The sequence below is a fragment of the Pelecanus crispus genome, chromosome 3, assembly GCF_030463565.1.
Source record: "Pelecanus crispus isolate bPelCri1 chromosome 3, bPelCri1.pri, whole genome shotgun sequence".
NCBI classification, from domain to species: Eukaryota; Metazoa; Chordata; class Aves; order Pelecaniformes; family Pelecanidae; genus Pelecanus; species Pelecanus crispus.
In genome coordinates, this window is record NC_134645.1 from 110,141,101 (window position 1) to 110,213,189 (window position 72,089).

The window sequence follows — 72,089 nt, forward strand, 5'->3', positions numbered from 1 at the left end:
AAACCCTAAAATATAGAGCGCTTATCACATCAGAAATAGTAATTCTTGGTGGTGAGAAACCACAGTGCCCAGGTTATACAACATGGCAGTGCTATGCACGAGAATTACACAACAGACTCATCTCGCCCTTCTCCCCTTTGCCGAGGCCACATCTGGTAACTGAGCAGTGCCACGGCCCCCTTCCAGAGCCACCACCTTGCTCTCCTGACACCTGCGAGCAGACCCGTGCGACAGCAGAGTGCTGCAGTGCACAAGGAGGGGAATGCTCTGTAGAGAACAAATGTTTCTGACTGCCAATCATTTCCACTGCAAAGTAAAAGAAATAAGTATTAAAAAATGCAGTTGTACAACTGCATTTATGAAAAAAGTGATGCATGCAGGCCAGCATATGAAGCTGCATAAAAGGAAACGTGCTATTTGTTCTATTCCACAGAAAATATGCTATATATAAGCTTTTCAGGTTATAATGGTCATCACTTTCATTTGAAAGTCGAAGATTTAGCACAAAATTTAGAATCCAGCATTTGTATTTAACCTCCAAAGTGCTGCATTTTGACTGAAAAACAAGGCAAACAAGTCTTAAAAGCAGCAGAGGAATCCAGTCCCGGCCACACCCTGCCATCGCAGGGCCTGCGGCCAGCGTTACAAAACCCAGCCAGGTACATGGGGTATCCCAACAGATGAGGGCAGGTACAAAAAAAAGTACTCAAGCTCTTCTGGAAAACGAAGAGCATGTGCGCTCAACTTCACCTGGTGAAGGTTGGCCTGGTGAGGCCAACACCGTATTTGACACTTCTTAAATTTGTACTTGAAGGATGCACCGCACGCCGCAACGTCGGGCGAAAAGGCAAATTAATGGAAAAACTAAACGTTGCTCCTCGTGTAAGAGCACGTTTGCTTAGTCTGCGGTGGGAGCCTGGCCGGCACCCACGGCGGCCGGCACCCACGGCGGCCGGCACCCACGGCGGCCGGCACCCACGGCGGCCGGCACCCACGGCGGCCGGCACCCACGGCGGCCGGCACCCACGGCGGCCGGCACCCACGGCGGCCCGCCAAGGGCGGCCTGGCCTCGCAGCGCCCCGAGCCCTTCTATGTGGCTGCTGCAGCCACAGGGGATGTGGGCGGCTTCCTGCCCCCCGCCGTGCCCGCCCCAGCGGCTCGCCGGACAGACGGCTGCCAGCCCGGGAGAAGAAGGAGGAGGCGGAGGCGGCGGCCACGACGGAGCGTACCACCACCGCCGCCGCCGCCGCCTCAGCGGGAGAAGCCCCGACGGCGGCTGAGGAGGGCCGAGAGCCCCCCGCCGCGGTTCCCCCGCTGAGGCACCCGCCTGCCCCCCGCGGGGATACTCACTCCTGCCCGGGCCGGGCCGCCCCCGCTGCGCTGCGCCTCGCCTCACTTCTCCTCGCCGCCGCCGCACTGGGCCGCGCCGGGGCGGCCCCGCCGAGCCGCGCACCTGCCGCAGGTGAGGCGGGCGGGGCCGGGGCGCCCGCCAACCGCCTGCCCGCCCGCCGCCCCCGCGCACGCGTGCGGCGCCGTCCCCTGTCCCGTCCCGTCCCGTCCCGCCCCCCGGCGCATACACTTGTGCTTGGCAGAGTTTCACGGTTCGCCTTTTTTTCCTCAAATCAGGCGAAAAATGTAGCCGTCTGTAACGGCCGGTGCCGTAAAGCGAGACGCAGGCGGCGCGACAGCCGGGAAGGTCCCCTCCCCGGGTGGCTGGTCGGCCCCGAGCGAAGATGGCGGCGGGGGAGGTGAAGTCGGTGCTCTTCGTGTGCCTGGGTGAGCGGGGCGAAGGGAGAGGCGGGTCTTCTCCCGGCCTCCTCCCGCCGCGCTCCGGTCGGGGGCACCGGGCGGGGGTGTCGGGAGCGCGGTGAGGCGGGGGGGGCTGCCGGGGGAGCGGTCCCGCCCGCGGGGTGGCGGCTGGGCCTGCCCCGGTGGCCGCAGGCGTCCCGCCCGAGGGTGGCTCTGTGGGTGTCTGCCTTCCCGGGGAGGGCCGGAGTAGTAGCTGAGAGGGGAGGCAGAAAGCAGTACTCATCTCCTCCCCGTTTGCGGTAGGTCGAAGTAATCGGTAGGAAATAACCGTGAAATCCAGTATTGGTAAACGCGAAGGTTGTGTGTGGGGAAGAGCGGCTCCTAAATACGCGTAAACCAGCGTGAGCTCTGAATTAACTGCTGCTGCTCAGGAGCAGCGCTGAGTGGTGGTTGTGCACAGCTTTCTGGAACGCGCTGCTCAGCGCTTAGCTTCTCCAACGTTAAGGAGGGAATGGAGAACACACCAGCAAGTGTCCTGGCGATACCTGTCTGCAGTGGTACCTTGCAGACGTGGTTTGCAGTTCTGGGCACCTGACATTAAAAAGGGAGAGAAAACGGTGAAAAGAATGACTTAACTCTTTGTGAGAAGAGGGGAAATACGTTAGGACTTGAAGGAAGAAAAAGAACTTGGTGGAGGTGATTTTGATCCATCAAATTATGGCCATCATGAAAAGGAGTGAAAAGAATGATACTTTTTTGAAGGGCTACCTAAATGAAGAACTAGGAAACTTTAAAAAAAAAAAAAAATCTTCTATGTGTTTAAGTTGTGAATCTCATGTCATGAGAAGCCATGGAAAACAGAAGTGTAAATGGGATGAGAAAGGGTTTGGATGCTTTCCTGAAGCTTAAGACAGTTGATTACTGATAAACAAGATGATGATCTGCATCCTCACAACCAACAAATTGCTAAACTGACTACATGGATTACAGAGCTGTGTCCCATTTTGTATTTTCTCTAAACATCTGCTTCTGCTGGTTTTTGGGAGTAACAAGCTAGATGGCTCTTTGCTCTGATCTGGGAGGGCTTTTAACATTTTCTGTTTCCTTACAATCTTACCTATGTGCTGAGGGTTGATCCCTGTGAATCCCTGGCATTTTGCCAGTTCTGTTACAAAACCATTGCTTAATTTTTTTTTTTTTTGCTATCTGCTTTTCTGTTGTAATAGGAGAAATGCAGATTAATTGAATAGCAAAACAAGAGGTTAGATTTGTGAAATACGTTCTGATGTTTACCTTAGAGTAAAATCAGCCCCTAATAATAATATAGGAAAAACATTCTTTAGTAAGGGATTATCAGTTGCTGTATGTTTGGGAGCCAGTGGCCTAGACAAACATTTTTGTATAAAAACATCTAATTAATATGCATCCTTCTTTCCAAACACTGTGTTCTAAGGGCAACAGTAGTCTTCATGAAACAGTTCATATGTATCTATGGGTCTGTAAGCCTACAGTGGTGATTTGCGCTGTAACAAGTTCCTAATCCAGTTGAGTCTCTGAGGAACTGTTGTTAGTGGAAAATAATATAATAATTTAGGTGTGGAGTGAAATTATTAATATTAAACTTGAGGAAAGGGTGAACAAGTCAGGACCTATGTTAATGCAATGGATTTTTTTTTAAACAAATGTTGTAAATACCTTTTACATTTCCTGTTCTATGTTACTGTGTTATAAAAAAAATAACCATAATGGTATGTGGCATGTGACACAAAATCTAGTTGACATGACAAGCACTTCTTTTTTCCAGTCAAATATATACTCTTTTCAGTTACGTTTTGAAGGCAACTGGTTTCTTCTTCCTGCTTTAAGTTTGCTTAATTTTTTTGTTTTTAGTCTTGAAGAGTGATACTTACGCCTTAATAGATTTTTTTTCCCCCCTAAATTTTATTAGAAATAATAACCTATGGTTATTGCAGAAACAAGTACCAAACAGATTTCTAGAACTGCATTTGTCTGTAGTATTCCGTGCTGGTTAACGAAGCACATTAATTCTGAAGTTTGCTCCATTTGGTGAGAGCTGATCCCCGAAAGGACAAGCCTTCATGAAAAATTACATTTTCTTTCTACATTATTTTGAAAGAAACCTATTACTGAAATATGTATTGGCTGCGTTGTTTGTAATGAGATAAGCAGATATTAATTACGCAACCAAACACAATCTAGTTAATGTGCATAACTATGTGAGTGATAAGGGTTCCTCGTCACTGAGAAATAAATGAAGCACCCAGCAATATATGTAATTGCAATATATAAAAAGGTACCGGGAAAGAATTTGTTTTCATTTAAGGCAAAGAAATAATTAAAACTGGAGGTGAACCATATTGCAGTTTGCTCTTTTTACACTTACGTAGCTCATCTAATTAATGGTCGAGCTCCAGAAATGAGCTTAATATGATGCTGTGTTACATAAGTCAGCCTCTTTCTCTCTGATGACTTGTCCATTATAACATAACAAGCTGCATGGGCATCTTAGACTAGGCACTGGTTTACTGATCTCCTCCATGTGTGGAGGAACAGTTGTAAGTCAGGTGGACAGTAAGCAAAGTGGTTTTGGCTGGGTACTCAGAAAATTGGTCCTTGTTATGAACCACTGAGTATGAGTATTGCTATCAGAGATCTAGACTGCATAAAATAATTTCTAAAATGACAATTAATTTAGGGTATGAGGAAATTAGTTTACAGTTACAGAGAGTTTTGAGTTTCCTAGTTCAGTTGTCACAATCCATTATATGCATTTACATATAGTCAAATACAAGGTTTTGTGGGACCAAATGCCATTTGTAGCTGCAGAATGGGAAAGCAATAGGTTGGATAAGACATTGAAGAAGTCATGGAAAACAGCTGCTGTAATGAGGGTTCTTAGCAAGCTGACAAAAAGAAATAATGCAATTTTTTGGATAAAGAAGAGAATGTTAGATAAATGTTAGGAAAATACCTTTCTTGTGTGCAGCACTGGTAAGATAGCTGTAAGAATGCAATGCCTTATTTAATCTGTGCTTCAGAATGATGCAGAAGTACTACAGAGTTTAAAGCATGGTTGTGAAAGTGATCTTGGAATTGGAAAATAAGGTGAAGACGTATGCTTAAAAAACATAGAATCATAGAATGCTTTGGGTTGGAAGGGACCTTGAGAGATCATCGAGCCCAACCCCCCTGCAGTGAGCGGGGATTGAACCTGTGAACTTGGCGTTATTAGCATGGAGAGTCTAATTGTTGTGAGTAGGTGCTTCTGTGTTGAAAACTTTTATTTTTGCTAGGGAACCTTTAGGTTGCTGAGAACAGCATGTTCCAGTAGTTTATAACTCAGTATAATTAATCTTGCTGCAGGGAAAGATTTTTAAAATGTGAGCATTCAGCTAATTAGCTGATGTTTTGACTGCCATGAATCCTGGAAAGTCATATTGCTATTGACATCAATTATATCAACTAAACCTTGACTGGCTAGGGACTTCGAAACCTAGTGCTCCTGTAGACATCCCCATTTAGATGTCGAGCCAAAACTGAGTTCTGCTTAGACATATATACATACACACATGTACTAATTGTCGACTTCTGAGAGAAATACCACTGTGTGTTGGTAGCGGGGGGATGTATGGAAGTTAGATGATGTCATTTAGGTAACTATATACTTAGGTGTTTCAGATAAAGAGTGTAAGTATTCAATGAAATTGACTGTGAATGGAAAGGCCAGGGAATTGGGACTAAAATCACAGCTTTGAATGGTTCCTTACAAAGCTAATGGGATGCTGAATGTGACAAGATAGGCTTAACTGGAAAAAACTAGGAATTGTGATGAAGTTCAGATGGGAATTTGAGTACAGAATGGAATAGAGTGAGTAGGAAGTTTTAAGCCCTTGCTTATGAAGGGGTCCTGATGGATGATGCAGATGATACTGGAAAGCAGTATTACAGTCACTCAGATGAACTGACCATGCATGGAAAGATAAGTAGAGTTAAAAGCAGGTTTTTAAATGTGAGAGGATGAAAGCTAATAAAACTTCAGTCACAAACAACAGACAGAAAAACGAAGAAGAGAAAAGCATCTCTTTGCATTTGGGGAAGGTCTTAAAGAGTTAGAGAGCTGAACAAGGAACAAAAAAGATACAAAAACGATTGAGAGAATAGATGATTAGATCAACAGCACCTAGAGATGAGCTATGGACCTGAGCATGAGATGGATTCCAGTTGCCTTTCGTATCAGTAGAAGCAACACTTCCATTTCTGTATGGGAATGGGTCAAAGATTAATGCAGAGACTGGAGTAAGAACTCGCAAAGTAAGCTTTGGCTTAGAGAACCATCAGTGGAGACTTCGTCCCTAGAAAATGAGCACGACTCTGTAAGTGATCAACAAATGGTTCCAGTACTGATTCTGTGATTGAAATTTAAGTCTCTTATCCTTGAATCATTGTATTTGGAGATGTTTGTAGTATTTATTTCAATGGGCAGACTCTGGGTACCTTGGGTACTAGTTTTCTATGATTGAAAATGTCACTACAACTTGAAGAGCTTGGAATCTAAAAGATGAAGGGAGAAGATGGAGATTCAGAGAACTTTAATGCTGTTCCCTTCTACATAAAAAGAGCATGATCAGATCAGTCAGAAGCACAACAAAGGAGAAAGGAACACCAGAGGAGGATAGGTAGCAAAGATAAGGTGTCGGCAACATTTAAGGAAAATACGGTTCAAGTGCAAAGAGAAAGGTGATCTCCCTATGAATCTTTTTGGGAGATTTCCCCCTTCATTCCCCAATTATGGCTGTCAATCCATAACTTAGGAAATACTGTGCATCTGTGAGGAACCTCAGCAAAGCCTGGGAAGACAGATGGGAGATGTAAAACTGGATATGAAATTGACAGAAATTATAGTGGGAAAGGGACAATGACTGGAAAACAAGGATTGAAGTTTGCATATGTGAATGAGATAAGATAGGGCATTAACGATGAGATGAACGATAGCAGTCACAAGGGGTAGCATGGGTAAACAGTTGGTTAGGATGAAAATAATATTGTAGAGTATGCGGAGAAAAGAGCTTCTGTTCAGTCAGTTCTGGGATTCTGTCCACAGTCCTCAAGAATAGATTTGAATGGTGATTGCAGTTCTGTAATAGTGTTAATACCTCCAGTAATATCTGGAATGTGTCATCATGGAAGACATTAATTTTTAAGTCACAAACTAGGCTATGTGTTTGTTTCAAGAAGAATATAACTGCAGTTTCTAGTTATCGCTAGAGTGGTAGTTAATATCTTTAATCAGTCAGTGATCATGGTGCCATTCATGACAATATGTGATATGATACTATCAAAGATGGTATTTATGGCATTTATTTTAAGTAGCGAGCAGGTTATAGAAAAGTGAAAATTTGGAACAAGTCATTCAATCCAGGTAAAGCACAAGGTTAATCAAATAGAAAAAGATATGAAGGATTTATTTCAAAAGTACCATTTAGAAATTCTAGGAGCTATTTAATGAATTAGTAGGACCAATAGTATTAATCATTGCTTATTACTGAAATTTTGAGTGTAGTGATGAAACTTACTGTTCACGCACATGCATGGGATCACTCATACAGAGGAAAAATACTGTACAGGAAGAAGTGGATGGCCTCAACAACTGGTGTGATGGAAACAGAATGTAATAGTTAAATAGTTAAAGGTCACCCATTTGAAACAACAGAGAAAGAGAGGGAATGAACAAATTAGAAGTAGGGGATTATGATTGCAAAGTTGATACTCATGAAGGAGTCAGATGTGATTGTAGAAGTCATCGCAGGTTATTTTCAAAAAAGCTATGTAAATATTTAAGGCTTTTTTTTTCTTTTATAAAACAAATTGGTAAAAACTTTTCCTGCAGTGTAGTCTGTGGTTTTATTTGTCAGTATTCAAGAAAAATAAATTCAAATTTGAACAAGTGTAGAGTTGGCTTAACTGGAGTGTTTAGATAAGGGTCAGTTATTTTCATGAGGAGACTGAGAGCTTGGTTTGTTTAGTTTAGCACAGCTATATTTGACAAGGGTTCTGCATCTGTTGAAGGAAAGAAAGGTTTTTAAGATAGACAGTGATGTTAACCAAGATCAGATGAGCATAGACTTCCAAGAATAAGTATTAAGTGGGAATTGGAAGGTTTCTGGCTACCACAGGAAATGAGTATCTGGAATAGCCTTTTAAGATAGACGATGCTTTTTAAAAGAGAGCTTGATGTGTTTGTAAGAGAAGTGATGCTGTATATGCCTGCAATCTCAAAGGATTGGGCTCATTGATTATGAAGGTTCTTTTCTGTCTCATGTATGTTATCATGTTCCCTCTGTTTCCTATTAAAATTATATTGTTTAATGCTTTACTTGCTTGTTCAATTAAAGAAGTGAGATTTGTTTTTTATTATCATATTCTTCAACATTGTTATAATTAATAAGTACTAACGTGTTTTCTCACTGACTTCATAAATAAAACCAACTTTTTGCTGCTTTGTTTTTCTTCCAAGACTGACTTGGTTTCTCTGCTTGGAATAAACTAGTTCAAACAAAGGAAATAGTATGCTTTCCCCTGGGAAAAGATCTACTGCCATCAAAATTCACTTAATGTTTCAGCAAGATCAGTTTCTCAGTGGTTAGCCAGTTCCTTTTGCCCATTTAGTGATTTGATGTTCTCTAAATCTTTGACAACAAATTTGTGTTACTTCAGTGGTTCTCTTCCCACTTTGGGTTGGTTTTTTTTATAGTTGGCATGATTGGCAGCAAGTTATTAAATGCCCAGATCTTTCTCTTTAGCGGTGAAGTATCTACCTTGATATTTTGTTTGAAAATATAGGCATGAAAATGAGGCCAAGTGCCTGATCTGAAAATTTCTTTTTGCTGCCGGAAATTTAGCTTTGTTCATGGGCATTTCATATTTTTTAGTTTGAGATTTGGAAAGAATTTAACCAGTAGTAGAAGAGTGATTTATTTAAAGGTATAGAAATGAGTGTTGCCGTTTGTGATATTTTATACTTATCTGCTCAAAAGCCAGTGATGAGCAAAGCCATACATTCTCTTTGATGGAAAGTGAAGAATTGTTTGTATGATTTATTTTGCATCTGGGTGACGTATCAAATATTATGAATATCCATCTAGTTACTGAGAATTTCTGAAGGATGAAAAGGTAGAGTTCAAGTAATAGTTGAACAGACTTTTAGTTGTTGTTGAGGTTTTTCATTTTTTTCAAAGAATGTGTATTTTTGCATGCATGTTTGAGAGGTCTGCCTTAGATGGTTAACTTAATTGCAGTTTCAGCAGTGGAGCAAAAATGCTGTAGATCCATTATTTTTTGTTTTTAACGGGGCACTATCTCATCATTGAGATAGGTTCTTACTGAAAATAAGGTCAGATCAAGTGGCTAGTGCAGTTGGAGGCCACTGGAAGGGAAGAGTGAAAACGTATTTATATACTTAAGTACCTTAATTGCTTGTTGGCTGATTGAGAGCACTTCAGCTTTGCCACCAGTTATGTTTTGCTTCCTTATCCTCTACACTTTGGACCAAAAGAAAAATTGGAAAATTTCTTTTCCTGAGGTGTTTTGAGAGCTTGTGTAAGCGATTTCTTTTTGGGTGTTTTGGAAGTGGTATCTGGAAGGTGCTCTTGACGAGGGTTCAGTTTGACCTGCAGTGACTCCACTGCATTGGTCATTTCTACTACAGGTTGTTCAGCCGTTTCACTACGTTGGTTCCACAGTGGTGGTGGTTGTGTTTTGGAATTGTCCAAAAGTTTTTGTTAACAGGTATGTAGTAATGTAAATATTTCAGGCAAATATTCATGATTCTCTAGTAAAGACTTAGTTGAAATTTGCCAGTGTGTAGGAAGATTTGAAGATAAAGATGATTTGCTGCCATTTAAATTCTGTAATTTTGCCTGGTCTTCTGTCATCACGGCTTCTTTGTGGAGGAAAAGAGCAGTGTGCTTACACAATACTCCTTCTGTTTATTTTAATAAGTTATGCCGTCATATAATAACACGCATTTCAAGAGACTGATGGATAATGTAGAATCATAGGATGGTTTGGGTGGGAAGGGACCTTCAAAGATCAGCTAGTCCAGCCCCCCTGCCATGGGCAGGACATCTTTCACTAGATCAGGTTGCTCAAAGCTCCATCCGACCTGACCTTGAATACTTCCAATGATGGGGCATCCCTAGCTTCTCTGGGCAACCTGTTCCAGCGTCTCACCACCCTCATCGTAAAAAAATTTCTTTCTTGTGTCCAATACAAATCTACCCTCTTTCAGTTTAAAACCGTTGCCCTTTGTCCTGTCACTACAACCCCCTTTATATATTGAAAGGCTGCAATAAGATCTCAGTAAGATCTCCCCAGTCCTCTTTTCCAGGTTGTAGAACCCCAGTTCTCATTCGGAGGTGTGAGAATTCCAGCCCTCTGATCATTTTTGTGGCCCTCTGAACCCGCTCCAGCAGGTCCGTGTCTTTCCTGTGCTGAGGGCTCCAGAGCTGGATGCAGCGCTCCAGGTGGGGTCTCACCAGAGCAGAGTAGAGCAGCAGAATCGCCTCCCAGCGAGACCTGCTGGCCACGCTTCTTTTGATGCAGCCCAGGGTACGATTGGCTTTCTGGGCTATTAGCACACGTTGCTGGCTCATATCCAATTTTTCACCCACTGGTATCCCCAAGTCCTTCTCCTCAGGGTTGCTTTTAATCCCTTCCTCCCCCAGTCTGTATTGATACTGGAGATTGCCTCAGCCCAGATGCAGGACTCGGGGTCTCCACCCTTGCAGAATCTCTTGGGTTATATAATAACAGAAGCAAACCACATTCTACCTAAGTAAATAAAAATCTTTAATTTGATCTGTGCTGACAAATCCATACAGTTATTGATTTTTTTGTTTTTAATTGTCTGAAATTTCACTTTAATCTCCTGTTTCTATAGGAAACATTTGTCGCTCTCCAATAGCTGAAGCAGTTTTTAGAAAACTTGTAACTGATGAAAAACTTGAAAATAAGGTAAGCTATTTATTTCTCTTCCTGCCTAAGAAATAACTGCCTTGTAGCCAGTTAGTAGAAATATAAGCAGTGAGAAAGGAAACATAAAAATATAAATTTGTTTTTCTGTAGTGGAGGATAGACAGTGCAGCGACATCTACCTATGAAATAGGAAGCCCTCCTGACTATCGAGGACAGACTTGCATGAAGAAGCATGGCATTACCATGAATCATATTGCCAGGCAGGTACTGTACTTTCATTTTCTTTAAATATGTGTATGTATTTGTTTTGTTGTTGCAGTGGATGACAGACAGTGCTGCTGTTTCAGACTGGAACGTGGGGCGCTCCCCAGATGCAAGGGCTTTAAGCTGTCTAAGAAATCATGGCATTGAGACAGCACATAGAGCACGGCAGGTAGAAGAGAGTATATTTTCGTTCTTCTTCATACCCATGCTTTGTTTAGCCCTAACCATTACAATCACAGAGTTCATTTGACCAATGCATGGTTAAGCATCAAGTAATAAATACTATGTGCAACTCTTCTAGTTGAGGTTAGTGCATTTCTGGTTGTTAAGCTTCATTGGAAATATAAATAGGAAGCATTGGAGCAGTTTCTGCATTACAGAAAAATCCTGCCTTCAAATGTGTAGTATTTTGGGCATTTTTCTAAAGCTTTTTTTAATACTTATTTTTAAAAATGGACTTACTGTAGTAATCTGTGATGTTTCTTTCAGCAAGGAATTGTATTTTTATTTAGCAGCTCCAAAAACAAGTAGAATACCTGTTCACCCATCACAGAAAGCTTTTGCTCTTGCATGAAGGTCTTTTAAAAAAATTTAGAATGCTAAAACCCAAGACTGGGTAGCACGGTTGCTGGTAACTTCAGAGGAAAACGTGCCCTTGAAGTATTCTTAAGTCAAAGACAGGTTTGTCACTTAGTGAAATCCTCCAAGTTTTACCAAAACTCATCTCAAGTTTTCATTAACAAAAGAATGTGTATTTCCATGCTGCATTCCAGAGAGATCATAAATAAATGTGTCTGCATCTATTTAAATCATTCAGACGCTCAAATAAATGCACATAACTTACTTCAGTTAACTGTGCTCTGGGTATAAGAGACTCCTTTAGGGCTTGACCTTTACTGAGCTTGAGTTTATGCCACTAGTTCTTGTACTGACAAAAAGATGAAGTAGTCTTGTCATTATCTTCCATTTCCGTTCCCTTCAGAATTTTACTAGACCTTACTAAGGTCATACTTACTTTCTTCAAAGACTATATGTTTAGTTTTTTAACTTTTTAAAATAAATTCCCTCAATTAGTCAGTTGTCCCCTGCTGACCTTTCCTAATGCTAATCTCTGTTATATAATAAGACAAACAGGATTGAACACAACATTGTTTCAGATTTTCAGTGTTTTACCATCAGAATAATTGACAGAAAAAATCCGTTGCAATCTTTTCCTGTTACATGTTCTGGATTTATTATTTATCAGTGCTTACAAACAGCATTATTTATCATTATGCAAGCTAAGTGGTACTCAAACAGTCAGTGTTCAGTCACAGCAGTGTAACGTGTTTGTATTCTTAAAAGATAAGCCTTGGAAACTTGAGAATTGTTCTTTGGTTCTGCTGACTAGAGTGGTTTATGAGCAGTTAAACTAAAGCAAAGCATCCAAAACCAGTTGATTCTCTGCCTTGAAACAAATCTATACATCCTCCTTTGGCAGAGAGGGAATGAAAACACTTTAATGAAGAAATTTGCTTATACATTCGTGCAAATGAAGAGATTTTTAAAGTAGAAGAGCCTAAAATGTTACGTATACAGGGAGAGGAAATTAACAAGAATGAGACAACAAAATGAAAGACTAACAGGATGAAAATTTGTCTAACACATCCTGGTAGAGGCAGTTTCTTTTTTAAAGAAAATTTTCAAATCCCAGAACTACAGGTAACTGTTCATTTTGCACTGATGTTAAGGACTCAACAGTGTAGAATAGGACTTTTCAGAGTGGTCGGGTTAGTACAAGTGCAAGTGTATTTGTTTCACTACTAGAGACAAACTCAAGGATAGAATTTTGTGTATGACTTGTTTCAGAACAGATTAAGAAAGATTTAATACAGGAGCTGCAGAAATAGGAGGGATTTGTCTTCTGTTGCCTTTGAAATACTGTCATAAGATGACTACCTCATGCAATTATCCTCTTCACTCCTGTGGAAAACTGTTACCCACCCAGTGAAAGGCAGTTTCTCTCATGTAATTATGATAATCGTGGATTGTATCTTTTTTTATTCAAAACTGACATAAATGCTACAAGAATGATTTATGTAAGAGAAAATGTTAAATTGGTTACATCCTACCATTGTATACAGTGATCATTTAAGTGAATTTTAAGTGAAAAGTGAAGTATAAAAATAAATATATATATTTATATATAAAATAAAGTTTGTTAATGTTTTAGCTGATGGTAGGTTGCTGTATGTTTATGCATACAGCATTGAAATTCTTTATGCTGTTAGTCTTCATGCACAAAACAGATAGGTATTAATCAGTTTCACTTTTATTCATGCTGAGGCCAGTAAATTGATTTCTGTATGAGTCATACTGTGCATTTGCCTTAAATATGAAATTGAGATTAGAGGAAGGTTGTATTAAACACTGTTTCACAACTGGATAAATTTAAGGACTACTGCATCTCTGGGTTTTGGACAGAGAAAAGGAGATTTCCCTTCTGTAAACAAAGGGAAACGTATAACGAATAAGTTGGAATGATGATGTGTTTCTCTATTGATGGTCTTTCATAATGGTTATATGCATTTTTTTAATGTAAAGTTATTGTCTGTGTAGTTCCATCCAGTGTTGACTATTTGAGCTCTCCACTACTCTTCTCAAAATGTACATAAATTTTCATGTGCTCAATTTCTTCCCCCAAAGTACTAGTTTTCATTATTTTGAGGAATATAGTCAGTTCACTGGAGTTTGCTCAATTAAGCTTTTGGAGTTTGCTCAATTAAGCTCTTTGTATCTGATATCCCTTTAGGGCTTAAGAGCACAAGCCAACGAGTAATCTTGTTTTTAGGGCTGCATTTGTGTCTGTGTTAGTGCTGATTTGTAGGATAATAACTGTCAAGTTGTCAAGTACACTGAGAGAGTGGGAAGTGTGGAAGGTGTGTTTTTCCTTTTCACTGTTTTTTATTTTATTCTTACATATGTCCGTACTACAAAGAAATCTATGCCCACATATTTTCACAGGGGCTGTGTTTAGCTGTGTAGAGCAACCAGAAGCAGCTTGTAGAAGTAGTGCTTACAGTTGCCAGGAAAACAGAGCTATTTCCACTGCAAAAATATTTTTGTAGGTCAAAGGCACTGCATGAATACAGCAAATATTTTTACAGTGAAAATAAACAAGTCTGCATTAGTTTTCACCATTAACCCTTTCTTTTTGAATGCTCCCACACACACACCTCACCCTCCCCTCCAATTCTCCTTGTGTGGAATGTTTGATTTATGGCTTTAATCTGGTGATAATTTCTATAGATCTTTTCTTACTTGCTGTTATGGGAGCTTAATCAGTGTCTATCTACTGTTTACACAAAAAATAAGTGGTTTTTTGCTATGTACATTTTTTTTTTAAATATGTAAAATAATTTGTACAGGTTAAAACTCTGACTTCTAGAATAATATGTTTTGCCTTTTTGTCTGTTTACTTGCTTACTCACTTCTCTAGCCCATCCTTCCCAGAGATGCCTACCAAGAAAACTTGTACTGAACAAACTTTCCAAGTTTCTTGGTTACGATACTACACATAGGACTATGTGTGAAATGCAGTCTTAATGTGAACTCACTATAGATTTTATTCCATTTATTCATCCTCATTATTGACACTTGGTTCAGGTATCTTACAGTAGCATACTGTGCATTGTGGAGTCTGGGAAGATTTTACCCTAAGCTAAGGCTTAAATGTAAACTAACATTAAATGTAAACTAACATAATTATACTGGTAAAACTCTACAGCCATCCTTATTCCAATACAGATAACATGAGTACTTAAGTTAGTGGTTTATCTGCAATGTTTGCCTACCCAAGTCGGAACTTGGATCTCTGAATTTAGTTAGTATTGATGTTTAGGAGTCAGTAAGCTACAGGAAAGAAAAAGAAAGGATGGTATGATGGTAGGAAGACATACAATAGATCCCAGTTTTTTCTCACATCATATCATGATTTTTTTGAACTTATATGTCCTAAATTACTATGCATGCATTTATTTTTAAGAGATTGTAACTCATACCATCATACTTCAGCTTAGAATTTCACTTGGTATCTTTTTCTGTGTAGTGACAAATTTCTGGATTGGAAGTATTGCAACTGATTCCAGGTCACCTACATTTTTGTTTTCCTATGAGGAAAGTAATTTGTCTACATTTTTATTGCATGGTTTCTATGACTGGAAACCTGCTTTAGTTTTAGTAATTGGAAAGCATTAGAAATGTCACTTGTAATGATGTTTCTAAGTTGATGCATGAGATGTTTTAAAAAAAAAGAGTATTGGTAAAATAGCTAACTTGGGTTTTTTTGTGGAAAACTTGCAGAAATGGATAAATAATCATGGCAGAGTATATTTAAAATGCCTTAAACTATTATAAAAGTTGATAAAGCTACACAGTTTTATTCTTCCCACCTGTGTCTCTTTTAATAAATCAGAACTACAAAATTTGAAAATACTTTTTTCCCCTTTTTATAAATCAAAACCAGTTTGTAGGCTAAAGCACATATTTTTAATTGCAGGTTACTAAAGATGATTTCCAGACCTTTGATTATATACTATGTATGGATGAGAGCAATCTAAGGTAATGTATGAAGAAACAGAACAAATTCATATGGATTACTTGTAGTGATGTCTCATAAATCACTTTGAAGACAGATGTGACATTTTACTGCTTAGCTTGTCTTGGGTTTTTTGGGGGGTTTGGGGTTTTTTTGTATGTGTGTGTGAATGATATCCTAATAGATAGATTCTTTACTTCTGATATGCTTAATGAGCTACAATTCAATGGTTTGTTTGTGTGATACATGCCACTCAAGGATTAAGGACGTGGAAATTTAGTATACTTTGTGCTATAGATATGCAGCTGATGTCTGTATAGTTAAGAATGAGGATGTACTGTCTTTCGATCAAAGTGATCTGTTTTTCTGATTGCATGGGATCTAAAATACACTGTGGAAACTTGGAAGGGGTTAAATATGGTGTGGGTTTTTTCATTTTTAATAGGAATAGGATGAGCTCTGAGATAAGTAAGGTGGTTAGCGGGGGGAAATCTTGTTTGTTACTGTTAGCTCTGTTCTAATTAAGTGCATCTTTGAGGCAATTTATGCTTAAGAAAGATTTGGTGAAGTAGCTGCCTAGTGTGAAAATTTGGGCATCATTAGCAAAATTTCTACTTAATTACATGTTGTTGATTGGGGTTAAAGGGCTGAGCTGTAGTAAACTACCAAGTGTCAAAGTGTAAGGACTGTTACTTTTAAAGTTAGTTAAAAAAACCCAAAACCACCACAACCAACAACAAAACAAAACCCAAATAAAATCCTATTAGTAGCACGTAAAGACTTTTAGAAGCAGCACCACTTAACTGAAAGAAGTACCATTTTCTTGAATTTTCTAGAATGTTTTGAATGACCTGTCTTAACACATCCTGCATGAATGAAGGGTGTATAACACTTGGCCTGATTGCAGTGTGTCAGGCAAAGACATGACTAGGCTTACTTCTATTTTCACTTGAATTCTTAAATGAAGACTTAGTTCTGTATTAACAATTTATATGATATGAGCTGTAAAATAGTATGTTTTATCAATGGGAGGCAATGTAGAAGAAAGAGGACATGACAACTGATGAAATGTTATAGCATGTCAAAGGGAAGACAGGACTTGCTCACTGATTTACCATTTTCTGTTAACTGAATGTAGTAGGACTTCACATGAGTTAGAGGCAGTATTGAGAGATCTTGCAGCATACCAATTTAAAACTGTGGTTTTGAAAAGATGGGAGAAGTTTACTCATACTTCTGGAAAAATATCTAGATAATTTTCATTATTTTGGTTCAATACAAACTAAAGGTGGATATTGAAAGTGCTACTGATTGATTTGAGGAAGAAGTTGATGAACTTACTGTTACAAAGTTAAGCCTTAGGTCGAGTGCCTGACTGCTTTTTTATGCTCTGAATTAAGTTTATGTATATGTCGTCCATACTCAATTAAAAAAACCCCACACAACAAGAAAAAAAACGAACACAGGCAGCAGTATAGAGTCTACAGAATTGACTGAGTCCGGATGCATATTATTTTCCTGCATTCTCTAGAAACAGTCATGAGCATCTCGAGCTGATGCCAAAAAAGTTCTGAAGAAAAATTAATGGGAAAATTTTATTTTCTCTTTTACAGAGATCTGAAAAGGAAAAGCAACCAAGTTAAAGACTGCAAGGCCAAAATTGAACTACTTGGAACTTACGATCCACAGAAACAACTTATCATTGAAGATCCATACTATGTATGTGTAAGAAATTCTCTGGGTGGCTTGATTAAAAATTGTGTCAGTATAGTATATAACCTTTCCAGATCCCACAGTTGGCATGTGACATATAATCTGATGTTATATAAAGCCAAGTGTAAACATATTTTTTTAAAATGACTTAACAAAACAATATAAATTCATGGGATAGGAAAGGAAAACACGTCTTTATGCTTGTAGCGATTATTTAAATTTAAATAATGTAATGCACCTATATTTTCAGTCTTGGGTGAAGCCCTGGTTGCTCAGCCTCCTTGGCTGAGCAAAAGCCAAAGACTTTTGTCCATGTCCAAAGACATGGACAGGGATGGTCAAAGAAGTTGAGTAATATCAGCCAAGAGCAATCAATTAGATTAAGATTCTTCGGTTTAGGAAAGAGAAGTGGACGAAGATGCAGTAGGGTTCTATAAAATCATGGTATCATGGGAGAAGGTGAGTGAATAAGGAATTGCTGTTCATTACCCAAGAAGTAGAGAATATCAAGTGGCATTAGTGGGAAGTGGGTTCAAAACAAAAATAGGTGTGTTTAGGTTTTTTCCCACACAGTGCTTCATTTAACTGTGAAACTCAACATGCCAGGTTACCAGGAATGTAAAGAAAAAAAGACAAGGCTTGTAAGGGCTCAAAAAGTGAATGGAAGAAATACGTGAAGGACAGTTCATCCAGGACTGTTGAGTACAAAGTCACAGTGTTTGGCTGTGGAAATTCCTTAGCTGCAGGTAGTTCAAATTAGGGAGAAATACGCAAAAACTGCCATGAAGTATTTGTACTGTTCTTATTTTTCCCCAGTGTCAGTTATTTGCCATTCCTGACAGCGGGAAACTGCAAAAATTTTATGTTTGAGTCAGTATTGCTGTTCTTACATTCTTCTTCCTCTGTTCTTTTCTAGGGGAATGAAAAGGACTTTGAAACTGTTTACGAGCAGTGTGTTAGATGCTGTAAAGCATTTTTGGAGAAGTGTCACTAATGCTTCATCATTTTATTTCTAAAAGAAAATAATTAGCTTCTCCTGAAATACGTAAGGTTTACTTGATTGATGTATGTAAATTGTAAAATTATGCCTCAGTAGGTTCAAAACTTTTTCAGTTTAATTTTATATTTTAGCTTTTCTGTCATCTAATTAAAAAACACAGAAACGTTTAAATTGGGTTAGGTAATCAACCATTTTGTCACACATCAATGTAATAATAAAGTATATCATTCAGAATAAATTGATCTGTAAACTCTTCCAGTGCTTTCTCAAAGCACTGCAAAAGTAATGTCTTCTTTCTTTATGTGCTGTACTAACTAAACTGAGGTCTTCTCAATGTGCCCTTAGTGAGTTAATTTAAAGCAACTTTCAGTGGGAGTCTGCGAGGCAGTAGTTCATGTATGGTAACTTAGGCATGTCATCCTAGTACTATTAGACAGCCTTTGGACTGAAACTGTTTCGTATTGAGCCTGCTAGACTAAAAGAACTGCCTGCCCCCAGACAGACATTGCTCTTCGCGCTATTTCAAAGCTTAAGCGAGCAAAACCTCTGTGTGTGTCATCAGGATCCTGTGAAAATGGGTTTTTATATCAGTTTAAATGTTCAGTTATTCAAAGAAGAAATAATTTTTGTTCTAGTAGACTTTTATACTAATTAAGATGAACTCAGTTCAGAAATAGTGATTGATGTTAACTGGACTTCTCTGGCTAGTCTTCCTTCGGTCTTTTGGTCAATTCCTAGCACACTGATACAAGTACGTGTAACATAGCATTTACTTTGAGGACAAAACAAGTCAGCTTAAAAGCCTAAATGTGAAATGTACATTTGGTATCTCATAGTAGTAAAATACTCAAATCCATGCAATATAATCAATGAGAAATGTGCTGTAATCCCAGTTCCTGTGCGGGTGACAGTATTTTCAGATTTACTCAGAAGAATGGATAGCCTGTTAAAAGTGTGCTCTGAGAGTATAGTTCAACCTGAAGACAGGCCATCTGTAATATAATACAAAGGTAACAGAAGGCCAGGAAGTAGTAAGTTCTGCTCTTGGACAAAAATGGAATGCTTTGTAAAAATCCATGCCTGTTTGTCTGAACATCACCTTTCATTTCTGCCCTAGAAACGTAAATGTACTGAGATCAGTAATTGTAACTGATACCATGATAATTTCCCTATTTTGAATAATACCAACATTGGTATGAACTAGCTTTACCACATTAGCTGTAAAACTGGATTTGTAAAACTTTTTCTTATTTATTTAGCCTTGTTTTTGCCTCTTTCTGCCTTCCAAACTAGTAGAGTAGCCTCTGTATTTGTCACCCACTCTCCCTTCTGGGAGAGGGATGCATTTCGATAGAGGACCCTGTTATTCCTGGGGTGGGGAGGAATCCTGGTATCACTCTGCATATTCTGCAGCCTGGACAACGGGGATTAAGTTTCCGGGGACTCGTACTGTAGGACAGCTGTGCCTGTGTTAATGAGGTTCCTGTTTTGTGCTAAAATTTCAGACAGAAAACTTAAGAACCTGCTTACAAAAAGGCAAGTGGTAGATGGAACACTTAAATACAGAAATCAAGATCTTTGTGCATTATTGCATTACCAATAGTTTTGACTTTTAAAGAACAAGCTACAAATTCGCAAGTTAATAGCTGTTTTACTTCAGGGACAAAAAGTAATATATATAACATTGCAGGTCAGATCAAGCACTGACTCTGGAAAAAATCATTTTCCATTTCTTTTATGAATGCTTTGACAAAATAAATGAGGGAAAATGATGTGCAGTTAAGGACAAACCACCTCAAATGTGGTTTTATGCACTAACCTCAGAAGTGGAAGTATTTAGGTGTAATCTAGTGTTACTATCTGCCAGAATGACCATTTAAAATATTCTGGTGAAAGTAAAATAACTCAGAAGATTGAGAATGCGATGGCTTGTGCTTTCCCATTCATGGATGAGTAGGAATTGAACCTATAGTTCAATTTTACCTATTAAAGTTAAGATTTAAAAGTCTTAAATCTTTATCTTTGAGCTGCTGGGGTAACAGAGAGGAGATAAAAACGGTATGGTTGTTTACCTTCACTAGGCTTAGGAATCTAGTAGTAAGCTTATACCTAAGACTAAATAAAAAAAATCTGCTATCATATAGTTGTATCTTCTGTCAAAGCATGCTCACTTCTGCTAAATCTAGAGAAAACTTCCATGGGATTAATTTACTTACATTAATTTATTAAGTCATTAAATAAACTATTATTTTCCTTTTACAAGGAAATTTTCTAGAAAGTTTTTATTTAACCAGATTTCAGGTGTCCTACTACAAAAAGAAAGATTTATACTCATTTAAACTCCCATGTTAAGTAATATGCTGTGATCTGATTTCAGTCAGTGGAACCACAGAGAAGCACAGAGTTCCACCCACATGTTTACTGCAGATGAGCAGCTAAGTGAATCCCGTAGCAGTAGATTCCTTTAACTACCAAGTTTTCGGTATACGTGTATTCCTTCCATTGAGAAATGAAACTTTAGCATTTAGTGACCATGGAAAGCAAATACAAAATAGGTACTTCTCCCTTACTAAATACAGCCATGTTCTAGGATGGGATTTTTGTACTTCGTCCATTCTTTTTCTTTTTTCTTCTGAAGAGCTATATGCTGAAGGCTGTTAAGCGTGAATTTCAAGAATCCCAGCTCCTAGCTATTTCTCAGGGTGGGGGAAGGGTGTTTGGTTTTGTTTTTACATTTTGTGGTTTCAGTTGAGGATAAAGTGGAAGCTAAATGCCAATATTAAGATGAAAGTACCTGAGGTTCATCTACAGATCACACATAAACATTTTCTTCCTGTTTGAGCTATTTTCTTGTGACAACTGGATTTAATATCTGATTTAAGGAAGAAAGGGAAGTGGGTATCGAGGCTTCTTGAGTAAGCGTTCACTGACTCAAAAGTTTTATGATACTAAAATGGTTTATTGGACATTTAATGATTACATTGCTTGCAGTATCATGAATAGACTGCAGATTTTTTTGGAAAAAAAACCCAAACAACTGTTTGTCATAAAAAAAGATTCAAATTTATAATGCTACAGAGACTTGGAGCAGCCTTGTGGTCTGGGCATTTTGTGGGACTGGAACACAGATCTGTCCATCCTCACAAATCCACAGAGTGCCCAAATTACTGGACTTCTCTGAGGTGGGTGTACCTTTCTTTCTTACTCTACCAAACTCTTACTGGAAAGAGGTTTAAGTGTGGATAAATGATAGTAGCCGGAAGATAGCTCATTTATCAAATTCTGAATTCAGTGAACAGAAAGCAAACTGAGGACAACTTAATACCAAACACTTTATTACTTACGCTTGTTATTTACAGTATTTACATATTGCACGTTCGCTGGAATGTTTTATACATTTATTATATAAAGTAAATTAATGGCAGCTTGTGTTTGTGTACAAAATCCATGCTCCACTGTTCCAAAAAATAAGTCTACTTGGAATTACGTTCCTGTTTGTCATGCAGTTTGTACTCCTAGGGTACAATGTGACCCCAATGCAAGTCTGTTTTAACCAAACTTTTAAAAAATTGCATAAGCATGAAGGATATCAAGTGACCACAACTACTGTGGAGCAGATCTTTAGTAGTTCTAGATATACAAACAAACATTCCTTAAAATTGTAGAATTAAGCAATAGAACATCAATTTTCTTGGTGAAATATTTGTGTTTACATAATTTTTGGCAGCATTACACATCGGTTGTAAAGTGTGTTTTTAAGTATGGAGCATCAAGTACTACTGGCAGTTATGCTACTGTAAAGAATGTCAATCTGCAAACCATTGACGACATACAAAATGCATGTTAAAAGAATTATGGGAAGTAGTCTGTCAATCTGCAAAAATAAATCTCTTGTTCACAATGGAATATGTTATAAAGGTAATAAGTTCTATTTCCCTGTTGGTTTCCAAGGCACTTCTCTTGGTTCTTGGTGTTTCTTTTCATGGTAATAACATCTGGTGGATTAAAAGAAAGAAGAAAATTGCGTTTCATCATTTTTATACTTGCGTACATGTGTTTAAGAATGTATTTATCATATTGGAAATAGTAAATAAAACTGGAGAATTCAGTAATAACTTCAGAAAAATCCAGTAGTGCATTTCTGATTTAGCTCAGTTTAGTTTGTATCAGCCTGACTGCTACATTACTCTTTTGCGTGTTAATCGAGGCTGAAATTTTGGGAATTGTCCCATTTTGTTTGTGGTGGTTCATTTTTAGGTAGACAGATGTGGAAAATACAGTTCTACCTATTCAAAATGTGCTTATAGGTATGTTTAGCCTGTTCCTACGAGTGCAGCTGTGAAGTCAAAAAGTGCATAAGCCTCAAGGTCAGTATTAGCATAAACTTCTGTCTTAATGTCTTGGTGTCAGGAAGCTGTTGATACGAAGTCCAGGAACATAAATCTGTCGAGGTAAGGTTTGAGGGATCTAGGAAGGATTTGATGTTTCATTGGGCCCATCAGTGAAGAAACTTGGACTGATATAAACAAGAAACAAGTAGAAGTAACTTTCTGAGATTTGGTCATATAAATACAGCCCCTGGGACCTGCAAACACTGAAGCAACACAAACTGAGTAGGAGCTGCAGTGGTTCAATTTGCTGCCTGTTCTATTAACTCTTCCCAGAATAGTTTTTTGGAATGAAATCAAAACCATTTCTGTGACAAAAACACTGATACAAAATTACAGGTTTCCACATTGCTTATGTACATATCTAGAAATCTATCCTCTCTCCAGTAACTTCTGAGTAACAACCACATTTTCTAGACAGGTGACCACTGAATGCTGCGAGTCTGTCTACCCAGTTTCATGTGTTTCTAAGACAACCTGTTAATGCCCTTATTTTGAAGGAAAAAAAATGCACTATGTCTTAGACAGCAGGAACCATACGTGTGAAAGACTGCTCTTGCATGCGAACAGATTCAGCTGAAGCTTGTGTGTGTCATGGACACGAAAGGTCCATGTGGGAGACAAAAAGCAGTGGGTTCTCTGACACTAGAGTTCTGCTGATGTCATTTTTCACAGTTAAAACTTTCATATTGTCTGTCTGAACATGTGTATCTGTCTTTCCCATGATCAGAGTGAATTCTCTGATACTCTGAGTTTCTCTACATTTTCTGCTGCTTAAGTATAATTTGTAATAGAGTCATTTGAATGCAAAGTCAGTCAGACTTGACATAATCCATTGGAAATCAAGCTATTGGTGCATACAGAAATACTTGTTAGTAGTGTTTAAACATTTAGGTTTGCAATTTTTTTTTAAAGCTATTAGGAAATGTAATGTTACAGAAAAGCTTAATGTAATTTAGGCTTCTGACTTTACAGATAGGGCAAATACTACTTTTTTTTTTTATTAAATGTCCTTCTTTTTTATACATTAATTTATACATTTATACATAAATTTTCCTTTTCTTGCATTTTTCTTGCTTATTTTCTGTATGCATGCCCCTACTGTACCCTATTTAAGCTGTGATGCTTAAAAGTGATGTTTAAAATGCTTTTGGTCTGATCAGTGTGTGGTACAACTGATGAGTTAAACACTGAGAATTTAATAAAGAGTTTTTTCATTACTAATACTAATGGGAATATACAGCTCACTGAGGGTGAAAAAATGGAAGTGGATAGGCTGCTCATGTGTCATCTCATCTGTACCTGCTTTTGTATGGGTATCTGATCAAAAGCTGTGGGTCTTAGATTCACAGTGCAAAAGGCCCCCAATTTTTAGCATTGATCAATCTGTTGTACTTTTTATTGCACATAGTCTATGTTATAAGCATTAGTCTAGGAAAATTAGACTGGAATTTAGCTGAAGGACAGCAGGTAGCATTCTCAGTGGAGATCCTGCATCCTATTTGACTGCAGTCTCTGTTGAGAACATAGGCAGCCATACAATCCCCTTCTCTTTTGTTCAATTCTTAGTTTTCCTTTGCTAATGCAAAGGGAAAAAAAAAAAGAAAAAAAACCAAACACAAACCCAACCAGTAATATTTGCTGAAACCAACCAAACCATACAATTGTTCCAATTTTAAAAAGCACAAGTGAAAGATACTGTAGAGGCATATTACAGCTTTCCAGATTTGGTTCTAGTCATTATCTGTGCATGATGGCAGAGATAAACTCTGTAAGAAAAAGCTAATCTATGTAAGAGAAGAATTTAGTGGTCTAAATATCAACATAAACTTTAAAATACTGTGCCAGTAGGATTTTGTAGCAGGACATCCATGTGCTAACATCAAAAATTCCTTCCCCAAGTGCGAATGCCCAGGTGCCAGTCTAATGTGAGCATCAGATCAGAGATCTGTGCATTGAAGCTGGTAAAGCTCTTAATGTTACACCTTGGGCTAGCCACAGAGATCCCCTAGTAAGGAGAACTCAGAATTGCATCTTAATGAAGTTGGACCATGCCACACTAGTAACCGTGTACACTGGCTGGCTATTTAATTCAAAGCAATAGTTCTGATAAAGTCTTAAATTAGTTACCTTGGAAACTACCTCCTGTCACCAAGCAGAGGTGATTGAACATGTCATGGGAAGTTGTATATGATGGATCAAGCTATCCTTCCTATCCTTCCTTCACTGAATAATATGCAGAACCCACATCTTAATTCCACCTTCACTTCTTTAATGAAATGAAAGTGTCTGACATTTCTTGAGTGCACTTGATGTTAGTCTCAATAAGAAACTGTGTGAGAAAGAACACAATTATGGGCTGTTGTTTCCATTGTTAGAAAACACTTGAAACAAAAGTTAAAGCCCAAATATTTTGGTTTAAGAATAGTTAGAAAAAATGGATATATAATACAGTATACATGAATGGGATACTTACTGTGGGATTTCAGTTTTCTCTTTATGTATTTAACGTTTTCAAGTTTATTTTGTATTTTCAGCTTTTTTAACATATTAGTATGGTCAATACATCTTGAGGAGTTTACACAGATTTATCAGTGTGCTTTAGTTAGGAATTTTATAAAGAATCTTTGACCTTCGTATGTATATATATTTATTCTTGCCCTATCATCTACTTTAAGCAAGAAATACTGTTTCTATTGCTTTTCCTTTAATTATTGTTAATTATATCTGCTTCTCTAGGAAATAAGCAACTGGTAGATTTTTTTCATATGCTTTTTATAGTATATAAAGCTTGATTTCTCTGCTCAGCCCCAGATTCCTACTACTTGCACTAGTCTTGTATTCATTAGCATAAGATAGTTTGTGTCACTAGTTTTATTTTGTTCATTTGAAATAACTGTAGAAACTTAAAGAAGTTAGAAATACATAAATACTTGTCAGTACTGTAATTAGAAGAAATCTTCAAAACGGAAGTATGTAATCATACATGATATTGCAGTGCTTAGCCCTTAAACTGCTCCTTATGGTACGAGGAGATTTTAAGGATACATTATGAGATCAGTGTTGATCTCTAGCAAATGCGTAAAGAACAGGTGATGGAAAAGGGAGGGCACCAACAGTAGCACCTGCAGTTTTCAAACAAAAGCAGTAAAATCTGTATGACTGTAGCCAAACTGATTGTGACAAATGCTGTCAAAGAGGCCAGCTTTTCCTTTTCAGACTCACCACCATCTGCCAGAGGAAATCCACAAGATCTGAATTGGGAACTGCACATGAAGACTTCAGGAATGTCATTCCTGACATTTCCTACTTCGTGCAGATATGGACAACATAATGGTTGCTGGATATATCTGCATGGGGTAGAGCAAAGCAAGCACGGAGTATGGAAACTGTGAGGAAACTGGGAGAAAAATGAGGCTGAAGGACAGACAAAAAAGAGTCTCAAGGGCAGGACTCTAGCATAGCTGTGTTGAACACAAGAAGGAGAAGGTTTATTTACAGAATAAAACTCATCAGAGTCGGTGCTGGTGGCAACCAGGGAATGCGACCTGGGTTGCTGATGGGAAAAAAAAGGACTAGAGTGATGTGGTAAAATAAATATGCTGCTCTGGCTTCACTCATGCAATCTCAACAAGTGAAAGGGTTGTTACTGCGCCCCTGCACTGCTTCTGTCTGTGGGACAGGCAAAATGTGGACATAGGTTCTTAAAAAAAAAAAAGAGATGGAGCCCAGGTACAGATGTGTAGGATAAATGAGAAAAAGTGAAGGCTCCATAATACACATTGTATCACACCCCCCCCCCCCCCCTTAGGTACGTAGTGTGATAGTAATAGATGCCTAATTCCTGTTTTCAAATCTTATTTTCTTGTTTGATCTTAGCACTGAGTTTCAGCGTCTTGTGTGCTTTAAAGCTATGATAGTCCAAAATGCATTTTAAGTAAAAATAAAAACCTAAATTATCTTTTTTTTTCTTCCCCCCCAACTGATCTCTAAAAATGGACAGATGTCCATGGATCTGAAAATGCACCAAAACTGCTAGTTTTCCAAAGTATCAAAAAGCAATAATTCATCTATAGCCCAGCCCACTCCTAAGCCTCCAATGAAGCGAAAATCAGCTACTGAGCAAAACAGGAAATCTAATTTGTTGGGGGAAAAAAAAGTAGGTGTGGATAATTATTTTACTAGTTTATAATGTAGGAGTTTAAAAAGATTTTTTAAAATGTATTTGTCATTACAATTAATATAAATAGTCAAATTCTACTTGTGAATTTAGACCTTTGTGGAGTAGTATGTAAGAAAATTTTGTTATCTAAAATTCAGGAGTTAGTCTGAGGTTTAGAACTGATACTGACTTGTAGCCTTATGGCAGACACCAGAAGTGTTTATCTATTTCCAGACTGTGAATAAACTCTTTGTACACTAGACAGCCATCTTAAGTCTTGTTTTGCTATAAGTGGTACTATGTTCAAAACTTTGCAACATCTTGAAAACACCTTGGACTAATGATAACGATATGCTTTGTGGAGAAAAAGGATGGTTTGATAAGCAGAAAAATACAAAAAGAACCCATTTTTCTACAGCTCAGTCCATGAAATGATGAAAACTAATAAAGCCCGCATTATACTTTTCTGCAAGAGGGGATGTCTTCCCCACACAAACTGAACTGATGCAGTGGAAAAGCTTTGAGGAGGAAGGATGCTTAACTTGATGGAGACACCTGTGGATCTCAAGGCATAGCTGGTGGAGAACAGCCTTCCCTTCTACTAACAGGTTGCTTAAGAGTACTGATCCTGTTAATGATTTGTGTCTGTGTGGAGAATAACAGAAGTGGAGGCTTGTGACTTGGGTTGAAATATGCCTGCTAAGTTGAGCAAAGGAGTTGTTTGGCAAGATGAGATGGACTTTTTTTTGAATAGACTCCCAGCTTGAGATGTGAACTACTTTAGTTACTGTTCTTTCCTATTATGAGTTTGTGTTTACATGAGAGGATGTAAAGGTACAAGTAAAACTTTCTAAGGAAAGGGAAAAAAAATTCCCTACTCTGATGTGTCTACTTATTAGTACTGGTAATAACATCATTTACCTATCTTTTGCAGGTGAATATCATTATACAATAGCTAATTTGTTCCTTGCTTCCTGGATTTTACAATTGAAAGGTTGAATCCCTGGCATTTCTCCTAGTTAGATCAAAGGATTTACCTCTTTGCTAACTTTTATTTGTCCTAATACTATATGCAATTGTTTCCACAATTCCATTCCTGAACACGCAATGCATGAATAAGAGATTCCTCTCCATAGCTGTGTGTTTGAAATTAAGACAAGTAGTGTAACAGTTACTCGACAATGAAACATTCCGCACTGAAGCTGGGCTAGTTTAGCTTTATTTTAGGAAGTCAGGAAGAAAATACTTAAATGTTGAGGAGTTTAGCTTAAAGTCAGCATGTTGAATTGCATCTAATGATTTAATATATTACCTCTGCCCTTGCCACTAGAAAAGTCTTTTCTAACGTCTAGCTGGAATCCTCTCTTGTTGCAAAGTTAAACAAATTATGTCTTATTTATCCATTCTGGATAGAGAGAATGGCTTGTAGCCACTTTTTATGAAATTGAATAGCTCCATCATGTTTTCCTGCAGTCATCTTTTCTTTAGATTAAATAATCCCAATTCTTTTCAGCTGTTCCTGTAAATTGAGTTTTTTAGGTCTTTGGTCATCCATGTTGTTCTTTGGACTCTTGTAAGAAGCACCCATATGTCTTTGTGGTGTCCTTAATTAAATATAGTATTCCAGCAACACTGATTATTTCAGGTGTTTATTTATAAACAATGATTGTATTTATAAATTCCAGTATGTTGTCTTTTTTCAAGTGTGACATGGTTGACATGCTTAGTCTGTGATCCACTACAACCCCTATGTTTTCTATGTCTGTGTAGCTATTCACAACTTGCCATGTATTTCTGCAGTAGATTACTCTTGCATGACTTTGTAATTCTGCTCTTTCTGTTAAATTTTACCCTGTTCAGCTAATTTTCCAAAATTATTTTCCATTTCAAGATTGTACTCTATCACGGTTGCTTCTCCTATGCTACTGTCATGTGTAAATATACTGTCTTCTGTCACCCAAGTTATTAATGAAGATACTGAACAATACCTTACCCATAATGAAGCTGTGCGACTCTGCTCAATACATTTTTCCAGTTTGACAGTGCGCTAATAACTTATTTGTATATTTTTTCCAGCCATTTTTACATTTATCTTGATGGCACTTCCCTAGGTTGCTTGTGAGAATGCCACACAAAACAGCATCAATGCTTTAAAAAAATAAACTAAGATCCTTAATATTATTGTTTTTTCTCACTGACTCTCTCCACAAGATGTGTATTTTGTCACAGAGTTAAAATATCTTGGTTTGACAGCATTTGTTACTGACAAATCCATATGGGTTATTATTTATGCCTTTGTCAGAAGTCACATTTTTGTCTCAGGTAAAGGTTGAGGACAGAATGTAAATTAGTCCTTTTGTATTCTTACGTGTCAGTTTTCTAGAAATACAGATCGTTTGGAAGTACTTTTTTGTTTGGTTGCTTGCTTTTTGTTTTTATTTTGGTGCATGGTGAAATTCCCAAAGTATTTGTAGGAATTGGAGGTACATAAAGTGAGGGAATAAACCCATAGACATGAGAGGTGAACACAATGAAAATCCCAAGAAATCAGAGTAGCTTAAAGTTAGTTTATCAATACTACTAATAATACATTTTAATTGAATTGCTATAAAAGCACGTGCAACCTATCTGCATTTATAAAGCTTTCATGTGTATAGCTATGTATATATTAACTCATACCAAAATGTACACCATAGATCTACAGCTGCACACATAAAAGGGCTGCTGCTGCCAATACAAGCAATTGTGTACTGAGTCAACTCTTGAAAAATAAGCTACAGCTGTTGTGTTTTGTTCTAGAACAACAAATTCACTATCTGCTAACTGTATGCTGCTATGAATAATTCACAGCTGATGCACACGGACTTTTATATAATGACTTCCAGTAGGGGGTACCCTTTATTTATTGCCAATAATTGCCACATTAAGCCAGTTACTTCAAGTACTCTGAAAGGGGAATACCTTAGGCAAAGGACAATCATTATTACACTCCCATGAATTTTCATGTATGAAACACAAAATCCACCACTTTGCTATGCCGTAGAATGTCATTACTGCTATGAAAAAGCTTACCTTTACCCTTCCATGCACATTGGGCTTACTGCCAACCGAGTAAGAAGCCTGGCACATCTTTTATAGTCTGGCATGAAAAAAGAGCATAAATAGATTACTGAAGTAACCAATTTTGCTTTTAAAAATAAAAATTGATAATGATGTGCAAATTATTGTCATAATAAAGTTCAGTGAACACCTTAGTTTGCAACAGTATAGAAATCCGCTCCTTAGACTTAGAAATGGAGCGTGTAAAAATTGTGGAACTGAAAGCCATGTCTAATGGGACATGCAACCATGCAACTGCCTTCTGCATACATACTATCTATAAAGAAATAGCATGAATGTGCTTGGAGGCTCTCCAAGTGTATGCATGTATGAAAATTCATCTGTGTCTGTGCTTAAATGTGGCATCTAAACATGTGGCTGTAGTATTTCCATACTAGAGGAAGAATATGTAGTGCTCATCTATCTTTGAGATCCAGCCCTCAGTGAGCAAGTCTATCAACCTAATACTAAGTAATGAAACTCTCCAATATATTTTCTTCCTGGAAAAACTGTTGAATTAGACAAATAACATCTCCTAGTTGTAGGAATGTTAAGTCCAGCCTGAGTAGGTGACCACATCATACAAATGCATTCATAACTGTATTGAGTTTCATCTTAAAGACAGTAAAATTGTTTTTTCCACAGTAGTCCTATTGTTAGTAGTTCTTATTTTAGGTACCTTCTGCTTTTTGATATATTCATGACAAGGGACAGAGCCAATGCAAAACTAAAAAATTAATCAAGAGGGTTTTTTTTTAACATGGCAAACTGAAAGCAAATTTTGTGAAAGTTGCTTATGGACAGACAGCAGAGTAAATTATTTTTTAGGTGCCAATGCTGCTATGCTGTACAAAGTACTAGAAGGTATGCCAACAAAATGCTTTTGTACTGGCTACCACTGTGTTGGAGCATCATAGATGCTTTTAATTTCTTTGTTGTTTGGCCTTTGAATTTCTACATAGAATTAACAGTATTACCTGAAATCAGGATATTATCAAAAAAGTAAGACCATACTGTACATGAAGAATTAAAGCAGGTTGTTTACCTCATTTTCCTAGAAGAAAGTTACTTTAAGGAGACGCTAGTCAGTCCAGTCCGGTGACTGATGTTGATGTTCGTTAGGCATTATGTCATTAATGAGTAACTACATCTAATGTTTCCTAGAGATGCAGTGTTAACAATCCCTAACTCACAGCATAGATATGCTACAATTGCCATACATACAAATTATCCAGACATTATATTGGTGGGTATGTCACCTGTCAGGAGGAAAAGGCTAATTCAGACTTTAAGACCAACTAGTTTTTAGCTTCACCGCCTGGAGTACTCATTAGTGCTGAGTCAAATGGCGTTTGTGTTGTGATCCTTATGAAGAAGGTAATACGGCCATTTGCTTGTTCAAAACAGACCAGTTATGAACAACTTCTATCTCCATCCATGTAAACAGAACATGCTGTGGCTAGCCATTATCTATAAATCCTTATCTTTCCACGGTATTCATAATCTGAAGCCTTACAAACAGGAAGAAAGTCTGCAATCCTTACCAAATATGCCTTTAAAATATATTGGGCTGAAATATTTATTAATACGTGAAACTTGGAATCTGTAACACTTGTTTCTATTCCCAGCTCTGCTACTGACCCAACTGGTTGACCTCAGACAAGTAAAATAAAGTGTGTGTCCATTCTGAAAAGAAAGTACTAAAATAGCATCTGCTTACTCAACAGGTCCACCTCAGTATGAATCTAGAGTCACATCTACTTACTGATAAATGTCAATGTTTGATTTTTGTTTTTTAATTCTCTGTGCTGCCAACACTGATGAGATACCATAAGCTGAATTTGCTTATTTGTGTCCATCAGCACTTTTTTTTTAAACTAAGCCAAAAGTTATAGTTTTGTAATTCACTGAAGACAAGGGTTGCAAAGATTCACCGTCAACATCACTGGTAGATGGGTAGCTAAACAGTCAAAATATAAAATGGCTATAAAATATGTTCTACATAAATAATCAGTGAAAAGGAAATAGCCCCACCTTGATTTCTGATCCTGTCTTGAATTTGCACCACTAGAAATTAAATATGAGAGGTTTGCAAGAGGAGTCGTGTTCCTATGAAAAGCAAACATCTTTGGTTTGGAACCACAGAGGCATATACATCAGTACCTAAGGAAGCAGTGTTTACAGCCATTCTACGCTGTGTATTTGCAGTGAAAAAGTTGTTTCCATTTTCCTCGCTGTCATGCTGATGCTGTTCTAGCAATGCTGTAAAGCGTACTTAGTACGTTTAAGAGCACTCCCAACTTCTTCATTGCAAGGAATCTATTCTAACATTGTATCGCTACCGGTACCTCACAGAGCCCTTCAATTTTAGAGTTTTCTGTTGTTTTATCAAAGTCTCTGGTTTTGGCACTTACATGCTGGGATGGTGCAGTCCCTTGTATTGTGATAAAGCCGATGAAAGTGTTTACTACATTTTGGGCTGAAGTAGAGCGGACCTGAAATAGGAAGAAAAAAATAAGTAAGTTATGAATCAGCACAGCTCACAGGAAGAAGAGTGCAGCTTATGGTATGTATGTGAAATGATGGATACCAATGCAAAATTAAAATGTACCTGTTAAATGCTTTAAGAACTTGTCTTTCATCCTCAGATCTCTGGGAACTATTTCTGTTGGACAGAAAAAAAGAATAGTCACCCTGCTGCACTGGAGCTATGCTTGCCAAGCATAGTATGGGGAAAGGGAATAAACTCCTTCCAGCAGACATCACCACTACGTCTTGACAGATGCACAGAGCTCAAAAGTACTTTGCATACAGTAGGCCAAATTGGAAACATTTGTTTTACACAAGAAGCCACTGTAAAATGCATTGTGAAACACACTGTGATGATGAAACGAGTAATGTCTGTTAGGTGTGCAGTCATTAACGATGATGACAGTTAACTAAGAGTCAGATTTTAGCTCTCTATGAATTACATTATCAAGTTTACCTAGATTTAAATTCTTGCAGAACTTTTAGTTCATGGTTGCTCAGAAATGGCATGTTCCGCTAGTGGTAAAGACCCAAAGATACATTCAAGTTTGGTTTAGTGTCTTCTAATTCTCTTATGCAAATGTATCCACTCTTTTGTCACAGGTATGTTTGTACAAGCACTGTCCTGCTGTAATCATGAAACTGGATTGATCTACTTACAGGAAGCTTTTTTTTTTTACCTCCTCTGGCAGTAAATAAAATCCACAGGAAATGATCCCAAGCAAATTGCTCTCTTCTGGCTCCCTACGTTTGTGGTTTACTGCCTTGCGTTTTGTGTTCAGCAGATGGCAAAATGAAACTGGTTTACTGAAATCCATTTTAGCCCGAATCCTTACTTGTGTCTTCCTGATTTACAGCTATCTCTGATTGCTTTCCGTTACGAACTCTACGCTGATAGCTTAGTGCTGATTGTGTATGATACACTACATGGTGCTTTATTTATTTGACCATAACTGCCTGAGCAGCTTTTTTCATTCCCCTGGCACCTTTTATCAGATATAAAGCAGAGAGCATTTCCATCCATATCTGATTCACTTGTGAGGTTAGACACTTCTCGAAAGTCATTCTTCATTTACTTCTAACTTTAGTCAGTGTAAGTAAAATTGACCTTATCGTATTTGACCTAATTATGTCATGAAGAGCATTAAAAACACACATGCTTCACTCAGAAATTTCCCGTGGGACAGGCTCACTGGGAAAGCGATGCCAAAACTGAAATGAAAGACTCTAAGCAGTAGTTCCTTTTCAGAGTTGCTGGGAATAACTCCATTATAATAACAGAATGAAAAATCCTGCTTAGGAGTCAATGACACCACTACCAACTAATCTGCTCTGAAGTAGGTTTATTGCTTACATAGATAACTGTTCAGCACAAACCAGGTGTTTCGCACCAATATGCTGGTATAGCGTGGCCAAAAACTATGCCAAGTATTCCACGCTGAGATTTAGAGCTGTTGAGATCAGGGTTCCCTGCTTAGTCTGGCCTCTTAACTTTTCAGCATTTGTAAAAAAAAAAAAATGTTCTCACTATGCTGATCTTAAGTGGAACAAAATTGTCTTCCTTTGTGTATTCATTAGTCATCCAGATGGAGAAGTAACATCTTCATGACAACCACCAACAAATGCAAATCATGAGGATATTTGAATATGAATGAGAATGAAGAAAAGATACAGTGAAGCTTTATGAGATCGATAAAGGCAAAATAAATAGCGTACTAGCAAAATGAAAGCCAGTTTGGAAAAAGGTGAGCCAGACATCTGCTGGAAAATACTCAGAAAGTCACTTCCAGTAGGAGGGGTAAGATGAGCAGCAGTAATGCTGTAGGGGTTTGGGAGTGACAGCAAACAGTAAATTAGACATGGCAGCAGGAGAAGCCAAATCAACTTTCAAGTGGATGCACAAGAAGTACATCACGAAACTGAGCGGTAACTATCCGTCGCTATGTGGCTTGGTGCGACTGCTTCCGGACCGCTCTACAGAACCCTGAACGTCTTCGACACAAACCTGGGCTTTCACTGGAGGTTAGAGAAGAGCCATTCACATGAGTAGAAGGATGACTGCAGGGGTGTCCCGAAGTAGTCATAGCTTGTACAGAGGAGTACTCTGTTTCAGTTCCCTAGTATTGCAAAGGTGCTACCTCCGGAGCATGAAAGGGACTAACAAGCAGGGCAAAAAGTTTAGTGAAGCTGAGCTGCAGGAAAGACTTCTAGATGTGAGATCTATAAGGACATACTATAGTCCTGCAGGGGAATTCTTGCTAGGGTCATTTCGAAGAAACACTGAAACCAAGCACATTTTAGAGAGTGGTAAACTTCCAGGAAAAAGAGCATTTTTCTCTCTTATTTCTTTGATCTCAGCCCATTTCAGTCTTTTATTAATAGGTTTTGTTTAAAGCCAACACACAGGAAGTCGGACTTTCAGTCGAGTACATTATCCAGAGAGTGACTCTGAGATGTGAACGGAGTTTTCCTATTCCAAATTTGCCGTCTGTGTCAGATTCTGATACCAAAGGGAACGTGCAGGTATTTTGAGCCGTGAATTCTTGATATAAAATGAGTAACCTGATGTCATGTCTGATTCACCCTATAGAAAAAAAAAAGATCTCCTAAGTCATGGACTGTGACTTACCAACTCTCTGCTCATCCTGGTATCCTCCGTAGTCGGCCACTTCCCTTCGATCTAAGTTATAGTCGTGCTTGGAGAAGTACTGCACCCCACTGTCCTTCTCCAGGTGGTACCTTTTCAGTTCCTGAATGATCTCCATGATCAGATTTAGGAGACTTTGCCTGTCCTTCAAATCTGCCGAGTCAGTTTTCTCTTTGCAATATCCTGCTGAGAGCATTAAGAGCACCAGCCCCAGCAGCCCGGGAGACCTCAGTCCGCTCATCGCAGTCTGACCCGCAGGGCGCACGAGCAGGTGGAAAGGAAGGGTCCGCTGCCGTGGGAGGCCTCCTGTTCCACGGGAAGAGAAACACGGGGAGACGGAGTCGGAGGTGGGGAGACTCACGGGGGTGGGGGGGGGGGCGAAATCGCAAACGTGACAGGAGGGAAGCTCGGGGGCGGCTCGGCAGGTTACAGAGGGCGAGAGGCGACCCCGCTCCGGCGGCGGGCTGCGGGGGGCAGCGGGGGGGAGCGGGGCTGCGGGGGGCAGCGGGGCTGCGGGGGGCAGCGGGGCTGCGGGGGGGAGCGGGGCCGCAGCGGGGCCGGGCGGCTCAGCCGCGCCCCACGCCCGCCCCGCCCCGGGCAGCGCCCCACGCCCGCCCGGCAGCCCGCGCCCACGGGGCCCCGCGGCGGGGCGGGCGGCGCAGCCGCGCAGCGGGACGAGGCGGGGGTGCCGAGGCGGGGCCCCCCGCCCCGCCGGAGCCGGTGCCGGCCGCGGAGCGGTGCGGGGGAGCGCGGGCGAGGGGCGCCAACTTTCCCCGAAGTTTTTTTTGCCGGGGAGCCGCCGCGGCTGCGCACCGACCGAGCCCCCCCCACCCCCCCCACCCCGCGCTGCGGGGCTCGGCGCCGGCGCTGCGGGCAGGAGCGGCGGGATGGGCGGTGCGCGGGTCGCGGGGCAGCCGTCCGGGGGCAGGGAAGGGCAGCGCCAGCCTTGCCCTTCTCCGCCCTCTTCCCCTCCCGGCCCGGGGAAGGGGCGCGGGCGGCCGCGGCCACAGCCACGGGCACCTCCACGGGGAGCGGCAGCCCGCCGTGGCGGGGGACGCCGCCTCGCCCCCGGCGCCGCTCGCCTTCGGACGGCTGGCCACCCGCTCCGCGCTCCCTGCGGCGGCTCTGCCCTGACAACTTCGGCCGGCGGGGCTGTCAGCGCCGTGGTTCTACCGCCGGCCCCGCCGCACGCAGCGCCCCGGCGGAGCGGGGAGGGGGGGGGGGGGGCGTGGGAGGGAGCCGGCGGGGAAGGAGGGTCGCCGGCCCTTCGCGGCCGCTTTACCTGTCTCTCCGTCCCAGAAGCCGAGGTGTCGTCCCCCCGGGCGCCGCTCCCCGGCTCTCCCCGGACGGCAGCAGCCCCCGGAGCGGCGGGGAGTCCGAGTTTTCCGCGGCTGGCCCGCCCGCCCCCCTCCCGTCCCTGCGCTCCCGCCGTATCCACAAACTACTCCATCGCCGCCAACCCAGCGCAGCCGCTTATATAGGCTATAGGATGGACATGAGACGGCAGATAGTATCGACTTGGAAGTGGGTGGAAAACAATAAAAGTCCACTTGGCAACCTCGGGAGCGTCGCTGCTTGCACAAGCCCCCCCTTCCCGCCCTCCCTTCCCTCCCGCCCCGGTCCCCCCCCGTCCCTCCCCCTCGCTCGGCTCTCCCGGGCAGGGCTCAGTCACTCCTTCGCCGCTCTCCGACGTAAGGAGACGGTCCCCAGTGTCTCTGTGTGCCGAGAGGGAGGGGGCGGCGGCGGGAAGATGGGGACTGGGGGGACCTGGGGGCGGGGGGGGGGGGGGGCCGCGCCTCGCCCCAGCCTTTAATTAGAAACGCGCCGAGGAGCCCGTGAAATATTGATGGCCTTGGCGCAGCTCCCCGTCAGGCGGGTCCCCGGCCCCGCGGCCGCGGGGGGCCGCGCAGCGGGGGCGGGCGGGGAAGCCGCCTGTTTACCGGGAACTCCGGGCCTGGCTGCGGCGGGGAAGGGGAGGTGTTGGGGCGGGGGCGAGCTGCCGGGGAAGAGGAAGGCTATTTTCTGCTCCCGCCGACCGGGAAGGCCGCGGAGAGGTGGCTGGAGCGGGGTCCGGGTGGAAGCGGCGGGCGTGTCGCCTTTCTCGCCGATTCTTGGCAAGGGCAGTCCCGGGTGGCGAGGCGGCTTCCTGGGCTCTCGGCGCGGCGCTGCCTGGAAGCGCTCCCAGCGCGGCCGGGTGGGGGGGGAGGAGGAGGAGGAGGAGGAGGGCGAAGGCAGTGCCACCGGCTGCCTCAGCCGACCGCTCCCTCAGCCGCCGGCTCCCTCGGAAGAGGGTGACAGCCCGAGCCAAGGGGAGGTGGCGGCGCGGGGCAGCCGGCGGTGGAGGGCGAGGGGGGCGACAGCCTCCTGGAAGCGCTGCGCTTCCCCGTAAAGAGCAGGCGAGACCCCTCCTGCGAGAGCCGCCTCCCCACAGGACGGGGGCTCGCCCCGGCTCCGCCGCCGCTCTCCCCGCGGAGCCCCTCGGAACGTGCGGCGCGGCGCGGCTGAAACCCGATCCGCCTGAACTTTCCTGTTTACTTTGATTGTGTGGATAAACCTCTCCCTTGGCAGCGGAGCCGGGCAAATACGGGTCTGCCTCGCGTGGCGGGCCTACTTCCCAAGCCCCGAAAGACGACGGGGCGGGAGCGGGGGCGGGGGGGAGGCGCTCGGGGCCCGCCGGCCGAGGGGGGGCGGTGGGGGCGGCGGCGGCGGCGGCGGCGGACCCGCGCGGCGCGGCCGGTAACGGCGGGCAGGGCCGCGCGCCCCGCGCTGCCCGCCCCGGCCGCCGCGGACAGGTAGCGCGCGCCGCCGGCCGCTCCTCGGGCGGCGGCAACAGCGACCCCCAGCGGCCGCTGCCGAGCCTGAGCCCGCCGCCGCTGCCCGCCGCCAGGCGGCGCTGAGGGGCGCGGCCGTTAACGGTCGGACCCGCTGCCCCTCGGAGGAGCCGGCGCTTCCCGCCCGGCAGGCTGCGGAAAAAACGGTGATTTCCCGCTCACAGCGCTCCCCGCACATCTCTCATTTTATGCGGTTGTGTCCCCCAACTACCACTTTATTATTTATCTTTCCTTTAAAAGCAACTTACAAATGGCATGCGTGTCTACTGCTGCAAAGATCTTAGCCCACGCTGTCGCGACAAAGTTACTAAAAAAAAGGGAAAAGTGATGAAGACAGACACCCAGAGGCAAGACTGAGCGAGAACGCTTTGTCAGGAGTCCAGAATCTGGCCTCCTCTTTGGCTTCATGCTGTGTTTCCAGTCACCTTAAGACTCAGGGAAAAAAATAAATGGAATGAGCGGTTCAACAGTGTGATAGAACAGCCCTTTGTGTGGCATAACTTGGTATGGCTATATTTACAACTTGTCTTACCACATATTGACACATTAGGGTCACCTAATGGAGGTAGGGAAGATGGAAAATGAGCCAGGTAGTATACAGCCTGGTATTCTGTCTCTAGGATTACATTTCAAGTAGTCCTTCACCTAAAGGAAAGGAGGTTGTAGTGAGGTGGGTGTTGGTCTCTTCTCCCAAGTAGCTAGCGATAGGACGAGAGGAAATGGGCTCAAGCTGCGCCAGGGGAGGTTTAGGTTGGAAATTAGGAAAAATTTCTTTACGGAAAGGGTGGTCAAGCATTGGAACAGGCTGCCCAGAGAGGTGGTGGAGTCACAATCCCTGGAACTGTTCAAAAAACAGGTAGATGTGGCACTTCGGGATATGGTTTAGTCTAGTCTACCCTTGATTGGTTTAGGTGGGCTTGGTAGTGTAGGTTAATGGTTGGACTGGATGATCTTAAAGGTCTTTTCCAACCTAAACGATTCTATGATTCTATGATTCTATGATTCTAAAGTAATCTCTTTGGAAAAAGGTAGATACAGCTGTAGAAGTGAAAGAGGTATTCAGGAAGTCAACTAAACGCCTGGAGGGATTCTCCCCCTACGTTACATTGATCTTCTCATTCGTGTATAGTTACTTCACAAGGTCCTTATTATAGAATCTTAGTCTCCTAGAATCATTCAGGTTGGAAAAGACCTTTAAGATCATCCAGTCCGACCATTAACCTAACACTACCAAGTCCACCAAAAAAACAATTAAGGGTAGAGTATGAAATGACAATTTCCGTGTCATTTTTGATCACCACCCGTTAAGGAAGAAGCAGCCTGTGTTTCAAGTACACACCAGTTCAGCTCAGGAACGTCAGGCTGCGTCTTTCCTAGTAAGTTGGATGTACCCAGACATGTCTGTCATGTTTAGCATGGAGACCAGCTGGCATGGAATGACCTACAAATTGTTGAATAATATGGCTTATGTAGCTTTCTTCCTTTTGAAGAGACAGTAGACATTATCAGAAACTGCATTAATCCCTCGTATGAGGTAACTCCGCCGTGAGTCTGGGAATGGGATAGCTGGCATGGGCAAAAGACACAACAAGGGCAAATTAACATCATAGACAATTTCATTCCAATGCTGAGGAATATTCCCTTTAAATTTACTAATATAGACATGGACTCAAAGTACAATGGAGACATTAACTGAGCTATGAGGTAGGTAAATAAACAGCCTCTTTCCTTTTTATGCATGCAGAAACTGAGGCGAGGGTCTATTCTGATCTGTTTACACTGGATTATATGAAGATATGTAATAGCTCCCATGACTTCAATGGATTTAACTGAAATTCACACTGAGAGATTTAGGATGATAATTTAATGTTCCAACAGGCTGCATTTTCTTAAGTACATTTTCTTAGGGCTCTGTCTAAGCTAACCATCTAGATGCTACCCACCTAAATGCTACCAAGTTCCTACTCTGTATATATATTGCCAAAACTGCGATCTCCAAGACTTTCACCCACCCTCAGTCTGACTCCTGAGGGTTCCGAAGTGAGTAGGTGCACTCTTTGCCATGACCACTTACAGGTTCTTGGACTCCTTCCCTGGATACCAGGAAGCATCTGACTCTTGTCAATGCTAGGCAGCCAGGATGGTGAAGGAAGCATTCTTCCAGGATTTACAAGATGCAAATTTTAATCCCTTCAGGCAGAGATGAAAGATGAACACAGCTTCCCAGCCAGGACAAAAACCTGCTTGCTTTCCTTGAAAGAAGGTGGAGAAGGAGATATGAAACCCAGTCTCAAAAAGCAACATGAACCTGGGAGAGCAGATCATTAGAGGTAATCCTATACAATGAGTATTTTGGCTTGTCCTGGAGGGGTAGATTTCATTTAAAAACACCTGGTGAGATTTTTTGTCTTATTTTTACAGGACATCAAGTTAGTGAACATTTCTGCAGTGCTATTAAAAATGCCCTGTCTTTAAAGTAAATGTCATGATCCACAGAATAAGGCTTGGGGAAGAGTGGCTGGAAAGCTGCCTGGCAGAAAAGGACCTGGGGGTGTTGGTCAACAGCTGGCTGAATATGAGCCAGCAGTGTGCCCAGGTGGCCAAGAAGGCCAACAGCATCCTGGCTTGTATCAGGAATAGTGTGGCCAGCAGGAGCAGGGAAGTGATTGTCCCCCTGTACTTGGCACTGGTGAGGCCACACCTGGAATACTGTGTCCAATTTTGGGCCCCTCAATACAAGAAAGACATTGAGGTGCTGGAGTGTGTTCAGAGAAGGGCAAGGAAGCTGGTGAAGGGTCTGGAGCACAGGTCTTATGAGGAGCGGCTGAGGGAACTGGGGTTGCTTAGCCTGGAGAAGAGGAGGCTGAGGGGAGACCTTCTTGCTCTCTACAACTCCCTGAAAGGAGGTTGTAGTGAGGTGGGTGTTGGTCTCTTCTCCCAAGTAGTTAGTGATAGGACGAGAGGAAATGGGCTTAAGTTGCATGAGGGGAGGTTTAGATTGGATATTAGGAGAAATTTCTTCACAGAAAGAGTGGACAAGCATTGGAACAGGCTGCCCAGAGAGGTGGTGGAGTCCCCATCCCTGGAAGTGTTCAAAAAACGGGTAGATGTGGCACTTTGGGACATGGTTTAGTGGGCATGGTGGTGTTGGGCTGATGGTTGGACGGATGATCTTAGAGATCCTTTCCAATCTTAATGATTCCTAGTTTTTACTTTCATTAAAAAATAATCCAGCCACCAAGCCAGGAAACATGAAATTATTACTCCACCCTTAATTGTTTTTTTGGTGGACTTTTTTGATTCTAGGAGTCTAGGATTCTATAATAAGGACCTTGTGAAGTAACCATACACGAATGAGAAGATCAAATGCAGTATTTGGTGGATAGTTTTAACTGGTGTACTATTCCATGTTCCTTTGGTGATTACGAAACAGAGGCACTACGTTTGGGATTCAGAACAAATGCCAGGCAGAATTTCTAGCTTTGTTAAATAACACACATTAGTCATTGTTTTCACCAATTCCACTCTATTATGCCATGCTAAGACAGTAAAGGAAAGATATCTTGACTTTTTTTACTTAGATGGTGTACGTGAAAACAAGAAAATGTGTTGTCTTTGGTTCTGTCTTCTAAGACTGGTGAAATTTTCATGCTAAGAGCCCTGCAGTTTCAAGCATGCTCTTGTTTCAGCTGATTATAACAGACATAAGGGTTCCTATCTATATTTAATAAAAGCAAGTGCAACATTTTCTGAAGTGATTGCAGAGCAGAGCTGATTGTCTAAATCAGGCTCATAACCAATACATGAACTGAGTGTAAGCTTAGGAAAAAATTCCAATGGACATTCATATGACTAGACTATAAAAATGCTTCTTGCGTTGCTCTTTATTGACCTCAGAACCTCAAAACAATATTTTGAAATACATTTTTTCCTTAAACATCACAGCAACATATAAAAATCTTAAAAAGTCAAGTTCCACTCTTGGTTTAAAAACCAGACTTTTCACTCCTCACAAAAGAAAAGCAGTATTTAATCTTCAGGTTACATGTCAATCCCGCTGGAGATAAATATGATGGAATGAGATGGGGCTGGTAATTCTGTTGGGTTAATTGAGTGGGTATTCAGTTGGTTGACATGGCAACTGGACTTCCAAAATATTGACCACACACATGGAATCTACATGTGTGATAGTTACTTTTAAAATCCATATAGAAAAAATATATACATTGCATCCAACAGATGATACTTTCCATAATCTCTGCTCTGAGTTACGAAAATGCAGAATATGTTTTCAATATAATGTATTGTACAAAAGTATAAAATAATATTTATGCACCTGGCTCAGTCATCTCTCTGAGTCTCCAACTCTCAGAGGCAATGCCCAATGACAGCTGCTGGGGAGAGTAAAGATGAGGCATTAAGAATTCCTGTAGCACTAAAATCAGCCAGAGAATATATATAACTAGAACGAAAACTTCAACAGATGTTAGGGGTATTAAAGCCAATTGAGCATTTTAAGGACTTTCCCCACTTCCTACCTGATGCAAATGCCAACAGGATTAAAATCCCATCAGTCATTGCTGCAACCAAAACTGAAGAACTTTGATACAGTTCCCAAATGTTTTATCAGTATTACAACCAGGGCCAGCTTGATGTTTGGTCAAGAGTTAAAAAAAGAAAACAAAACCCCACAACAAAAAAACCCAAACCAGGTTTCTGGCTAGAACTTTCTCTGCATGTAAATTCAAGGCTAAAGACAGCTCCAAGTTGGCCAATGCATCAGTTACTGAGCCCGTTTCAAACTTATCTTCAATCAGCTTTGCAGTGCTGCACCAATGCAACAGTGCTGCACCAATGCAAAGCTACTGTGCAAATCCTGCTGAACCAACAGGAGGAAATTTGAGTCTTATGAGCATAATCTCACTTTTTTTAGTTGCCTTTCATGATCTTCAGTGTATCCCCTGAAATCTCCAGAGACCAATCCTCTGAATTATTCCATATTTAGGTTTTCAGAGATACTTTATTTTGCACAGTAAAGATAAATGCCCCAGAGAAGCAAATCAAACCTCTCTTGACTGTAGACTATTGCCTACAGGAGGACACTAACACAGACCAGACCCCTAACTTTTAAGCAGCTAAAGGAGGGTGGGAGTTAATCACAATCTAAGAAACTATCTTTCAGGCCATAAGGAGTTCTGTAGCTACTGCTGTAGTGCAGCAGTGAGCCTACTATATGTGTGTTCACTGTTGACTCCTATCTGTTCACTTAGAGTTATATAGCTGCAGCTGCAGAAACTGCCTTTCCACATCACATTAAGACTACGAGTAAAAGCCTTAGCTGGTGTCTCATTAGCTGATAGAGTACATTACATTTTCTGGCCTGCTCTGATCTCTCTGTGCCAAAGGAAGGAGGATGGCTTCAGTGTACGTAAGAACTCAGTAGTTTTAGAGGCAAGTAGCTTCCTCTTTCATTCCCGACCATGGTTCTTAGCTTGAGGAGACAAGTGCATCACATATGTTTTTCAGAGCCATTGCTGATAAACGATAACATGTTTTGACAGTATAGCCTAAATTTGAGAATGTTATCTCACAGTGTGTTTGCACCACTTCTTAAAAAATCATGCTATAAAACAAATGCCATCTTAGGCAACATAAGGATATCCCATATGACTCACTATCAGCATCTGAATGCTAAGCACATGCATCGAGAACTTTAAAAAGCAGAGGTACTTTTTTCCTTCTGCGGATCACCAGCAGGCAGGCATGCTGCCTATTTAGTGAGCAGGCCCCCGTGACTGTCTGGCGGACAGCTGGATGACTTTTAACAGATCAGATGTAGAGCAGGCCTATCGGCAAGATCATGGTCTAGAGACTGCTTGTAGGCAAGCATGCTATTTGGAGATCATGTGCCTACAAAAGCAGCTAAGGGAGGGTGGAGGGTTAATCCCATTCTAAGGAACTATCTTTCAGGCCATAAGCAGTTCTGTAGCTGCTGTGCAGCAGTGAGCCTACTGTGTGTGTGTTAGCTGTTGACCAGTGCTTCTCTCCTTCCAGAAACGAGCACTGCAGTCCCAGCTGTACCCGGGCAGCCTCCTCATGACCAGCTTCATAGTGAAATAAGCTGCTTTCTGTGGTAAAGGCAGAAAGCTTGTTCAACAGCAGCAGAAGACTATAAAGAGCAGTCTATAGATTTAGGATTTCATCTCCTAGCCTTTCTTGATTCTGTACTTGAAGTAACATAAAGAAATCATCCACTAGCCCAGGGTTCTGAATGTTGTCTCTTCTTGTATGGAAGTCTGCTGTCCTTTAGAGGAGAGAAAACATCCTGAGTCAGCCAAACTGCGGGAAGTTGAGGACCTGGCATACACAGACTACATCTGCAGGAGTAAATATAATGTGCTCAGGACCATTGATAAAGTCTGTGGCACTTAAGCCAGCTGGCACAGGGTAGGCCACATCCATTCTGTGCGTCCTTCTTACTGCCTGTCAGAGGACAGCCTTACGCAAACTACTCATTAGGAACACTTCCTGGGCTGCCTAGCTTCCCAACAGTACCCAGGAATCGATCGGGAGAGCTGTCACAGGCTAACCATGTGCCAGGGACTGCTCTAACAATTTAACAGTATCGATGGCTGGGTTCCAGTGCCAGGAACCCTCCCTGGCAGCATTCAGTTTTGTCTTCTGGTACAGGCACAACCTGTGGGTCCTACCCACGTTGCAAGGGATAGAGGCAGCTGCAAACCGGCCATCCCTTTGGGGTCTCTTTACCGGTTGGTAGAACTGACAGGAGCTTTTTTGCATCATGGCCTAAATTAGAATAAAATAAGCATTGGTTTCTGGGAACTGCAGCAGCCTCAAAAAGCAGGTTCAAAAAGCAGCTTCAAAACTGAAATCAGCTTAAAAAAATAGTTCCATGTCTTTATGGTCAGGCAGCTGTATACAGCCTCCACTGGAGGCAGCAAAGAATCAATGTAAATTGGGCAGAATCACAATGAAATCAACTTAGTTACAGAACAGAATAAAAATATTTTTTTTCTTCTTTTTTCTCTTCATGTGCATTGTCTGTATAAATGCTAGATTTTTTAGATCTTGTGTGGCAGTGGACCAGAATTGTCAATATCTTTGGTTTTAGCCCAAAGGAAAAGAAAAGGTTAAAAAATAATTTTATATGACCTTTACAAGCTGGTCTTTCTCCTAAGACAGAAAACGACTTTGCCTCACATTACGTTATTTTTAACAAGCTATAACACACTTACTGAATATTTTGCTACTGTGATTGCTCTCTTCAGCCTCTTTCCTGACCTGATTCCCCCCCCCAAATTACTAGTCTATTTTTAAAGGAGAAATTTTCACACATAACAGAATAATACCATTTTGAGACAGGTGAAAACGTTCTATTCATTTGAGGCAGTTTTTATGACTATGATTATTATTATCGACATTTTTGTCTTATTCTAAGCTAAAATGTCAGGTTTGTACAAGTTTGTCTCACAGAACATTAATGCCAGATGGTTCTGAAACTGAAAACTGGCTTGGATTTGACTTTTTTTATTGTTGGTGTTGAAGTGTCACATTAAAAAAAGAATCACATTGTGAAAGTCTTTTCTACAATTTTCACTCTAACTTGTTTCTGTTTAGGAAACACAGCTAAATGAAAAAGACCCAACAGGTATAGCTATGAGAAGACCTTATGTTGCTGAATTATTACCTATTTATTATCATAAAAGATAAAAACCTAATTGATGATTCATTATTTATTTTATTCATTTAGATTTTACATTGACCTCAGCCTGGATAACAGAAGCAGTGCAATTGTTTTCACCTTTTCCAGTTGGCATAGTCATCTGGGGAAGTCTTCATGCATTTTTATAATGATTTAGTGACAAATACCACAAGGGAAAGGTTTCTGTCTTAAAATGTTAATTTCCGATTAAAATATTCAACTGAGAGGTTACTTCTCTTGTATGCAAATTTTGTAAAATGTTGTTCTGGTATACTGAAGAATTTTGTCTCTGTCATTAAAGGAATGCAGATGGACTTCTATCACTGCCATCAGGTACTGCACACAGATATGGCTATTTACACCCACCTTCTTACTTATTTTGCAGTGCTAGTTTATCACTGGAAATATCACTTTGGTAGTTTCACTTAAGTCACAAATTGCAGTCAGATGTTTCTGTTAGAGGCTGTCATAGAGTGAGAATGTTGCCTGGTTGGTGTTGCCCAACGCAGCTGTGACCTCTGCAATTATTCTATTTGAAAACACAGGATTCAGAGTAAAAAAACCTCCTTGTTTCAGTTGGAGCTATTTGCCTCCTTTTCTTTGTCCATTCCTCAATGGTTAGAGGAGCAAGAGGACGATACTCAAAAGGGTTTTGACTATAGTAACAGTGATTAGGAGCTAGATGAAATCTAGAACTTCCATTCTCTGAAGAAGTCCAACATTTCAAAACATCTCTTTTGGTTTGAGACAATCTCACAAACAAATAAAAACCCTTCAAAAATATTGATGGTGGAAAACAAATATTAAAAGAATTTCAGGAAATCAGAATGTCCTGTGATTTTTCCAAAATTAAATGGTGCACCCAGCTAATTCAGAAGTGGGAGCACTCTTGGGAGTTCCCCAGAATTAGGACCAGCACAGGGAACATGTGGAACAGGATGTCTAACAAACCAAGTCTTGAAGGGCCTTCCAGGGTCTTTAAAGCTTGGATCTAACTAGATTTCCCAAGGCTGCTATGTTCTTGGCTCTGTGATGTCCTGCAACTCCTGACTGTGCCAAGAAACTTGATCTTGAGATTGGCTGTTCAGTCTGTTAAGTCCCCAGTTGCCTGACTCTGAAGCAATCTGTTTGGTGCAGCCTACTAGGGAGCTGCGTTTGTGATTTGACAGAGGTTGATAGAAAGTAAAATATTTCCACAGAACTTTGTTTTTAACACGGGAGTGCTCCTCTGATGAAATATTGCCATGTTTGAAAACATCTTACTAGCTCTTTTCATGTAGGAGGAAGTTCTCAGTCTAAGAAACTATGTGAAGGAATAGAAATTAAAGGAGCATGATCCATTTAGGGTATTTCTTAGTAGCAAAATGCTAAATATTGCTGCTTTTTTTTTTTTTCCTACAGACAAGGTAAAACTCGGTGTGTTCAACAAGCAAGTCCTTGTGTAGGCAAGCAGTTACCTACCAAACAGTGAGGCATGAACAAACATCAGAAAAAGTTCTGCTTTTTATGTTCATGGCAAAAATAAGTATTTTCATCTTATTAATTTTAATCTATATTCAAGGTGAGATGGCCCTGACAGCACAACAGTTATCTGTCAGCAGTGTATCCCAGGAGAATGGCAAATGGATCTCGCAGTTTTCTGTAGCATACTTTGGAAAAGAAACGTTATTCCAATATTGATCAGCTATGTGTCCAGGGTAAATGGATGCTCTGAGTAGTTGCTCCAGATAATGTGGAAAACAGGTACATTTTTGTTGCCATGAAAGGGAAATTGCATGGTTCTTTCTTATCTTACCCAAAGGAATACATACGGAAGATCAAACTCAGGTGATATTTAACTCAGTAGAACCACGTTAACCTTGGTCTTAGTTCTCTCAGTTGATGAAATACCCATATACTTTATGCCTCTAGAAAAGGTCTTAATGAAGCCAGCCCCAATTAACTGTTCCAACATCAGTGGATTAATCATAGGCTAATGGAAGATAAAAGAGATAAGTTATTTGGTTTACTTGCCCATTTTAACAGATTTTCATGTTAATCAAGGCAAGAACAACTGTCTCTTGTTCCAGTTTATATTGGAATGTTTCTTTTGACACTTTCAACAGTCCTTAAATTATTTTTATGTTATTTTTGTGTTTCTTGCACATTTTTTCCCTACATCCTTTTGTAAAAGGAAACATCGAAAGAGCTTATAGCATGCCGGTAACAGTCTCACCACTGCTGTATCTGGATTTACAGTTGTATGTCTCTTGTTAGTAAACTCAAGTGCCAGTTCATTCTGTCATTTGCTACAGGTTGGCATTGGGTTATTATATTAGTAGCACATATTTAACTCCTTAGCAATATGATATCTGTGCAGTTACTTTTGTCAACAAAAATCTATTGTCTAAAAAAAAATCCATCCCATTGTGTTTGACAAAACCTATTTTTTTTCTAAAATCTGTGTTGACTGTGATTAACTAGAATCCCATCTCTTAAGCCTTTATTTATTGATTTTAAAATAATTTTCTATTAATTTACCTCTAACTGGAATCAGACTAATCAATTATCACCCATATCACTCCATTTCCTCATCCTGAATGGTGACAAAAAAAAATAATCAGTTTTCAGTCTTCTACAGTTTCACTGTCACTGTAATAAATAAATAAAAATAAAATCAGGAGGCCAGATATTTCGTCAGCGAACAATTAAGTGTTACTGGAAACATCTTATGCGCCTGTAAGATGCTTATCTGTTTTTGATGTTGTCTAACATCTTTCTGAGTTACTGGTGAATTAAGAATATTTCCTTTATTCCTATGTGATCCATGTATCTTATCTGGCTTCCTTCTAAAGACAGAACAGGAGTATTAATTGAATAGATGTTCCTTTTCTGCACTATTAATAATTTAACAATTCATGTCTTGTTAAAAGGCTCGTTTCATTGCTATGATTCATGTCTTTTTCAGTGCATTAGAATTCCTCACTCTTAGCCGTGCTGCAAATGGGTTTTTTTCTCACCATTGCTAGCTTTCCTATAGTTCAGGTGGTTTTAGCTACCTATCATTGTGTTTCAATATTATTAACACGAATTTTGTAAAGGAAAGTCATGCCTTACAAATCTATTGTGCTTTTTTGGAGGAATCAGCATGCATTACGGAAATCTGGCGGGTACTGTCAACAAACTCTGTCAAAAGGCTCCTACATAAATAAAGCACCCACTGAATAAGAACCAAAGTCCTTACATAGGTAAATAATTGCCTAGAATACAGAAAATGGAGATTGGAGTAAGGAGTAAATTTTCACAGTGCATCCCCCTTCAGGGATCTGTGCTAAGATTGATGATTTCCAGCATATTCATAAATGAGGCATTCCTTGGAAAATGTGATAGTGTTTACAGATATTAAGTTATTCATGAAAGCCTGACCATGAAAAGTCAGAAAAGAGCCTTGTAAGACTGAATGGTGACTGTTAATGGCAGATGAAACTCAGTACAGATATATCCAATGTTAAGCAAAATATATGAGGAAAATAATCTAAAGTTTACAGAGAAAGTAGATTGATCTCTGAGTTGATTACTATTCTTCTGGAATGATGTCTTGGAATTAGAATAGATAGTTCTGTTAAAAATGTCATCCTGGTGCTCAAAATGAAGTCAATATTAAGAACTATTTAAAAAAGAACAGAGAACACAGTGGAAACCACTCCTCCCTCTCCACGGAGCGGGGTGATCTGTCTGCAGCTGTGTTCCCTCCTCCCTCCCCACTGCAGAAATATATCCTAGTACTGGAGGAGGTTCTGAAAAGTTTAACAAAGGTGATCAGGTACGTGAAATAGCTTCTATACAGGGAACAGCTAAGTGGATTAGGACTTTCAACATGGAAATTATATGAGTGGAGGGGTATGTGGTAGAGGTCTATGGAATCAAGAGTACTGTGGGTAGAGTAGTAAATAGGGAATGATTGTGCCTTCCAGTACAAGGTTTGGGGGCCTTAGATTCAAAACAGGTGATAGGAAGTGGTTCTTAATACAATGTGTGGTTTATTTGCAAAACACTCTGACACAGGATGCTCCAAATGGTGAGAGTTTAAATGTATTCAGAGGTGACTGGAAAAATTTATGGAAGAAAAAAAATAAAATAAAAGGCTACTAAATTTAAAAAACTGACACCTCTGTCCTCTGAAGTTTGTGAATGAACTCCTGGGGATTCCAAGAGCAATATTTTCTGATAAATGTATCATTCAATGCATGCATTTCTGTGCTATTTCCTATGCACCCTCTTGTCAGAGTCTGGATGCTGGTCTATGTGGAATCTTGGTTTCAACAGGTATGGCCACTCTTAAGGAATGTTATGGGCAAGAGCAAATAATTTAGCGTAGGACATTAAGATGTTTAAAACACATTGCAGTCCAGAGCTGTCAGAATAAAAATTAGCAGTTGTGACAGTAGTTTGGAGCTACATTGTAAGCCTATCCAGAGCCTGTTTGCCTTCAATTACCTCAAAATCAACTATAAATTTTGTCACTATCTCTGAGGACACTGTAAAACATAGCAATTAATTAGCCTCTTCAGTCCCCACTTTTATAACTATAATCGTATTTCAAACCTAACCATAGTTTTTAACCAGTTTGGTTTATATCAACTGCAGAATTTAGTCAATTCACCCTTCCTAGTGTCCAACATCCTTGCTCTGCAAATCTCATAGAATCTAATAGTAAATCTGATTTCTGTCATCATTTATAGGACAACCTTAATCATAATATCATGCCCAGTGTTAGATTTAATTAAAAGTCAGTGAACCAGCTTTTCCCTATAGTTTTTGTAGAGCAGTTGCCCATGTTGGATACAATCCTCATTTTAGCCCTGCAGGTTTTGAGAGGTCCTGGCATAACCTGAAATCCCTGTGCAACCAAGCCATAACACAACAGCATGGGAACCTGCAGTGATAAACATTTTGGTCCTACCAGCACCAGCCCACTTCCTGGCTCTTGGGCTTTAGCTTCTTGCTAGTGCTGCCCTAACCTGTCATCATAATCCCACGTCTCACCTAAATCTTAGGTACACGCCTACAGAACAATAGATCTGCCAAAGTGATAGACCTGTATAGAGGACAGCTGAGCAGTCTGCAATGGAAGCTAGGTAGTTTGTCTTCCAACATGTGAGTCTTAATGGATATATTTGCTGCAGAAGTCTAGGTGGTACTATGTAGCCTCCATTAACAAGATCTGTTGGTGATCTATGGGACAGATGTTTTGGGAAACCCTCGGTATCTGAAGAACAGATACTTAAGAGGTCGGTACATATTCAGTTCCTTTAAGTTCGAAGTGTTCACCAGTTCAAAGCATTCACATATTTTTTGTTCTTTTCACCTTTGTTAAGATTTTTCCATTTCTTTGATGGAGGCTGGTACTGTCTCCACTGTCAGTGGTTGCTGTTTCTTCACTGACTGTAATACTTTTATTTACCTTTCCAGGGAAAATTCCTTAGACTTTCCATGTTTTATTCTGATGTTGTTGTGCGTCAGGAGTATTAAACTACATAATGGCTGCTACTCTACTCATTTATGGGGGGAGGGGGAGAAATGCATTCACAGGTTATTTATGCTAACTGTTGCTCATGACAGCAACAAGTTACTCTATATTTAGAAGTCAGCTCATCAAATGTTAACCATAAACCATACCTGTTAACTCCAGCCTTCACCCTACTCAACCAAAGATTTGATTTATACAGCACTTGCCCCAGTTCTTCGCAGTCCTGAACCCTAGCCCATTTGCAGACCAAACTATTTGCTTACTAGTAGCCCAGGATCCCATCACATGCACTATAACCTACTTTGAATTGCTGAAAACCAACTATATGTCTTATATGATATGATGATCATACTTGCTTCAGAAACAGACATCAGTTTGATGGCTCCAGACCTCCAGCTGTTCCTGAAGATCTTGTAAAACTGATATTTAAAAAAAAAAACAAACAAAAAAACCCAAAAAATTTTCAGCAGTTTCTGTTGAGAAACCTTAATTGGAAGCAGAGTTAACTCTACTGTAGGCCCAAGACCCATGACAGTTATTATCTCTGACCCTTATTATAATCCTGTAGATGACTATGCTTTGCTCTTCAGCTCTGTTACTGATATAAACCACCTATCAATACTTGCTAGAAAATAAAATAAAAGCCATTATATGCCTGCTCATTTCTGGTTTTATCCTAGCCGTGCAAGCTTTTCAGGGTTCAAGTTTAAGGATAATTAATCTATTCTTCCTGTTCTGAATACTTTCACTTTACCAGCAATGCACTGATGACTCACAAGAACTAATTTTGTTAGCTCCTTCAGAGTTCATGTGTCTTTTTTTGAATCTAGCAAATTGACTGTTTGTGTTCTGTAATAAAGCAATACACACATGCTTGCAATAAGCCCAGGAGGTTAATTCCTACCTCAGTGAGTTAAGGTCCAGGCTACAAGGAGTAGGAGAGCTTTCATACCAGTTTTTCAAGTATTTGTGGATTTTAAAAGAGTGGGGCTGCCATTGTGTGTGTCCTGATTCTTCTGTAATAATGGAAAAAACTTTTTCTTTCTTGAGGAAGAGGGGCTTTGTTGTTTTAGTTCCATGGGTAGAATTGCTACATTTGCTTTTGTTGAAAGTGTGATCAAGAGTTGTGCAGTGGAGTCATACCAGCAGACCTCCTGCGATGACCATAGGCAAAGCCAGTCCACCTGGAATGGAGAATGTGTGCAGCAAGGCTCCTGCCAGTAGGAAACACAGATTCAGAGTTCCTTAGAGAGAAACAAGGAGCTAGCAGCACGCCACCAGCAACAGTTGCAGCAAGTGTACCTATAGCCACAGTTACAAAGGCAGCAGCAGCAGTCCCAATAGAAGCTTCAAGAAGAACCTGCAAGCAATTGCAAGAACCTATGGCACAATAAAAGCTGCAGGTACAGGAGCAACACTGAAAATGAGAGGCTCCAGAACTAAGGAAAAGGGTTGAAAGCTGTTGCTCTGACCAGTAGACCACGATAAAAAGAAAACCAACACATAGGGCAAGTACAATGATGTTGAAACTCACAGGGAATGATTGACTCCCAATATAATCAGCCTGAGGGTAACCTAGAGCTTTGCTAGAGCTTTCAGGTGGCTTACTGAGATCCAGACACCCTTGGGTTGTCAAACCATCCAATTCGTGGAAGGCAGCTTGGGAAATTCCAGACCTGCTGCAGGAATGTTTGGAGGAATGGAAGATCACAAGTCAAAATGTGATCTATCATTCACTAAAACTGAAGGCTAGATCTTGCTAAGTAGCAAGATCTAGCTAACTAGCTAGATCTAGCTAACTAGCATATTATGTTCATATGAAAAGCATTCTCAGGAACTGTTAGAGTATCCATGAACCAACACTGTATTTTACTTCATTAAGAGCGAGCAAGTTGTTGATCTTCATGGGATTCTGTAGCATGTTGTGAAGGATGACTATAATCTACAGGGCCTGAATCTATTACATTTAGCAAGTCCTTGATGCTTTCAACTGGCTCCTGATTTTCAGGACTGAGGCACAGTAACAGACGTGGAGATTCTGTCCTCAGGATAATAGCGGAAGATAAGCAGCTGCCTGGAAAGTTTTCAGAGATGTATGTTTTGATATTAAGGATATGCATTTATTTGGACGCTTCTATACAAGTGTTGTACAACTTCTGAATATAGAAAGCCTGCAGCATACAGTAAAAGAATAGCAGAAGATGGGTGTTAACAATATTGAAGACTTAGTAGGGAATAGGATAGCTCAACCATATTAGTTACAAAGTGTGACAGAGATCTGACTCTGTATTGACTACAGTTATACATCTAATGATACATCTAATGCCACAATTATCTTTTGTGGATGTTGGAATATTTTGATATCTTTATCTCAACTGAAATATCAGTGGGCTTACCGAGAGTTCATCTCTTGCATGGGCTGCTACAATATTAACAGGGAATAATACTGCAAGCACAACTGAGAAATAAGCTGAGAGGTTGATCTGCTTTCTTAGGTGCCTCTTCCTTGTTACCATACATTCATTCAGCTCTCATGGTAGATGTTCCCCACCCACCTTTGCTGTCAGGGCCCTGAGTGCACCAACAGTCTTTTCCCCTCTCCGAGGTTTTTTGACCACCTGTGGTTAAGGCCAGCTCTGATACAATGCAGCCATGTAACCTGGGATCAGACTGCCATGAAAGGAGTCATGAAAGAGCTGTGAGAAGTGTGCTGGAGGCCTCAGCTGGCTCAGGAGCTGAATTTCAGTTCAGGCCCTTGTCCCTGGTCCTTATCGAACCCTTACATTCACCCCAAAGCCATCTTTACCATACCAAAGGGTACCTGTAGTAGCTAGAGAAACAGCTGTAAAACATTTACCTGTATCACATCCAGCAGCTGTCTCATTCTGAATTTATGTCTGTTATGATCCTAAGTGGAACCTTTACTAAAACTGTAAACTTATAATTTTCAATAAATCAATGATCCTGAGAATTCAATAGATGGAAATTATAGACTGGAAATAACTACATTGAACCGATCCATGTCTGTCAGTTCAAGTTTTGCTTTTGCTGGCCTTTGAGAACTCAGGAAAAGTTAAGTTTTTATTGTGTCTTATATAAGAACCTCACATCTTTTTCAAAAGCCTAGACACTTAACTGTGGCCAGGAGATTTCATCCCTCCCTAAATCCCTAGGTAAGATATTAGTGCCCACCAGTTTCATAACATTATAAAGTGTTATAAAGTGAGACCAAATAGCTGATAATACAGTATTAGAATAAAGGCTCATGGTATCGGAATAAAAGCTGGTGCCAGCAGGAGTGGGGGAGTTATGGTTTGTTCTGTGGCAGTTATGATTAATAGATGCAAATTGAGAGGAAAGATTAGGAACAGTGATGCAGTTAAAGCTGGCAGAATAGACACTGAAGAACTTGATCTTGCCAGCATCTTGCAAGCCATGCAGAGCTAAGATGAGTGTTGAAACCACCAGGGCAAACACTTTGGTTTTGTTTCTGGCTAAAGGTGGGTGTACGCTTTGATATCAGGTTCAGGTTAAGGGGAAAAAAAGATACAGGCATTCCAGACCCAGCCTTCATCCAATTTCTGCACGTTTAGCAAGATCCAGCTAATTTCCTTAAGAAATCAATCACTACTATTCTTAAACTTAATCTCAAAATTGGGGGGTGGATGACACACACACAAAGGGTGAGAGGAGGGGAGGTAAAAGCACCATGCATAATATGGCTAAATCCCCAAATTTCTATAATCCCCTCTCCCCAATAGTGCTACCAACACCAAACTCAAATCTTATTTTCAGGCTTAATATCAGCCTACAATAACCTAGGAATTAACTGTAAGATACTAGACCTTGCCAGGTCCAGCCCAAGTCCCAGTTTGCCAAGTAGCATGCCTTGACAGTATAATGCAATAAGCTTTTCATTTTGCCATAACACCAACCTTTTCCTTTGGCTTAACTGCACACTAGCAGGCTGGAATAGCCACAGAGCTATCTCCTAGATGATACTCATTAGAAACTCCTTCCTATGGATCAGACTACTGTTAACAAGTTTAAAAATAAGAAGCAGGATTATGATAACAGGGACTACAGAGTTGGGATAATGCCTTTATCTTTCCTGCGAGGTCTGTAGGTCGAGAATTATAGCTGATTTTGGTCTGAATGAGAAGTTAAGGTTAGTTCTGCAAGGGAAGGGATCGTAGTTCTATGGAAAAGGTAAAGCCTGGGGCTAATCTTGTGGTATGGAGTAGTATTAAGAACAGCAAGGACTGAAGTCTTTTAAGATGTATTTTATGGAGGCAGAATGAGGATGAATGTTGTTAGAAAAAAATACTTCTTTTGAGCCTTTAGGTATGATGGTTGCATTGGAGGATTTAATGTTTTAAAGAGGTTTAGAAATAGAAATAAGTGTAAGGTGAGAGAATCAGATGAAGAAATTAAGTTTATTGCTGGACTCAGCAGAGCATACAGGGCCAAGAAATTCTGTTGTTAAGGAGTTCATGCGCCCATAAAGCATAGCTGAGGGAAAGGCTAGAATGGAGGCTAGGGGAGGGTTAAATGTGGGTTCTGTACAAGAGATGCTGAAAAGTTTTGAGAATTTTGTGTTTTCTAATGCCTGCAGAATTAGGATGATCCCACAGCTGGCCTGGGTAAATTGTTTTATTTCTGGTTTGAATATGCTTCACATAAATCTAGGATTATGCTGTAATGATTGTAAGGGAGTATAACAGTTCATCAGTGACTGAAAAAAGTTAACTGTTGCAGCCTGTGTAGACTAAAACAAAGACTGGTGTTTAAAGGAAAACTGTGCTTAAGACTAGAGTAAGGGCTGATGTCTCGGTTAGGGACTGGTACAGAAGATACCCAAAATCTACGTTTATACTGGAACTGGAACTACAAGTCTCACAGAGCTGGGGTAAGAGTTTAGCGACAGAGATGAGTGGGTTTTCCATAGATTTGAGGCAGATTTAAGTTGTATATCTTATTTAAAGCTATATTTATGTTTGTTTTAAAGATTAGGTGCTATGAAGCAAGGCCTCTAGAGCTAAGCTAGTTACAATATAGTTCAGGATCTTCTGAGACAAGATGAGGGATGGTCTTGGAAAGTCTAATGTTTAATATTGATGTGGGCATCGATTTTTGGTAAAAGGAGGTTATTTATTACAGTTAGGGGTTTTTTTAAAGACAGGAGATCAGCTAGAAGAGATTTGTTTCTGCAATTTGCAGATCTTGTTTTCTGCCTTTTTTGCAGCTTCCAAAAATAGGCTTAGCCATTTAACGCTTTCTGTCCCTGACTCTGTGATTCTTACGGCTTACATGTAGATCACATCTTCAGTACTTCTTAATCTTAATCTTCAAACTGAAATGAAATACATAGGAAACTTTAACAACAGACTTGCTGGCCAGGTCCATCTCATTCTGACCTATTTGACCCTGCTAATCGCACCGTCTTAGGCCTGCAAATCACACATAATGAACTGAAAAACTAAGTTCCTGCTTTGCAAAGTTAAACTGCCATCCAAAATAGAAATTTTATTTGTACTCTACAGTTGTAGACTGTGCCATGTCATGTATATAACCCACTTCAAGTCTCTGATACTGTGCATTCTAGAGTGCAGGGCTACAGGAACCTGAAAAGAAATCTTGTTCATCACTTCATATTCTTAAAGTGAAATCAAAGCTTTCTTCAGGTATACTCTAATCCATACTTGTAGGTAGCATTGCTGGTAAACCTTTCAGATACTGGAGAATTCTGTTTATATTCTCAGGACGGAACTTTATCCCTACTGATAACTATACCCAGAATTCTGTAACATCTAGAGAACTAACCAGAACCAATTTGCTCCTCCAGCGCCAGGTCTTTCACAGCCCTTTGTGCTTTTCAAGTGCTATCACTATGCTCCTTCATCCCTCCAGGTCCTGATTGTGCACCTTTTCTTAAATGAGCAGTTCACATCTGCATTCAAACTAAGCAGAAGCCATTGTTCCTGCCACTTATATGCCCATGTATTAGCTCTCTAGGCACTGAAGGATCCAGAAATTAACCTAGACCTTCAGTCTTCTTGTCTCAGACACTAAATCTATTTCTAATCCAGCCATAGCCAATAGGCTGAATTCCCTTCCCTAACTCATTTAATGCCATTTTCTCATGTTCTCATGTATCTAAGTGTGTTCAGAATCCAAAAATAAAACTAGCTCTTCAGTCTAACTATAATTGTAACCCTAAATTTAGGCAAATATCTCAAAAAGACAGGGAACTAGCTAGAATTATTGTAGAATCATAGAATCATTTAGGTTGGAAAAGACCTTTAAGATCATCAAGTCCAACCATTAACCTAACACTACCAAGTCCACCACTAAACTCTTCCCCACCTACAGACCCAGGGGTGGGCTCCCGCTCTGCCACCCATGAACCAGTCCCACACGGCTCTGCGCTCTCTGCTTCCTGGAGGGCTTGTTGGCTTCCGCTGTTGTACCAACTCTACAGGCCTTGCAAATGCAAATAAATTAACTTTTCAGATTCATCTCCCTAGGACTTCAAAATGTGTGATAGTAAAGCTTTTTCATGTCTAATGAGAAATTTGTTTTAAATGTGCTTTAGGTTATCATTATTGGTGCTAGCATAAATCTCTGCTGGTGCCAAACATGGCAGCAGTGTCAGGAGTTTGCCGGTACTACTACAGGGAGTGCAGCACTGAGCTAAGCCTTGTTTCTGTTCTCAGCCACAGGACTTGCTTGATTTGTTACCTGTGGTAAGTTTACTTCTGAAGTGCAGCAGGAGGTTCCCTCCCACTTAGTGTCTATTTAAGAAAAAGCTGTATGAAGCAGGGGTTATGTTATATATACAACTTTATTATATATGTATATATATCTTCATTACAAATACGTGAATCTCTTTTTCCTAATAATATGATTAAGTTTTAAAATATTCCATGGTCTAAAAGAAACTTTGTCAAAACTTCTCACATGCATTAAACAATAGACTTTGCATGCCCAGTTCACCATATAAACAAGGCTGCTGCCCACCTTCAGAATAAAAATTCAGTACTCAGTTGCCAAACTTAATTAAAATCATGTTCTGTTTTCTGTATCAGAGTTAAGTTTTTATCTTTTCACAGATGCTTCCTTGTGTTTTCTATTCATGAGTGAGTTCTTAAATGACATAACATCCCCAGGACACTTGGTAATCTAGAATTTATGCTTACTAAAAATAATTACATTCTTTTGCTTGCAAAAAATGTTACACATATCTCAGAATTCATGGACAAAATCAAAGTACGTTTGTTTTTTTTTTTTTTCCTACAGAAACTCCATCAAAATTGTTACTGGATAAAATGTCAACATAAAGTGCTGCCTTTCATTTCACTATGGTAAAGTATATACAAATATATATTATGTGCTATGATAAAATACCAAGTTTTAAAATACTTCCTTTATTTCCCTACATTGTGTAATTAATCCAATTTTGGATTTATTATCTGACTGTTCAAAAAAACCATTGATTTTTGAATAACTGAGAGCTAGAGCTTTAGATTCTGAGATGTTAATTTACGTTACCAACATATGTCATATTTAAAATGATGACTTACTGATGGGTTGAACTAACTACAAGGTTACTTGTAGGCCTTATGAAAAATTACAATGCTTTATTAGCATTTGGGTTTTCCCCCCTTTTTTGGTTTACAATTGCTTCAGTTACAGCATTTCTCTACCTCCCTTTCCTAAAAATAATCCCAAACAACAGAACATAGTTGTAAGAATGATCTATTTAATATATAAACTCAGTCCTAGAAATGGATGAAGAATATTGACAGGTGCTGAAAAGAAAGTCATCCTAAGACTGATATGCTACCCACAATTTCAGTGCCAATAAACAAGTAAAACAAAGTTACTACAAATATCCATTGATTCTGTACTTAATAATAATTGGATGTATCATTGCATGCTTTGCTCACAACTGAATAAATTTAGGAAAAACACAAATGATAATTTAATAAACATAAAGAAGTTAAACTGAGATAACACAGGAAACCTTAATGTAGATATTTCCAAATTTTTAATTATATGACTTTGAAACCAAAATAAAGTTATTTTTCTGTAGTTCTTTTTAGGTACCTGAAAGTAAATTGTTCATTTGTATTAGATCTTCCTGAATCTTTAAGTAGAACCAGGTTTTTATACCACAGGAGGATTCATCATGGGGAGATCAGAGTGCAGTTTTTACATTTACCTTAGACCCCCTAAGACACAGCGGGTGCTTCTTTATGTCTTTTTGCCTCTCAGCATGATGAAGTTCAACTACAGTTGGGGTCTCTTTAACTGTCAATTACCTACAAACAGTCTCTGGTCTTGAGAGCATTTAATAAAAAATATAGCCCTCTTAAGCTTAATAAAAATAACCTTTTCCTATCAAAGCCTATTAAAAATGTCTTCCAACCTTCAAAAACTCCTTAGACTTGTGAGCTCTTTAAAAATAAAAGGATAGAAATGCATCTTTTTAATATTTACCCCACACTTATTTCAAGAAATACTTGTGTGTTTTCAGTTGTATTCAAATGAGATGAAATTATTAACACTATTACAGTCTAAATGTTCAAAGCCTTCTACTAAAACCAGTAACAACTATCATAGTTAGTCCTCACTTGTAAAATAACTGTGTTAGCTCTACCAACTGCCCTACCTCTACATAGCCAATTTCACTCCCCACACTGCCCCTATCAACTTTTTTGTATCTAAATTCCCAGTTGCCCCCAGTTTTGCAGTCAGTAGCATGGTGCCAGAACTGCTTTTTCCTATAAGCTTTTTCCATGTTACTGCATTTCTTCATTTAGGAAAGACAGAATTTAACGGCCTAAACGCTAAATTAACACGCAGCCTCCCTTTTCCTACACTTTGCCCATTTTGAATGTGCTTAAAGCATTTAGATGAAGCGTGGAGAACTCTGACCACAAATCTTTGTTCCACCAGGTGGCTGGGGTTGGTGCTGAGCTGGCATAAGGTGCCCTGTACAAACAGAAGCCTTTGCAAACATGAGCACAATTTTGTGCCAAGCTCAATCAAGCTCAGTCCAATCCTTCTTCCCCTCTGTATAGCAGCACATAGTTACAGCCTTCATCAAGAAAGCAGAGAACCTGAATTGTATGCCATATGCAGCCCAAGGGGGATCATGCAGTCCAGGAGAATACATCTCTGTAAGAATATTATTTTAAGGCTGCTTTGGGTGGTGTTGACCAGGCATTTTGCATCTCTTCAGAAGTTGGGCTGCCATTCTAGAAAGAGTTCAAGATTAAGAAAGTAAGAGAGAGACAGAAAGAGAGCTCAGAGGATGGACTGTGACTTCATAGCCTAGTGACCAGGCATCTCTGCTGAGAAGGCAGATTCATTTTAATCCAGCTCCTTGTTAATTTTCTACATTTTATATTAAACAGTTACTAATTTGATAAACAACCCTCCTCTTTTCCAGAAGATTATCCTAGCCACTTGGTAACAATGTTATTATGTCTTTACTTCTTTCATGAAATCTTCATTCTTTCATAAATTTGAAATCATGGATGATTCTTACATCCTTCAATGTAGAAGAAGTCTACAGGAGACATGAATAGTGTCCTTTCTTCTTGCCAAGCAACAACTTTTAGAGAACTACCTGAGTCACTCTAAGGTGCGTGTGTCTGTGCATGTAGGGCCCCTTCAGACTGAAGAACAAAATGAAGTCTTCCCACACTTCACAAGGGGCATTTGAGTGTGCACGCACATGTGTGCATGCACATGTATGCACTAATCAGGAAAAGACACAAAGATTGCATTTGTAGTATTTCTCTGGAATAAGACATGAAATCCCTCTTAGCTCTTTGACGGCACAGAAATAAGCATGTCAGGGACAATTTAGGCAATAGAGATGTTCAAAGACACATTTTCCTCCTCAGTTTTTCTAATAGCTGCATTGAGCTGGCTTCTTCTGTGTTACTTGTTTTTGGGGCCTATTCTGGGGTGCCCAGCATCCACAAATACTATTGAGAGACTAGATCTGAGTTTAAGTTTCAGGGGTCTAAAAGTTAGCTGCAACATGTAACTTTATTGGACCTAACCTGTGCTTGACTGTTAAAAAATGTGCTTTTGTTTGTCTAAATGTAAATAATTGACCAAAAATTATGCTTTCAGATTCATGTATTTTTTCAAGTTACTTTGTCAGTACCACAAAGGGAACCTTACTAACTGATATATTTACTTCCCTCAATATTTTATGTGTTCTGAAAGAATTTTTTTTTTCAGATTTGTTTCCCTCATTCCTGTGTAAATTGTCACTGAAGTTCCATCATAAAAAAAGAGAGAGATAATCCTGGCAAAGTATCTACATCCCTTATATGTCCATGTTTAAAGAAGTCTGACTAGGCAGGACTTAAACCCTACAGGCATTCTCTTCCTAATAGAAGACATCTGTTGAATGTGTTACAGGAGCAGGACTTCATAAGGCTAACAGGATTTTTTCTTTATTTAGTATGAAAAAGAATGGCAGAAGCCCCTTGGAAATTCAAAATGCAAGAATTTTGCACAGACTGTTTCTCCAAATCCCTCACAGCATATGAACTGATTTTCTTTGGGAAGTAATGGGTTTTAGCTACCTTTTATTTAAATAAACTGTTTTATTTGGCTTTACATTTTCTAATGGGAGAAAAGAGACAAAATGCAGATGTGAGAACCGTATTTTAACACCTCAAGATTTCTCTATCTGCAATTTGGTTATCTATGCTCCCAAAACATTCCCATCACCTCTGCTATTCTGGGTTACATTGTAGAAATAGTAGGGTAACCCTGTACTGCCAGATGACTAGTCTCTTGCAAAACTCCTTTCCCCCTCTCACATAATTGGCTTTATTTTGGGTCATGAAGGGTGAAAAATCATCTCTGCAGTTTTATTTAACTATATGCAGAATGAAACAAGGATTCATTAAGCCAGAGCCATCAAAGAAGGTAACAGGAAAATGTAACTCATAACTCCAGGACCAAGGGGAAGTGATGAGAACTCTAATACATACCACCTTTCCTTCTCTCTCTGTTGCACTCTAGTTGCACACCACAGGGGATGTGTGTCTACTGCATTCTTAGTGAGCTGGTGAAGCTACAAAGTTCTGGAAAATCACTCTTTTGAAAGCAATTTTCATCATAAAAAGGTCATCAGTCTGTTATTAAGGGCTCAGAGATATAGCAAAACTATACTGACTTTGTAAATAACCTATTCTGTCACATCTAATAAGAACTATTTTGACCAAGCTTAGCCCTCATGGAAGAAGTTTCTCAAATTATTTTACTAACAATATGTACTTACCTGACTTAGAAAAATTTGTTTAACAAGGCAACTTGAACATGTTCTGAAGTACTCAGACTTGAGTCAATCTCTCATAAAAAGGGATTTTGATATTGGGTTTAGAGACATTACTGTTTCAGAGAACTCAGCATGGGTGGAGAAGGGAGAGAGCTGTATTACAGTCATATACAGGGGGTATTTGATGTAGTTTCATTAGGACTGTTACAATTACTGTCACTGTCTTGCAATTAATGAAAAGTGACTGGTATGAACTATGTGGTGACTAGGTAGACTTACTCTGCTTTGGAATATGGCAAGCTGCAAATATCGATGAAAACAACGTTTGACCTCTTACCTTGTTGGAAGAGGTTTCACCGTACTGGTTTGAAACTCCCTACTCATAAAAATATATGGGGTTTTTTTTTGCAATTTTACATCATTATATAATACTTTGAGCCTTTATTAAATATTACGTTAATTTTAGCTTATTTTATATGGCACATGAAGATATGTGACTATTATTGCCATATGTCCTTCTAGAATATCCTAGTATTTGCTCAAATTTTTCAGTGTTTTATTGTTAAATGAGATATTGAGAGTAATCAACAAAAAACCTCAGTTGTCAAAGGTAACAATAACTTCAGTTATGAAATAGGTAGGAGTATTTATAGAGAACTTGAAAGGCAGCATTTAAAAAGGCAAAGGACAGCTTTTAAAATTTCTGCCTTGTTTTAACTTTCCATATTTTTCGTTCAGGCTATGTTTTGGAAACTGGATATAAGAATGAGGTATTGGGATTCATACCTTTGTGTGCAATATTGGATGAAAGTGTGGAAGCCAAGGCTGTAAGTGTGCAAAAACATAGAATGGAAGTCTAGGAGCTATCTGATTGTGGTGGGTTGACCTTGGCTGGATGCCAGGTGACCACCAAGCTGCTCTATCACTCCCCTCCTCAGCAGGATGAGGCAGGGAGAAAATAAGATGGAAAAAACTCATGAGTCAAGATAAAGGCAGTTTAATAAAAGCAAAAGTCATGCATGGAAGCAAAGGAAAACAAAAGATTTATTCTCTACTTTCCATCAGCAGGCGATGTCCAGCCACTTCCTGGGAAGCAGGGCTTCAGTATGTGTAGGGGTTACTCTGGAAAACAGACATCGTAATAATGAATGGCCCCCTCTCCTCCTCCTTTCTCTTAGCTTTTATTGCTGAGCCGATGTCGTATGGTATGGAATATCCCTTTGGTCAGTTTGGGTCAGCTGTCCTGGCTACGTACCCTCCCAAGATTTTGCCCACCTCCAGCCTACTCATGGTGGGGGGGAAATGTTGGAGAGACAGCCTTGGTGCTGGGCGAGCACTGCTCAGCAGTAGCCAAAACACTGGCTTGTTATCAACACCCTTCTAGCTATTGATACAAAGCACAGCGCTATGAAGGCTGCTAAGGGGAAGATGAACTCCATTGCAGCCAGACCTATTGCACAGGTAAAGAATAAACCTCATTATAAAAGTTCTGCCTCAAACCCTAAACCTAATCTGTGAAAACCCTGGGTTTTTTTAATAGATGTGATCTGTCTTTAAAACTGAACTTTGGGTATCTTTAGACATATTTGACAGTGTAAATGGGATTATGTTGTTTTACTTAAGGATTCTAGTTTAAATCTGAAGAAAGGTTCTTGTGACTTAAACTTTTTTCAATTATATCAGTTATAGTCCTCCTAATTTTGAAAGGATGCTGTCTCTAAGGACATCTGTTCTTTTCCACTGTCTCTTTTTTCTACCCAACTTAACAACACTCATACATCTCATCCTTAGCAGTAGCCAGAGAAGTAATTCAGAAAATCAGAGAACAAAAGAAGCTAGATCACAGTGTAAGAAGTTGCAACTGTTCAGTTTAGCACCACTTCATCAGTGATGTATCTTCAAAGGAACAGCATCATGGATGAGACAAAGTTATAAAGTACATCTGAATCATCAGAACAAGTGTTTTCTTTTAATGGGTGATGTAGAGGCCAAGATGTAATGGTCTTGAAAAGAAGATGTGCTGAACTTGTGTAAGTAGAGGCAAATAATGAGATTTAATCAGAATTAAGGTTCATTAGTTAGTTTGCCTTTCTCAAGACTGCTGCTTGAATGCTGTCTTCTGAGTAAAAGATTTCAATACTTTCTCTGGGTTAACACTTTGTTAAGATCACACACATTTACCATTTACAAATTTGTTACAGTTTCCTTGATATCCTAGGCAAGATTCATCAAGCCTTAATTGACATGGTTTGCCCATAGCAAATTTGAATCATACCAGTCTACTTTTTATTAGTGTGATACAGAAAACCTTGGAACAAGTGGAGGTAGAAGCATAAATCCTTGCAGCAAATCAGAGGAAACTACCTTGTTCTGCACGTGTCCTTTACTAATAATGTGTTGAAAGCTCTCACATATAGCTTCTGTCATAAGTTAGGGACATGCTAGGGTTATAGAATTGATAAAATTTATGAAACCTGAAGCTTTCCTATGATGCATGATTTGTGGAAGACTGTAATTCAGTGTTAGGTATTTTCAGAGCTCAGATAAATGGGCCAACAGTCAGGACGTCTGATATATAAAGGACTTATGATGCAGTTAAAATTAGAAGGCACGTGCTAATGGAATAGCACAACAGAGCTGTAAATTTAATGGTAAAATTTGTTAACCATAGTCACAGAAGTAGGTATAAGAAAGAAAAGAACTAGAGAAGCCTGAGAAAGGTCATCAAGCTGAATTTGCATGGGAATATCACCAGTTAGGGATGTATAGGGTGACAGCGAGAAAGAGGTTTTTGATTGTTTTTAGAAAAGGCAACTTGTAGCAGTAATGTTCCATGGAAATGAAGGCCCAGTATGTCCATGTCTCTCTTGCACTGGGGAGCCCAGAACTGAACACAGCACTCCAGATGTTGTCTCACTAGTGCTGGGTAGATGGAAAGGATCATCTCCCTCAACCTGCTGGCAACACTTTCTAATGCAGCCCCAGGATGCTGTTGGCCTTCTTTGCTGCAAGTGTACATTGCTGGCTTGTGGACAACTTGGTGCAGCGAGAACCCCCAGGATGTTCTTTGCAAAGCTACTTGCCAGCTGGTTGGCCCTCAGTCTGTACTGGTGCCTGGGGTTATTCCTCCACAGGTGCAGGATTCGTCATTTCCCTTTATAGAACTTCATGAGAACTTAATGACATTCTGGTAGGCCTATTTCTCCAGCCTGTTGAGGACCCTCTGAAGGGCAGCAAAACCACCTGGTGAACCAACCACTCTTCCCAGTTTTGAATTGTCTGCAGACTTGCAGAGGGTGCAGTCTGCTACATCATTTAGGTCTTTAATGAAGCTGTGTTTAACAGCTGGCCCCAGTATCAACCCATGGGGTAAATCGCTAGTGACTTGCCTCCACATGGACTTTGTACTTCTCATCACAAGCCCTTGAGCTCAGCAGCGCAGACAGTTTTCAGTCCACCTCACCGTCCATTTATCTAGCCTATGTCTCATCAGTTTGTCTATGAGGATGTGATGGAGACTGCCAATAGCCTTACTAAAGTCAAGATAAGCAACAGTCACTGCCTTCCCCTTATCTACTGAGCCAGTCATCTCATTGTGGAAAGCTATGAGGTTGCTTATGCCTGATTTCCCTTTGCAAATCTATGCTGACTACTCCCAATCACGTTTCTGTCCTTCATATCATCGAATCATAGAATCATGGAATCATAGAATCATTTAGGTTGGAAAAGACCTTAAAGATCATCCAGTCCAACCATTAACCTAACATTACCAAGTCCGCCACTAAACCAGTTAGGGGTGTAGTAGCAATTTCACGTTTCCTGGCTTGGTGGCTGGAATATTTATAATGAAAGTAAAAACTAGGAATCATTAAGATTGGAAAGGACCTCTAAGATCATCATTCCAATCATCAACCCAACACCACCATGCCCACTAAACCATGTCCCAGAATGCCATGTCTACCCATTTTTTGAACACTTCCAGGGATGGTGACTCCACCACCTCTCTGGGCAGCCTGTTCCAATGCTTGACCACCCTTTCTGTGAAGAAATTTCTCCTAATTCTCCTCACTCTAAATCTCCCCTGGCACAGCTTGAGGCCATTTCCTCTTGTCCTATCGCTAACTACATGGGAGAAGAGACCAACCCCCACCTCACTACAACCTCCTTTCAGGTAGTTGTAGAGAGCAATAAGGTCTCCCCTCAGCCTCCTCTTCTCCAGGATAAACAACCCCAGTTCCCTCAGCCGCTCCTCATAAGGCCTGTGCTCCAGACCCTTCACCAGCCTTGTTGCCCTTCTCTGGACACGCTCCAGCACCTCAATGTCTTTCTTGTATTGAGGGGCCCAAAACTGGACACACTATTCCAGGTGCGGCCTCACCAGTGCCAAGTACAGGGGGACAATCACCTCCCTGCTCCTGCTGGCCACACTATTCCTGATACATGGTATGTATCATGATATGTTTCGAAATGGTTTCCAGGAAGGTTTTCTCCATCACCTTTTGAGGTATTGAAGTGAGACTGACTGTCCTGTAATTCTGTGGATTCCTGTAATTCTGTGGATTCCCCCATCTTGCCCTCCTTGAAGAAAGGAGTGACATTTGCTCTCCTTCAGTGCTCAGGAGCCTACCCCCGGTCACCATGACCTTTTAAAGATAATTGAAAGGTGTCCCACAATAATATTGGCCAGATTTAACTCCAGATGGGCTTCAGCTTTCCTACCACCATCACTGCACACTCCAGCAGCATCTCTGTATTCCTACCGGGTGATCTGCCCCTGCTTCCAACTCCTGTTGGAGGAGGACCTTTTTATGTTGGCGTATAGTGAGGACCTCTTTGTGCATCCATGGAGGACTTCTGCTGCATTTGCTTCTTTTCCCACTTGCTGCGATTGATCATTCTTGGGCTTGGAGGAGATGACCCTTAGTCAACCAGATATCCTGGACCCTTCATCTCTCAGGGATTATATCCCATGGAATTCTCCTGGACAGGTCCCTGAGCAGGCCAAAGTCTTCCCTCCTGAAGTTCTGGGCTGTGATCCTGCTTTTTGCCTTGTCCTCTCACCTCAATCTCCACCATCTCATGGTCATTGCAGCCGAGGCTGCCCCCGGCCTTCACAGCCCCCACTAATTATTCTTTCTTTGTATGAATCAGGTCCAGCAGAGCACCTCTCCTCATAGACTCCTTCATCACCTCTGGCAGGAAGTTGTTATCAATGCACTCCAGAAATCTCCTGGATTGCTTCTGCCCTGCTGTGTTGCCATTCCTGCAGACATTGGGGTGATTAAAGTCCCCCATGAGGACCAGGGCCTTCCATTTGTCTGAAGACCACCACATATACTTCTTCCTGATAAAGTGAGCTGTAGCAGACACCCACCACAATGTTGCCCAGATTGCTCTTTCCTCTTAATCCCAATCAGTTAGGTCTTGACTGGGTTATCATCTGTTCCCACACAGAGCTCCATGCATTCCTGATGCTCCCTAACATAAGGGCAACTCTCCACTTCCTGCCTTCTTGGCCTATCCTTCCTAAAGTATCTGTATTCATCCATGGCAATGTGAGCTATTCCACTACGTCTCCTTGATGCCAATGAAACTGCACACAGGCCTCTAATTCCTCCTGTTTGTTCCCCATGCTACATGCATTAGTGAACAGCCCATAGTTGTGCTGATTTCCCAGAAGTATGAGAGCTTCTCCCATAGTGCTGCCCTCTCATCACTCCCTTATTTATGTCATACACTTCAGTTCCTCTTCAGTGCTGTTTTGATGATTACCACATCTCCTGTCTACATCACCCTGCATCCTTTGCTTGCCACCCCTGTCTACCACTTCCTCATCTGATTGTTGACCATCATCTCCCTCCTCCATCTTTCCTAGTTGAAAGCTCTTCTCAGCAGGTTGGCCAGCTGGTTGGCAAAGATGATTTTGCCCCACTTGCTCAGGTGGTCCTGTATCTTCCTAGCATTCCTCAAATCCTCAAAAATAGTCATAAAAGCTTAATCCCTCTTGTTGAAACCAGCTGTGCAACCAGTTGGTTACCCACCGGATCTATCCACTCTTTCTTGAGCTCTTTTCTCTCACCAGCAGGATTACAGAGAAAAAATCCTGGGCCACCATGCCCTTGATCATTGCCCCAAGAGCCACGTAGCCACTCTAGGTCTTCCCTGGCAATGTCATTACTGACCACTATGGCCATATCATTGGAGTAATCAGGGGTAAGAGTCTGAGGGCTGGACAAGCCATGACAGTCTCTTGACAACATCCTGGACCCTAGGCCCCATCAAACAGCAAGCAGTGCAGTTAAAAAAAAATTATCCTAGGTTTTATCACACAGCCCCACTTCTCTGGGCACCGGTGAGTTGTAGGCACACTGTACCCACAGTGAAAGAAAATCGTTAAGCTGTCTAAAAGAAATGTAACCCTCAAAGGTATTCTTAAAAGAAGCTCTACTAGCCAAGGAAGTGGCTTTTGCCGATCTGAAGAGGGTGTCTGTCTTACCAGCTGCTGCTTGTAGACAGAGTTGTCCAGAGATATTATATGGGGTGCAGGTGCTCAGGTTTTGTTAGTGAGGGGCTGCAGGGTGGCCGCTGTGAGGGGAGGCCGGGGCTGCCCCGTGCCGGACACAGCCGGTTCCAGCCGGTTCCAGCCGGCTCCAACCGACCCAGCGCAGGGCACGGCTGAGCCCGCAGCCACCGTGGCGGTGCCTCGGGGAAGGCGTATTTAGGAAAGGGCAAAACGCTGCCAGGCACAGTGTGAGGAGTGGGGTAAAAAAGTGTAAGAGACAACCCTGCGGACACCACAGTAAGAGAAGAAGGAGGGGGAGGTGGTGCTCCAGGCGCTGGAGCAGAGATTCCCCTGCAGCCCCTGCAGGGGACCATGGTGGCACAGGTTGTTGCCCTGCGGCCCATGGAGAGGGCCATGCTGCCCGTGGAGGACACCACACCAGAGCGGGTGGATGTGCCCTGAAGGAAGCTGCAGCCCATGGAGACACCATGCTGGAGCAGGCTCCTGGCAGGAACTGCAGCCTGTGGAGGACCCATGCTAGAGCAGGTTTACCCTGAAAGCCTAGGACAGAGGAAAAGTGTGAGAGGGAAGGAGCAACAGAGAGGGTCTGTTATGGACTCACCACAACCCCTGTTCCCCATCCATGTGCACCACTTGAGGTTGGGGGAAGGACTTAGAGGAGTCAGGAATGAAGGACTGAAAATCAGCCTGGGAAAAGGAGGTGGTGCAGGGAGCGTGCTTCAGTTTTTGTCTTTGTTTCTCACCATCCTACTATATTTTTAATTCGTAATAAATTAAATAAGTATTTCCCAAGCTGAGTCTGTTTTGCCCATGATGGTAATTGGTAAGTGATGTCCCTGTCTCTATTTTGACCCACGAGCTTTCCATCTTATTTTCTCCCCCGATCCTGTTAAGGAGGGGGAGTGAGAGAGCAGCTGGGTGGGGGTCTGTCTCCTGGACCACTACAGTCCTTTGTCTTATTGCAGGATGCAGATGGAAACAAAGTTGCCCACATAGCAGTAACATCAGGGAGAAGCTTGTAAGCCAAATTACTTGTTCCTTATACTTGACTTCATATAAAATTCCCAAATAACTATATGTGCCACAAGAGCAGAACGGCATATTTATGTTACAGTTGCATTGATTGGACATGCGTTGCTACTATATACAATTTTTAAGAGGAAGGTCCTTCCTTAGGAAGAATTCCTATCTTGAATTGTGACAGGGTTTCATGTCAGGTTTTGCTATCTATTATCGGTAGATGAATAGAAAGTTTTTGGCATAGAGAAGAGACAGTCCTATGATATGACTCATTGCTCAAAGTAGAGTTTTGGTTACTCATCTTCCAAATTCATGACTAAAGAAAGTATATACTAACTTGCCTGTCATCCATGGACAGATGACCAACAGGTTGCAGCATGTGGGTGTTAAAGTGGATTTGATGTCCAGTATATCATTTTGCTCTTGCTGTTCTGAGTGAAATATGTAAACAAATGACCACTGGAAACTCTGATTAGGTGTGTAAAGAGAGCATTTGAAACAGATGTTTGACTGGGTATCAGTAATGTAAAAGACAATTTATTTTGAGACTTATGGGGAAATTTTCAAGGTCACTAGAAGAGCAAAAGTAAATTATATGGTTCTAAAACTGATTTAATTTGGAATGATGGCAAAAGCCTTGATGCTAAGTCACAAAATGAGGACAAATTAATACACAAAGAGATAAAAGATTGAATGAAGTGCCTGAGATCATTATCAAGCTGTTATGTTTGTAATTATGGTCATAAGTACATTAAGGTAGGCAATAAATTATTCCAGGGAAAAATATTTTATGTTTTTTAATTAAATGTCTTTGAAAGATGGGTATTTCAGTGCTGATACTAACCAGGGACTTGTGAAAATATTTTACTTATAAGCTTGCAATGTGAGAAGTGGCCTAAAAGATGCAACTGATTTTGTTATGCAAAATATTAGAAGGCACAGGGGGAAAAAAGTAGAAATATGACTATTTTATAAACAGGAAATGCACATACAATTGCACAACCAAATGCAGCAGATACAGTGCGATTCTGGCTGCATTGAAGTAAGTGATAGTTTTCCCTTTAGTAGGAATTCCATTCCTTGATAATTGTCAAGGAATCAAGGGACTAGTTGTAACTAAAACAGTGCTCTTAAATTCCTCATGTAGCTTTATTGATTTTTGATAGGGTATGTCAGACTCCAGGTGTTTAAATTTCCAGATTAATTTTCATGTGTGGAATCTATCATATTCCAACTAAACGTGAAGTATGAAATTTAATCAGTTAATAAATTTTATAGCAAAAAAGAAGGATAGAATTAATCCAGTCTGGTATTAAGTGTAATAATATCAGAGTTTCATCCAGTCATTCTTGTGTTAAATTAAGATTTCTTGATCATATCTTGATCAAAAATGCAATGTATGATTTCACTTTCTCAAAATTTAGACAAAGATTGTTCCAATTGCTTATTGTTTGTGTAATATACTGTAAAATATACAATGTATTGGAAAAAATTCTGTTTGAGAGTGTACAGATAAACATGAAAGATTTTGGTATCAACAGTACTTCATGTTATAATAGTCTGAAGGTTTTTGTATTTTCTCAAGTGTCCTTTCTTTTTATGCTAGGAAATGATCTGAGGGTTCACAAAGTTAAGAGGTGTCATGACATTCTTCTATTTTTACACAGAAAGTTTCAATAAGAGAACAGTGAGAAACTTCTTCCATCCAGGCTTTCCTGCTGGGAGGAGGGACATGGCGATTTGTAATTTTTCCAAGATATAAACAATATATATATATTCCAAGACATATGACCTTGGCAAATTACAGCATAATGGACAAAACCTTACCAAATCTAGACATATGGGACTATTTACCTTAAACCTAATGTTAATTCTGGTTAAGTTTTATTACTTCTAGTAGGCTGGTTTTTGCTATCTTTTCATAGTATTTTTTTCTTTTGCAGATGAGTAACATGAACTATGTATGTCTGTGAGACACCTCCACCTAATGCACAACTGATCTGTTTATGCCTTTATACGTCTTTGTTTTCCTTATTTTCTGTCTCCTA

General features: G+C 40.5%; 2 protein-coding genes across 3 annotated transcripts; one reads left to right on the forward strand and one right to left on the reverse strand.

The window, feature by feature from the left end:
* The first annotated feature begins 1,720 nt into the window (after positions 1 to 1,720).
* ACP1 (acid phosphatase 1) lies at positions 1,721 to 20,512 on the forward strand. 2 transcript variants are annotated; one of them, XM_075707023.1, is made up of 6 exons: positions 1,721 to 1,776; positions 10,709 to 10,782; positions 10,894 to 11,007; positions 15,545 to 15,606; positions 17,197 to 17,302; positions 18,213 to 20,512. In XM_075707023.1, the coding sequence occupies exons 1-6, from the start codon at positions 1,734 to 1,736 to the stop codon at positions 18,288 to 18,290; spliced, it is 477 nt and encodes a 158-aa protein (XP_075563138.1). In that variant the 5' UTR covers positions 1,721 to 1,733; the 3' UTR covers positions 18,291 to 20,512. The 2 variants fall into 2 exon arrangements, with proteins under 2 accessions (XP_075563138.1, XP_075563139.1); XM_075707024.1 differs by lacking the exon at positions 10,894 to 11,007 and adding an exon at positions 11,063 to 11,176.
* Positions 20,513 to 29,920: 9,408 nt separating this feature from the next.
* Positions 29,921 to 35,362, reverse strand: ALKAL2 (ALK and LTK ligand 2). The gene is made up of 4 exons (XM_009486511.2): positions 35,104 to 35,362; positions 32,557 to 32,610; positions 32,360 to 32,440; positions 29,921 to 29,985 (listed from the first exon to the last, which is right to left on the reverse strand). Exons 1-4 carry the CDS (start codon positions 35,360 to 35,362, stop codon positions 29,921 to 29,923), a joined length of 459 nt encoding a protein of 152 aa, XP_009484786.2.
* Positions 35,363 to 72,089: the final 36,727 nt, after the last annotated feature.

Excerpts from the sequence above, each read along its gene's own strand:
- ACP1 (XM_075707023.1), top strand. The coding sequence starts at position 1,734 with ATGGCGGCGGGGGAGGTGAAGTCGGTGCTCTTCGTGTGCCTGG. Across the intron at positions 15,607-17,196 it reads ATGGATGAGAGCAATCTAAG|AGATCTGAAAAGGAAAAGCA; the intron begins GTAATGTATGAA and ends TCTCTTTTACAG. Across the intron at positions 17,303-18,212 it reads TCATTGAAGATCCATACTAT|GGGAATGAAAAGGACTTTGA; the intron begins GTATGTGTAAGA and ends GTTCTTTTCTAG.
- ALKAL2 (XM_009486511.2), bottom strand. The coding sequence starts at position 35,362 with ATGAGCGGACTGAGGTCTCCCGGGCTGCTGGGGCTGGTGCTCTTAATG. Across the intron at positions 32,441-32,556 it reads GTTCTTAAAGCATTTAACAG|GTCCGCTCTACTTCAGCCCA; the intron begins GTACATTTTAAT and ends TTCCTATTTCAG. Across the intron at positions 29,986-32,359 it reads GGACTGCACCATCCCAGCAT|ACTATAAAAGATGTGCCAGG; the intron begins GTAAGTGCCAAA and ends TTTTCATGCCAG.